At 37.5% G+C, this 72089-nt stretch overlaps 2 pseudogenes; one reads left to right on the plus strand and one right to left on the minus strand.

The window, feature by feature from the left end:
* Positions 1–45750: 45750 nt before the first annotated feature.
* Positions 45751–45847, minus strand: LOC138839161 (U6 spliceosomal RNA; annotated as a pseudogene).
* Positions 45848–55397: 9550 nt separating this feature from the next.
* On the plus strand, positions 55398–55496 carry LOC138839163 (U6 spliceosomal RNA; annotated as a pseudogene).
* The last annotated feature ends 16593 nt before the right edge of the window (positions 55497–72089 follow it).

The raw sequence follows: 72089 nt of genomic DNA on the forward strand, positions 1-72089 counted from the left end.
TTTCTTACTCTAAACAGGGCAAAAGGTAACAGCGATACACAGTCTGGACCAGTCTCCAAGGCCAATTTAGTTAAGGTGTCTTTTAGAGACCGATTCATTCTTTCTACCTGCCCTGAACTCTGGGGTCTATAAGCACAGTGCAATTTCCAATCCATCTCCAGTGCCGCGGCTATTCCCTGACTTACTTTTGAGTCGAAGGCTGGTCCATTGTCCTACTCAGTTGTGGTTGGGAAGCCATCCCTGGGTAGGATTTCTTCCAGGATCTTCTTAGATATGACGTTCGCAGTCTCATGCTTTGTTGGGTAGGCTTTTACCCATCCTGAAAAGGTGTCTACAAAAACTAACAAATATTTATATCCAAATTTTCCAGTTTTAATTTCTGTGAAGTCTACTTGCCAATAAACACCTGGCCTATCTCCATGGAGATGAGCTCCTTTTGTAACCAGTTGATTAGGGGCATTGTTGAGCTGACAGGCTTTAAAATTTTTAACAATGTCCTCAATGAGTTGATTTCCTTGCCTGATTTTTACTTCTGAGAGTAGGAGCAAGTTCTCCATTCTTTGGGTTCCCATGTGAGAGACCCGATGGATTCTCATAAGAAACCTCTTGCCCAATCTTTGTGGCAAGATAAGCTTTCCCTCACCAGTTTTCCACCAATCTTTTTCTCTTTTTCTGTTTGGGGGTTTATAGGCCATGGAAATTTTCTTTATCCACTCCAAGTCTTCTTGGGAGTACTGAGGCTCAGGAGGCAAACCTTGTGGCCCTGGGCTGGAGGTCCACCTCCTTCGCTGCCTGATCGGCCAAGTTATTTCCTTTGGTTATTGAATCAATTACCTTTTGATGGCCAGGAAAGTGCATGGCAATATTTGCTGGTTCCCATAAGGCCCGAATGAGGCTTAAAATGTCTTTTTCGTTTATAATAACCTTTGCCTCAGCTGTCAACAGCCCCCTCTCTTGGTAAATGGCTCCATGGACATGCACAGTGGCAAAAGCATACCGACTGTCCTTGTAAATGTTTAGTCTCTTCCCTTATCCCATCTGTAGGGCTTTTGTTTTCTTCTCTTTGTGCAGACGTTCCCTGGGAGAGTGCTTCTGCCCACACTATCTCAGTGTCCATGGTGATTGCTGCACCGGCGTACCTTTTTCCCTCTCAAATGAAACTGCTGCCATCTGTGAACCAGGTATGCTCAGCATGCGATAGTGGCAAGTCCAACCAGTCTAGCCTCTTTTCTTTGGCCTGGTCGCTCTTTTCACACTCAATTTCATGTTCTTTGCCCTTCCATTCCTGTCTTTGCTACTGTCTCTCTCTTATTGTAAACCCTTTCCACTGCAGCTACTAGATCCCTAATAGACTTTTCACTAAGTCTGTCTAGAGCCTGCAACTTTCGCTTTATGTCTGGTGCAGCTTGATTTATATAGGCAAACATAATCATCTGAGCCAACTCCTGGGTCTCAAGATCATACGGGTATATTGACTAAAAGCTTCCATGAGCCACTCAAGATATGCTGCCAGACTTTCACTTCCTCCCTGTCTAACATTATAAACTTTGGCCATATTAGTAGGTTGGCAAGCTGCCACCTTGAGACATGCCAACAGCGACGAGGAGTCGCTCCCTACTTTCAACTGTATTGTTGTCTCAATTGTTGGTTGGATCTCAGGAAAATAGGCAGTGATCAGGGCAGGATCCGTGATAGGTGCTCCTGTGGGGCCAGGGATATGTTTCTGGGCTGCCTCTTGGATATAGTCTCTCTCTTCGGTGGTAAAAAGGACCTGTAAAAACTGACTAAAATCATCCCAAGTGGGCTGATGAGTAAAGAGAATAATTTCAAGCAAACAAATTAAATCCTGGTGTTTCTCAGAAAAGGGGGCATTTTGGGTGTGCCAATTGTGTAGATCACTGGTAGAAAATGGCCAATATTGGAGTTGCTGTTGACCATCTGCATCCACACGACCTATGGTGCGTATGAGATAAATAGCTGCATTAGAAGGGGGGTTGATCCCACTTTGTCGTGGAGTGACTGGCCACTCAGAAACTTTAAGGGCAGGTGCTGAGTGTTTTATAGCTCCCTCCTCCTCTTGACCATTCTCAGGTTCTGCGAAAGGAACCTGGAAAGGAGAATATGGGGGAGGAAACATTTCTTCTTCCAAGTTATCTCCCTGAAAAACCGGGGGGTACCTTTTCTTTCCCTCTGTCTCAGTTACTTTTTGTAAGTCTAGGAGGCTAGATGGAGTGGTGCCTATGGTTTCCAGTCCCATCAGACGTACAGTCCAAAAAACAATAAACAGTACAAACAAAACACACGCAGGCCTGACAGTTACAAAAAAGGGCTTACAAAGTGGAGATCTCCCAAATTGGTCCACTGACTACAGTGTGGGATTCCACACCCAGGACACACAGGAGAAAGAGCAGAGCCAGAGTGGGCGAGTTGCGCCACTGTTAGAAGGCCCTCTTGGTCAGTTCCAGCCCAACACTGAACCGACCCCCACCCCACAATTCACACGGCGGTGTTCCAAGGACTGCCCCCCCCTGCCCCACACAGTGGGGTTCCAAGGACCCCTGCCCCACAAGAGGATCTTGGACATCTCCCAGTTCCTCCACGGTTGTGGTGCAAGTGCATCTACCTCAACAACCCTTTACAAATCGGAGTGGCCATCCTCACAAAGGAAAACGAAAGTAAAACAGACAAATGACAGGACAAGACAAATTAACAAAGACAGCTCTGTATTACCTTTGGAGACTGAGATCTCGAGGGTCTTTGGGGGGATCCAGGACAAGCCCTCACTAATATAGTATACCCAGGTCTCAGGATCCACACCAAGAAGACCATCGAGAGTCAGACTTTACAGCTGTTTTAAGGTTTTATTTAAACGGGCTGCAGCTTGGGTCTCATCCTACACTCCAACACAGTGGAGCCTAGGAGGAGAACCCCGAGCTAAAGTTTTGCAGGGTTTATAAAGGCACACAACCAACCAGGTGTTTGGATTACCACCACGTGTTGCTCTGCTAGAAACAAGCAACAAGTGGTCACTGCCTCAAAACTTTAACCCTTCACATGAAGATGCTACTAGTGTGTTCTAGACACTTAATGTTGGAGACACAAAACACTCATAATTATTAGATCATTTTATAGGCAAAAGGAGCAATGCAGACTGTATGAGGATCACTCCAGGTTTCAGTCCTCATATCCTGAGACAGTAAATTCACAGCAGCTCAATGCTAAGTGACAGAACTGGCATGTACTGTGGATATTTGCTCCCAAATCCTGTGACACTCATTTCTCCCTTTTGGCCTCAAACCTGTGACCAGAGGGGAAGATGAGGAGAGAAAATCCTTCTAAGGGAAAGCAGCTATAAATAACATTGGATAGTTTGCTTATAAATTAAAACCTTGGGAATGACCCTGTTAAGAAGTCAGATTGTCCAGATTAAAAAATGAAGAAGAGAAGAAATAAGGTGCCAGTGGCTGCTGTCTGTAATTCCAGGTCCTCAGGAGGCTGAGATGTAGAGAAACTGAGTTTGAATCCAGCCAGTGTAGGAAAGTCCATGACACAGTTATTTCTAAGAGATCACAGAAATACCCAGAAGTGGTGCTGTAACTCAAGCTTAATGCAGTACCCTTGAGCAAAAGGAGCCCAGGGACCATGAATAGGATCATACTTCCACTCCAGGACCTGCCCCCTCAAAAAGAGCCTGTACTTCCATGTCTTTGTATTCTTATAGGTGAAATTCCCGAGTAGCTATACTGAATGGCACCAACCAAGGAAATTTGTATTCAGTACAATGAGTTCGTAACAGAGAGACTTCTTTCAAGATAGTGCATGTTCCAGGGCTCCCCTCACTGTTCACAGTGTAACCTGAGGGTTTCTCTGCAACACAGGCCTGCTGGAGGAAGTCTCTCTCATTGTCTGGACAGGAACACAAAAGTCCTCACTCCTGTACAGCTGGGTAACAAACAACTCCACCTGGGCCAGTTAGTGAGGATGAGTGTGAGTTGGCTCTGAAGGTCAGGAAAAAATGGCCTCTTTGTACCCTTAGCTATCTCTCTCCTCAGTGCTCTGTTTTAACAGGAGACCTTCATTTGTGCCACCTCTCATGGCAGGCCAAGTTCTGTGCACTTATCCTGCCTTTGTGAGACTATATTCTGTTGTTCAGTTACAGTGCTCAATATAATTCAAGAGTCATTCAGGCAGACAACTAAGGCACTAAACATAATGAAATGATTCATTGCAAGCAATGTTGGGTCTATGATGCCTTTCCTATATTTCCGAAAGCTTGGGAAATCCAAGCACATGTTGGATATCACAAAGCTTCCTGTCATCTAGTACTGGTGAAGCTCATCAGGTTTTGAAACCTTTGACTTCTCCTAGCTGGTCCCTGGGTGGCCAGGTTTTGGGGTTGAATATAGGGCCTGAGTGCTGACCATGAGCTCAGTGCAGAAGCCCAGTGCTTTCCCATTTTGTGTAACAACATCTCTTCTGGTCTGTGCGTGTATGTGTGGGTGTGTATGTGTGTACACCACGGTGTGTGTGTGCGTGGGTGGGTGTGTGCGTGCACACATATACATGAGTCCTGAAGCTTGACCTCAGGACCTGAGGACTGTACCTAGTTTCTCTTGTACAATGATATCCCTCTCCCACTTTAGCCGCAGAGCCACTTCAGGCTTTGTCCTAGTCATATGGTCCTGAGAAATGAAGCCCACGATTTTATATATGCAAAGTATTCTACCACTAAGGCACATTCCCAGCCCTCTATTTCAGCTTTCTTAGTTTAGTTCCGTCTTTTTTATTGTTTTTGTTGTCAATTGAAGGAGTTGAAGTCTTGGTGTGGGTGCTGTCCCTGACCCCTTCAGCTCAAGTCTTGTGCTCTACCACTTGAGCCACACAGCTACTTCCAGTTTTCTTGTGGTTCATTGGTGCTAAGTTTCTCAAGGACTTTCCTGCCTAGGCTAGCTTTGAACCATGATCCTCAGATCTCATCCTGCTGAGTAGGTAGGATAACCAACATGAGCTCCAGCACCCAGTTTCCCCTTCAGGTTCTTAGTAGTGAATTGGAGATAATAGTCTCATAGTACCTTTTGTGTCTGAGATAGTTTGGAACCAAGATCTTTAGAACTCAGCTTCCCGAGAAGGCAGGATGACAGACTTCAGCTACTGACCCCTTGGCCATAGCCTCTGCTGCAAGGGGGTCCATGGCTCCACGTGGTGGAGTGCTAGCCATGAGCCCAAGAGATAAGGGTCAGTGCCTCAGCCCCGAGTTCAAGGTTCATGACCAAGAAAAAACAAACCAAACAATTATCTGCTGTAGACAACTCACGAGTCTTCAGTAATACATAATTTTGTCCCTGACATGGGGGCCTATCTGAGCCTCAATATTCTTGTCTATATAAACATCTAAGTTGTGGAGCTCTTACATAGACAAGATGAAAGAATGCCCCCGGTTAAGGACATAGCACATGGCACTCTTTGCACCACTCAGCACACAACATCCTGTGAAAGATTCAGCACCCAGCACCCAATTCAGGACTCAGTACACTGCATCCTGTGAAAGACTCAGCACATAGCACCCTGTGCAGGACTCAGAATGGAGCACCCAATGGAGGACTAAGCACATAGCTTCATTCCACAAGCTGTCATTAGAATTAGGGTGCTTTCATCAGTATCACCATTCTTTGAGGAAAATTTACAAACCATAAAAGTTCACATTTAATGGTTTAGTGGGGTGTTTTTCTGGGGAGAGGGTGTTAGCCATGGGGCTTGAACTCAAAGCTCTACCACTTGGAGCCACATTTGAGGTGTCTCTCAGACTTCCTGCCAGGACTGGGTTTTAAAGCCCCTGAGCAGCTAGGATTACGGGCATAAGCCAGGATGACATGGGTAACCCGTGGAGCAGGGTTGCAGCAGTTTACATGTGACTAAGTCAGGTTAGGTGGCAGCTGTCAGCACCAGACTCCTAGCTTGCTCTGTAATGAGGTATTTGAAGTTCTGTCCTTCTATAGAATATCGTACCCTTTTTTGGCATCATACCTGGGGCTTGAGTAAGAGCTTAGACACTGTCCCTAAACGTTTGTGCTCAAGGCTAGCACTCGATTGAAAGACAGCAGAACTTCTGAGTTTTCTGTTTTGTGGCACTGAGGAATCAAACCCAGGAATTCGTGCTTACTATGAAAGCACTCAACCACCGAGCCTCATGAGTGAATGAGGTATAAATAGATAGAGACTGCTGTATATAAATATTTTATACACAAAAAGAGATTTCTGCATAATATTAAATTATAGATAATATTGCTACCAATACTTAGGTATTAAATTATGTCTCCATTTAATGATGTGTCCCAGTTAACAATTAATAAAGCATTAATTAATAATTACTCAATATCCCATAACTGTTTGTCATATATATACATATATCAATACATATAATTTGATATTTCATAGAATGAGAACAATGTCTATATATTATTAAATTATGCATCATGTGTTACTCCCAATTATTAGTTGTTTAATTATGTCACCTTGTAATTTTTATTTTGTTAATGCTTAATAAAATATTAATTAAACTTAGTGCACATCCTACACTTATTGCATGTAATGTTATCCTAGAATGATTCACTACTAATTCAATCTGTTTATCATTTACTGTAGTGGTAACTCTTCTACCTATGATGTTTTCTACCTTTATTAAATCCTATTACATAGCATATAGATTTGCATCCAAATTATACATCCTACCTGACACTGAGCACTTTCAAAGAAAAGGAAAACATGTGTCGTGCTCAGCTTCTCACTCCAAGATTACATTTTTGGGAGTGCTGGTATCTAAAATCAGGGCAAAGAAGGCTCAGTTCATGAATGGGTGACTGCCAGCACAGCAGCCCCTAGCCAATTCAGCTGCCTGGCAGTGCCCAGGCCCTGAGATTGAGCCCTGTACGTTGACTCCAAATTGTGCTTAAAGTAGTTATTCATTTTATTTTTTTATTCATTTACCATTAATTTTATTGACTGCTATAACACATGGAATATTTACTACATTTATTACATAGGATATAGAATTGCCTATGCATGAAACTTTACACCTGACACCCAGGACTTTCACAGAAAAAGAAAACATGTGTCACCCTGTGTCCTACTGCATGATTCAATTTTTGTTAGTGCTGGCATCTGAACTCACAACCTACAAGGCCCAATTCATGAATGGGTGAGTGTCAGCATGCCAGCCTCGGGCATATTGAACTGACAAGCAGTTCCCAGCCCCTGAGATTTAGCCCCAGGAGTTGACAAAACAAGAACAGATGGACCTGCAGATGGTAGTACACAAATAAATATAGATCTTTATAGAGTACCAGAGATGTCTATATAGTATTTAGTTATATAGGCTACATTCCTACCAATTTTTGGGTATTTATTATGCCTCCATGTAATTAATATTACTGTTTTCATCCTTAATGAATTATTAATTATATCGACCACTGTCCAGAAACTGTTGTGTCCATGTAATTAATAGTATTCTTTTAATGTGTTAAAAATATTCATTAAAATCCTTTGGACTCCTAAAATCACTCTGTAATTTTATGCTAGTATCATTCAGGAACAAGTAATACAACCTTGACATTCATAACTTTCCATCGGTATTCCTATGAATAGGAATGAGAAACTTAGGATCTCCCTTCATTGGTACGGGTCAGGACCCAGCTTCAAACACAGGGCCTATGTTGTGGTGTTGGCCCATGGCTTCTCTGGAAGAACGACAGCATTCAGCAATGGCAGGTTACCAACACTTTTCAGCCCTGTCATTTAGACCCAGGATGGTCACCTTGAAAATAAAACAAATGTAAAACTGGCAGCCATCTGCAAGTTACTGGGTTTTTTTTTTTTCTGTGTCTTTTCATTTATTTATTTTACCTGTCAGCCTTTGAGGCCCAGGAACCTAGGTTCGGCTGTGGGTCCAGTGGCTGCAACCCAGGCTAGAGTGATCAAAGCTGAGAAGGGTTGCCATGCCCTGAGTTCAAGCCCTGTGCTTGGCAAAATAAAAATATGTAATACATACATGCATACGTACATATATATATTAAAAATATTTAGAAATTATTAGGCTACTTGGAGTTGTATTCAGGTCATTTTTTCTGCCTGGCCTGGGATTTGAACTCAGGGTCTGGGTAAATCTGCAGTACTGTGGGGGAAGGGAAAGCTCACAGTGCTGGAAGATAAGAAAGACAGGCCTGTTCCTAGCACTCGTAAAAATAATATTTGTATACATTTTAAATACATGATTTATACCTACATACACATATTTACTGCATATTGCAGTTAGTGTAGTTATTCATTTTATTTTGTTTTTTATTCATTCATTATATATTTTAGAGAGTATGATTACATGTATAACAATTTTTACAACCTATTACACAGAACATAGATTTGCCTATGTATTATACATCATTCCTGAGACCCAGGACATTCACTGATAAGGAAAACAAGTGGGACACTTGCCTTCTTCCACCAGGATTAAGTTTTTGGCAGTTCTGTGATTTGAACTCTGGGCCTAGAAGGCACTCTTCATGAATGGGTCAATGTTAGCCCACCAGTCTGATGCAAGTGAAGTTGTTGAGCAAATTTGAAGACCTGAGATGAAGCCCTAGGTGTGGACAATATATAAATTCAGATATATGTGTAGATTGAAGCGTGTGTGTGTGTGTGTGTGTGTGTGTATTTACATATGTATATGAATCTATACATAAAGTTATATAGAGAGACAAATAGACATTTATGTAGATTCTAGTGTATAACTCTATACAAAGAATGATGACCTATATCTTATTTTTATATATTCTATTACTATGAATTATTTGGTCTAAAATTATGCCTCCATTAATTAATCACGGTAGGAGACTTAATAAAGTATTAATTAAATTAATCAATGACCTATATTTATTGTGTACAATCTTAGACTACAATGACTAGCTAATTAGTAGTTCAATTGGTACATTACAAAGATTCTATCATTGTTCTTATAGATAGGAACAAGTAGGTGAAAGTCCCAGGATCAAACTGAGGGCCTAGGTGTCTTGGTTGGGCTCAGGCTTCACTGACAGCCCACCAACCTTCGGCCATGCAAGGACATGTACAATTTTCAAGCCGAGGCATTGAGAGCCAGGGTGGTCACAGTGCAAAGGAAACAAAGGTAAAACTATTGTCTAAAACTTCCTGGATTTTCCTCCTCCATCTTGGTTGCTTTATTTTTTTTTGCCAGAGCTGGGAGTTGAACTCAGGTCGTAGGATCCCTGGATCATCTGTAGGTGTAAAAGCTGCACCCCAGCCTAAGGGAAATCAAGGCTAAGGCAGAGTTGTGGTGACCTGAGTTCATGCCCCGTGCCTGCCCTCCCAAAAAAGTTAAGGTCCTGGCTAGGAGTTTGGGCCATTTTATCTGCCATACCTGGAATTTGAACTCAGGGACTGGGTAACACTATTGCGTTCTGGGTGAAATGAAAGCAAACCTCCTAGAAGAAAAAAAAATCCGGAGCATTTCCCAGTGTGTGAATTCCAGCTCTAGAAATGGCAAAAAAAATACTTATATACATGTATAATATCTATCATATATATGTATTTGCATAGATATTACATATTGTATCTAGGGCACAATATTTCCACAGAAAGGAAATCAGGTCAACATTGGCTTCTTACTCCACCTATTGACTTCAGCACTCCTGGGATTTGAACTCAGGGCCTGGAATGTCCAAATCATCAAGGGGTCAGTTTAAGGAGAGCAGCCTCAAATAAATTCAATGCCAGGCAGTTCTCAGGACCTGAGTTCTAGCCACATGAGTGTCCAATATATAAATAGATAGATGTGTAAATTGCTGCAAATACGTGTATATAAGTATATATAGTGAGAGAGAGAGATGTATATGTATATTCCACTGTACATTTAAATATAAATATATTTATAGAATGTGAGATGTCTATATATTATTAAATTACATGTAATATATTACTAATAATTATTAGGTATTAAATTATGCCTCCATTTAATGAAGTATCATGGATTAAGGCACAATAAAATGCTTCCTTGTGTAAATGGAGCTCTGGGACAATTTCTAGGCTCATAGTTCAAGCCTCAGGATCTGCACTAAAAAAAAGCCAGTAATTGCATGTGTCTGTGTATATATGCATGTATTTCTATCAGTGAACATCCATAGTCATTATGAACAATAGCACCCAGCTAACAAATTTGCTTTGAATAGAATGATGTCATAGCACAGAGAGTGCTTTCAAGACAGTGCATGTTCCTTGTCAAAAAAAATTTAAGACCGTGGCTTGGAATTTGCACCATTTTCCTGACAGGCCTGGGATGTCAACTCAGGGTCTGATTATCTCTCTGGCACTGTGGGGGAGGGGAAACCCACCATCGTTGAAGACAAGAATTTCAGACCAGTTTCCAGGGACTGAATTCAAGCCCCAGTACTGGAAAAAATAATATTCATACATGAGATCTATTTACATACATGTGTTTACTCCACATGACATTTATTACCCTTATTTATTTTATTTAGTATTACTACATATATAGCATTTATTTCATTTATTACATCTTATGACATGGATTTATTTGCATACAGATTATACATCATACAGAGACCCAGGACTTTCACAGAGAAGGAAAAAAATGGGTCAAAATTGGCTTCTGACTCCACATATAAACTTTTGGCCATGCTGGGATTTGAACTCACAGCCCACAATACACAAATCATGAATGGGCCAGTTGTAAAACAAAAGCCTTTGGCAAACTGAACTACCAGCCACTTCTGAGATCAAGCAATAGTAGTGGCGGATAGATAGATAGATAGATAGATAGATAGATAGATAGATAGATAGATAGATAGATAGATAGATAGATAGATAGATAGATAGATAGATAGATAGATAGATAGATAGATAGATAGATAGATAGATAGATAGTTTGCTATGTATATGAGAGAGAATGTGAGGATATTAAATTATATATATTATAGATTATTAGTTATTAAATTATGCCTCCTTTGAATGAAATGAAGTATCATGGTTGAATACTTATTAAAGCATTAATGTAAAAGTAGTCAGTATTTCTTAATTGGGAGAATCATACCATGGTGCTAGAATGGAAGACAATACTTTTTGTGTGGCATTCTATAAGAAAATCATGAACTAACTGCAAATTTAATTGTTACTTTTATAACATTCCATTAGGCATTCCCATGGATAAGAATGATTTCTCAAGATCTCCCTCCATTTGTAGGTGGCAGTCCAGGCACTTCAACTCCAGGCCTGGGTATTTTACTTCCAAATGCAAACCATTGGAATGACACTGTGAAGATTTCAGATTGTCAGGATGAAAGAAAAGAATGAGAAGAAAAGAAAGCAAAGTTTCAGTGAATCCTACCTGTAATCCTAGCTCTTCAGGAGGCTAAGAGGTAGAGAATGCCAGTTTGAATTCAGCCAGGACAGGAAATCCCACCACACTCTTATTTCTGAGGGATTACAGGAATAAAAATTCCCATTAATGGGGCTATGACTCAAGGGCAAAGCACTACACTTGAGCAAATGGAGCTCAGGAACATTGCCTAGGCTCATAGTAAAACCCCGGGACCTTCCAATAAAAAAAAAGCCAGTAACAACATGTCACCCCTTGTATGTATGCATGTATTTCTATTGGTGAAGGTCTAGAGTTCCTATGATAAAAGGTATCCAGCTAGGAAATTTAGTTTGAATAGAATAATTTCATAGAACAGAGAGAGTTTGCAAGACAGTGCATCTTCCAGGGCTCCTCTCACTGTTCCCATTGTAGCCTGAGGTTTTCTCCACATCAGGGACTGCTGGAAGAAGTCTTTCTCGTTGTTGGAACAGGCCTCACTCCTGTACAGCTGAGTGATTTAAAAAAAAACTCCTTCTAGGCCAATTAGTGAGGAGTGTGGGTGGGCTCTGAAGGCCAGGAGAAAAAGGCCTCTATGTACCTCAACCTATCTCTCTGCCGAGAGCTCTGTTGTGACAGGAAGACTTCATTTGTGCACCTCCCATGGCCAAGTTCCCTGCAATTATCCTGTCTTTGTTAGACTATGTTCCAGTGTTGAAATAACCTGCTACAATTAATTCAAGGGTCCTTCTGGCAGACAACTAGGGAGCTGAACCTAATGAAATGATTCATTATTGGCAATGATCCTCCCTGCGTTTTCAGAAGCTTGCTAAATCAAAGCACATGTGTAATATCACTATGCTTCCTGTCATCTAGGGCTGGTAAAACTCATCTGATTTTGAAATTTTGACCTCTCCTAGTTGGGCCCTGGATGGCTGTGTTTCAGGGTTGAACACAGGACCTGGGTACTGACTATGAACTCATTGCAGAAGCTCAGTTCTTTATCATTTGTTGTCACAGCTTTACTTCTGGTATCTGTGTGTGTATGTTTGTGTGCATGTATGTGTGTTCATATACTTGTCCTGGAGCTTCAACTCAGGACCTGAACACTGTACCTGAGTTTCTCCTGTACAAGGATAGCACTCTACCACTTGAGGCACACAGCCACTTCACACTTTTTTCTAGAGATGTAGTACTAAGGAATCTAACCCAGGGATTCACACATGCAAAGCACTGTACTCCTAAGACACATTCCCAGCACTCTACTTCAGGTTTCTTTCTTTTGTTGGAAATTGGAGGAATTTAAATCTAGGCCTGGGTGTTATCCTTGAACTCTTTAGCGAAAGCCAATCGCTCTACCAATTGAGCAACAGCACACCTTCACGTTTTTGGTGGGTCACTGGAGAGAAGCGTCTCAAGGAATTTCCTGCCCAGGCTGGCTTTGGACCCTGATCCTCAGCTCTCAGCATCCTGAATACCTAGGATGACAGGCACGAGTCAGCAGCGACTAGCTTCTACTTCAAGTTTCTAAGTGGTGAATAGGAGATAATAGTCTCATGGGACCTTTTGTGTCTGGGATAGTTTTGAACCCAGATCATCAGATCTCAGTTTACTGAGTAGGCAGGATGACAGACTTCAGCTACTACATGACTAGACTGTAACACTCTGTTGCAAGGGGGTCCTTTGCTCCACATGGTAGGGCGCTAACCATGATCCCCACTGGTAAGTGTCAGTGGCTAGGCCCTGAGTTCAAGGTTCATGATCAAGAAACATAAACCAAAACAATTGTCTGCAGGAGACAACTCACTAGAGTTAGGTACATACATAATTTTGGCCCTGACATGAGGACATATCTGAGCCACAAATTTCTCATCTGCACAATCATCTTACTTGTGTAGCTCTTAAAAGAACGAGATGAAAAAATGAAAAATTGCACCCCATGAAGGACTCAGCACACAACTCATGAAAGACTCATCACATAGCTGTAACTCACATAATGTCATTAGAAATAGGGGGCTTTCATCAGTATCACCATTCTTTCAGAAACACGCCACATACAGTCCAAATTTAAATTTTAGAGGGGTGAGATTTTTTTGGGGGGGAGTCAGCACAGGGATTGCACTGAAATCTTGGGGGTACTGTCCTAAGATCTTTTGATCAGACTAGAACTCTAACACTTTAAGCCACAGCTCAGTGTTTTACAGACTTCCTGCCAGGGCTGGGTTTTTAACCCACCAGTGTCAGATCTCAGCCCCCGAGCATCTTGGATGACAGGATGAGCAAGCCAGCAGCATCTAGTTCATGGAACTGGGTTGCAGCGGTTTACCTCTGGCTAATTCAGGTTAGATGGCAAATGTCAGTACAAGACTCCCAGCTTGCTCTGTGGTGAGGTATTTGCAGCCCTATCCTTATATAGTTGTAGTCAGAACATTCTCTTTTCCTTTTTTTTTTTTTTTGGTGCCAGTCCTCGGTCTTGAGTAAGGGTCTAGACACAGTCCCTAAGCCTTTATGCTCAAAGCTAGTCCTGGAATGTTTGAGCTACAGCAAAACTTCTGGATTTTTCTATGCACATGCTAGTGAGAAATAGAACCAAGGGCTATGTACTTACTAGGTGAGCACTCTACCACTGAGCCCCAGTAGTGACAAGTGTATAAACAGATAAATGTGTAGATTGGTAGATAGACAGACAGACAGATAGATAGATAGATAGATAGATGGATTCATACATACATAGATAGATAGATGTAGATATATTTAACGAGAGATGTCTGTAAATTATGAAATTGCATATTTGATATTTCTAACAAATATTGCCAATTAAATTATTCCTTCCTTTTTAAAGTATCATGATTAAATGCATAATAAAGTATTAATTGAAAATTAGTCAATGTAGTATAATTGTTGTGAATAATTTTATAATATAATCGTACACTACTAATGTAATTGTTACTTTTACAACATTCTATTTGTACAGATGCCTATTGGAAAGCGTTTCTTTTTTTAATTTTAATTTTAATTTGTTTTAATTTTTTTGGTGGGTCCGGTCGTGGGGCCTGAACTCTGAGCCTGGTCGCTGTCTCTCAGCTCTTCAGCTCAAGGCTAGCGCTCTACCACTTGAGCCACAGCGCCACTTGTGGCTTTTTTCTTTTTGCATATGTTGTGCTGAGTAATCGAACCCAGGGCCTCTAGCATGCAACACAAGCACTCTACCACTGAGCCACCTTCACAGCCCTGGAAAGCGTTTCTTAGAATCTCCCGCTAGCCGTTCATTATTGGGAGTCCCGGGATTCAACCTTCAGGCCTAAGTTGCTGATTTCGGCTTGGCTTCCCTAATATCCCGCCAAACATCAGCAAGTTAAGGTCATGTACATTGTCTGGGCATTGTTATTTAGCCCCAGGATGGTATAATACAAAGGGGAAAAAAAGTAAAACCACCTTATTGAACTTCTCAGTTTTATCCTTTTCCTTTTTATTTTTTTTTTGCCAGTCCTGAGATTTGAACTAAGGACCTAAGATCCCAGGATCGTCTTTGGCAGAGATGCCAAGACTTGAGTTCAAGCCCGGTACTTGGACTCTGTAAAACCATCTGGTCCTGGACTTTTCTTAGCTGGAAGGTCTCTTATTGCAGTTTCTGTTTCAATGCTTGATATGGGCCTGTTAAGATGGTTTAACTCATCTTGGTTTAGTTTTGGCATGTCAGTATTTGCTAGAAAAATGTCCATTTCTGTCAAGTTCTCAAACTTATTAGCGTAAAGTTTTGAGAAGTATTCCCTTATAATGTTCTGAATCTTGTTTGCTTCCATGGTGATGTTTCCATTCTCATCTCTGAGTTTATTTATTTGGGTGCATTCTCTTCTTTATCTGATAAGATTTGCTAAGGTTCTGTCAATTTTGTTAATTTTTTCGAAGAACCAACTCTTTGTTTTGTTTATTCTTTCTATAGATTTTGGATTCTAATTCATTTAATTCAGATCAGTCAGAATTAATTAATTAATTAATTTCCATCTACTGGATTGGGGTTTATCTTGCTGCTCTTTTTCAAGGAGGTTTAGATGTGTCATTAAATTGTTGGTTTCAGATCTCCCCAATTTGTTGATGTAGGAGCTCAGAGCTATAAACTTGGCTCTGAGTACTGCCTTTGCTGTGTCCCAGAGGAGCTGGATAATTTTGTGCTCATTTTTGTTGAATAGCATGAACATTTGAATTTCCTTTCTAATCTCTTCCACTCGTGATTCAGCAGTGTGTTGTTCACCCTCCATGTGTTACTGAGCTTTTTTGGTGGCTTTTGGTGTTGAGTTCTAATTTTGTTCCCTTGTGGTCCGAGAGAATGCAAGGTATAACTTCAATGTTTCTGAATTTAGACAAGTTTGCTTTGTGGCTGAAAATGTGGTCTATTTTAGAAAACGTTCCCTGTGCTGCTGAGAAAAACGTGTATTCTGATGCTGCTGGGTAAAATATTCGGTAGATGTCTGTTAAATCTAGTTGATCTATGCAGTTGTTTAGATCTGTGGTTTCTCTGTTGAGTTTTTGCTGAGTTGATCTCTCTAGTGGGAAGAGTGGTGTTTTAAAATCACCAACAATTAATGTCTTTGGATCTATGTGGGATTTGAGGGATAGTAGTGTTTCTTGGATAAATTTGAGTGCTCCATGGTTGGGGAATAGATATTTAGAATGTTAATATCCTGCTGAAGGAGAGATCCCTTAATTAGTATGCTCCTGAAGGCAGCAGATAGAAGGATCTTGTTTTTTAATCCACTAGACAGTCTATGTGGCTTAATTGGAGAGTTAATTCCGTTAATGTTGATAGATAGGATTGAGTGGTATTTGGGTGTTCCTGCCATGTTATCCACCTTCTTGGGGGTTTTGAAAACTGGGTCCTTCCTATAGTTCTTGGATTCTCAGTTTGGGTGCAGATTCTTGGTCTTTATTGTGGTCTTGTTGGTTTTCTATATGGTTTTCTATATATCTTTAAAAATCTTTTGTAGGGCTGGTTTGGCGGACATGTATTGTTTCAATGTTTCTTGCTATGGAATTTTTGTATTTGGCCTTCAGTTATGTAGGAGAGTTTAGCTGGTTACAGTATTCTTGCTTGATAGTTGTTTGATTTTAGGGCATGGCATATATCATATCAGACTCTTGTTGGATTGTCTCTGCTGAGAAATGTGAGGTGATTCTAATTGGTTTCCCTTTATTGGTGATTAATCTTTTCTCCTTCACAGCTTTAATGATCTTTTCCTTGGTCTGAATTGATCCTGTGTGGATTATAATGTTATGGTGGGATGTCCTATTCTAGTCTTGTCTATTTGAAGTTCTAAATGCTTCTTATATCTGAATAGGCCTATCTTTTTGCATGTTTGGGAAGTTCTCTTCTAGGATCCTGTTAAACAAATTTCCTAGACCATTCACTTCTGTTTCTAGGTTCTCCTCTGCAACCATTATACTTAGATTAGGCCTTCGGATGGTGTCTTCCAAGTTTTGGATAGATCTATCATATTTCTTGGACTTGTCTTGGATGGTTTTATGTTCTTTCTCTATAATACCTAGTATGTCTTCAATCCCCGAGTTTCGATCTTCTGCATGGTCTAACCTGCTGTCAAACTTTCTACTTCGTTTTTTATTTCTTTTCCTTCTAATTGGGCAGCTTTGATGGCTTTAAATTCTTTGTTGAAGCATTGTTTTAGATCTTGTATGAACTTCTTTACTTCCTTAATTTGGTGTTCAGTGTTTATTCTCAAATCACTTAGTTGATGGGCTATGGATTCCTTGGGCTCCCATTCCTTCTGTTGGTTTCCATTCAGCATTCCCTTTGTGGTCTCCCTGATTTCCTTCAACTCTTTGTTAATGGATCCCATGAATGCCTTTAGTGATCTTTGTGTATTCTCATGCTGCACTCTCAATTCCTGTATTACTCTTTCCTTAGGTTCCTCCCACTTCCATTCATGCCATTCCTGTAGTTCTCTTTGAGTGTTCTCAGCCTGTTGACGCCATTCCTGCCTTTCTGTTTGAGTATTCTCAAGCTGCTCATGCAAATCCTGTATCAGTTTTTGAGTAGCTTCCTCACGCTCATGATATTCTTGTATAAACCTTTGGATTGCCTTCTCTCTCTCCCTATCACGCTCATACAGAGTCCTTTGTAGGTTTTCAATCTTTTCCTGCATTGACCTTTTGTTTGCCCCCCCCATCACGCTCATACAGGGTCCTTTGTATGTTTTCAAACTTTTCATTTATCATGCTTGCCAGCAGTGTTTGTAGAGCTATTTGGGAACTCTCCTCTGGATTATTAATTATCTGTTCTGTCCCCTGCTTATCATGAGTGGGAGTTGAGATACCCGGACTTGCCATTTTTCTTCTGTTTTTCCGGCTTACTCTGCCCATTTGTGATAAAAATAGCACCAGTTTTGTGCTAGAACACTAACTTAAGGCAAGCATCAACCAAAATCTGAATTTGCACAGTCAATATTATGCAGATACAATCTAGTTCAACAGATACATCTATTCAACATCAAACAACTATATATTAATGGGCTATGAACCGCAAAGATGAATTTGGAAAACCAGAAATTATTAGGGTTAGGTAGAAATGTGGGTTATAAATAGGAATAGAGTGATGTGGGAAGGCAAAGGTAGAGTTAACTAAGTCCTTATATCAAGCAGGAAATAGGTTGGATAAGATGAAAGTAGAGAGAGAGAAAAAAAGAAGAAAGAGAAAGGAAAAAGAAAAGAGACCAGAAAAATGGAAAATAATAATTAATAATACTATGCATATCGAAAACAAACTATTCAGAAGAGAACATGAATATCATGGGAGAAGGGAAGGGATATAAAGGAGATGTGAAAAAATTAAAAATAAAAATGCTTAAAATATTATATAGGTATAAAAAGTTAGTACTGCTATTAAGCAATTTAAGTCTCAGAGGTTTTGAATTGAGTAATAAATTTGTGGATTAAGTGTGTACCCAATGGGGGATAGTGGCTAATAATCAACTACGGGTTTATCTGAGCATGTGCAGGACAACAATTAAGTCATATAAAGAAGAATGAACGAGAAGAAAAGGTGAAAAGGATAAGAAAGGAAAAAAAAAACAGAAGTCCAGTAGAGCTAAACAAAAAACAAAAAGAAAATTAAAAAAAAAAGAAAGAACAAGAAAGAAAGAAAAACACAAACACATATGTATCCCTGAAATAAAAATTATAAGAGGAAAATAAAGTTACTAGAAAACAATATATTTCAAAAAATGTAAAAATTATAGATTAAAAAAGTTTTAGCAAAGAAAAAAAATTTATAAAAGGTACCAAAAGAAGAAGAAGAAGAAGAAGAAGAAGAAGAAGAAGAAGAAGAAGAAGAAGAAGAAGAAGAAGAAGAAGAAGAAGAAGAAGAAGAAGAAGAAGGAGAAGAAGAAGAAGAAGGAGAAGAAGAAGAAGAAGAAGGAGAAGAAGAAGAAATAGTTCTTTAATTTTTTTGGGAGGGGTGGGGAAAATCTTGTATCTCCCTTGTGTCTGTAATCAGCCTCTTGTTGTAGTCTCTGGTCTGCTTTTGGTCCTGTGGCTTGGTTGGTTTCTTAAGTCAGTTTGTTCGAACAGGCAGAAAAATGCTCTGCTTTAACCAGGGTTTTGCGATCATCCTCCCAGGGTAGTTCAATGGGAGTAGGATCTGCTTTTAGTATTACAAAAGAGGGAAATGACTTTTTCCTCAAGTTTGGAGATACTGTGATGAGGCTAGGTTCTGCGTAGAGTTGAGGCACTTCAACAAACAGTAGCTTTGCCGGGGGATAGTAGTTTGTGAGAAGCTCACAGAGCCAAGCATAGAGCCATTCTCAGGGTTTCTCTTTACTTAATTTCAATTGATTGTCGAGGCTGCTAAAGGGAGTGGCAGCTTCTGGATTTGATAACCCAGTGAAGAAAACCACTCCTAGCTCTGGCACCTGAGCTGGGTGACTTTTCCCTGGGTGTAGCTGAGTCTGGCAGGTCAGGTTAAGTTCTTGTGACCTGCTAAATGACTCTAGTTTTATTCAAAGGACTGAGTTGAAGCTAGCAGCTCCACCGAGCTTTGTCGGTATCCAAGATGGAGATCTCCGGTACTGGGGGTGGGAGGGGTAGCCTTCCCTCCTCTGCTCTCTGAGAAAGAGTGAGGACATCAGGCTTTTACTTATGCCGAGTCTTGGTTCCTGGGTTGTCTCTGGTCTGCAAACTGCAGGATGAAGATGTCCCAAGGAACTCATTTTTATCCATATGAATACCAATGGAATGTGATATTTGTCATGATTGAATGGGCAATTCTTGAATGATTCTATGATAAAATTATATACAATTATATTCTAGGATACTGATTGATATTAATCAATACTTTATGAAACATTTAAAAAATTAAATTCATTAAAAGGAGAAATAATGAAATACCTAAGAATTGGTTGTCACATAGCATAGAGATACCATGTTTTTCTGCCAGGACTGGGATTGCAACTCATGGTCTGGGTAACTCTGTTGCACTGTGTAGGAAGGGGAAGCTTGCTTTCTTGAAGTCAAGAAATTTAAGTCTGTTCCTTATGCCTGAAATCGATCCCCACCACTAGCAAACATCCTATTTACAGTGTGCCAGAGATGTCTATCCATTATTCAGTAATATAGACTAAATTCCTAACAATTCTTGGGTATTTATTATGCTTCCATATAATTAATATTATTGTTTTCATCCTTAATAAACTATTAATTAAATCAATGTCCTGAAATTATTGTGTCCCTGTAAGAAATACAAACAAGACCACACTAAAGCTCCCATCACGCCTTTGTTTATTACATCATTATTTACCATAGCTAAGATATGGAACCAACCCAGATGCCCCTCAGTAGATGAATAGATCAAGAAAATGTGGTATATATACATAATGGAATTCTATTCCTCCATCAGAAAGAATGACATTGCCCCATTTGTTCGGAAATGGAAAGACTTGGAAAAAATATAGTAAGTGAAATAAGCCAGACTCAAAGAAACATAGCTCCCATGGTCTCCTTTATTTGCACTAACTAGAATATGTCTGAGTCAAGCAGAATAGGTCAGATAAGTTGATGTTAGGGAAATGAACCGTAAAATATGTATTCAAATGTTTTTTTTTCTTTCATGGGCTTGTTTCTAATACATTTATAAGATTATTTCTTTGTTGCTTTGTATGTCCCTCCCCCATGGTATAACCCCTGCTTTAACTGTATTGATGTTGGTATAATTTCTGGAGGGGAAGGGCAAAAACAAATCGTTTTAATAGGGATACAGGTGGACTCATTGCAACAATAAGATGTACAAGTCATTATGTCGAAATCGAACTTTGCAACTTTGGTGGGGGGAGGAGGATTGGGTGGAGGCGCCGGGGGAGGATATGAAGGGATGGATAGGAGAAACACAGTAGGAGGATACAATGCTTGACAAGAAATGTACTCATTGTCTTCCACAGGTAATTTTAACCCCTCTGTACAGTATTTTCAGAAGAAAAAATAATAAATTTTAAAAAAGAAAAAAAATCATGAAGATGATATTATCTTGTATTTAATGGACTCCATGGACTCCATTCCCAAGTTACTTGAGCTGATTAGAAACTTTGGCTAAGTAGCAGAATATAACTTTGCCTCAATAAAACCAACCAAGAAAGGAATAAAAAATAAACAAGAAAGGAAGACACAGTTGGAAATTTGGGCTAATTTTGTCATTATGTTTTGAGAATTCAAGTTTCCTATAGAAATGCAACTCATATATAATCCTCAGTTGTGTTTTAAATGTTGTCTTAATTACATAACATTTCTAGATGCAAAAGAGCTCATGATTCCCAACCAAAAATTTGAAAAAGTAAGCATCATTCTGTTAGATTCCAAAGAAATGATGAAGAATTACAAAAGTGTAAGCCTGGAGAAATAGGAAAGTTCATTTAATATAGGACTTTGTAGACTTGCCTAAATTAGAATTAGATTTAAAATAGATATTTTTTTTTGTAATTTAATATTCTATAGGATACTGCAAAATTCTTTTCAAATAAAATATTTAATTTACAAATTCACAAATGATTCTGGCATTCTAATTGACTAGAGTAGTCTTTCAAGTGAGGTATAATAAGAACTTAGTTAATAGATAATTCCAACAGTTCATGTGTAAAATGATAATGTGAATAATCTAGACAAATTGTCAACAAATTGATGATATTAATTTATAAATATAGAAAAAGAGCAATCTTTTGAGACTTTGGTGTAACATGGTATGAAGAGAGTAATTGTGTGACATCTTTTTTTCTTACCTTTACATAACACAGAAAGTAATTTCTTAATTATGTCCATCTGTATACAATGAGAAAAATGCTAGGTTTGAGGGGTTTTTAAATTTTGATTTTGTTGTTTGGTTTGTCCTAGGGCTTAGCCCCTGGGCTTGGGCACTGTCCCTGAGCCTGTTTTTGATCAAGGCTACTGCTCTACCACTTGAACCTCAGTGCCACTTTGGTCTGGCTTTTCCTTATGAGTTTATTGGATATAAGAATCCAAGGAACTTTCCTGCCTGGGTGGGCTTTCAACCATAATCTTCAAACCTTAATATTAAGATATACAGATCTCCTGAATATCTATGATAGATAATATATATATAGTAAAATAATTATAAAATAAAAATAAAAATAAATTCTATTTGCAAGTGTTCTGATCTCAAGAATACCACTGTTGGGAAAATGATGTAGCAAAGTTAAGTGTATTATTCTTTCCACAATAGGAAGGGCATCACATTAGCAAAAGTGTAGTATTTTTTCACAATATTGATAAACTAGTCATGATGTGAATTTAGGGATTCATAACGTGCACCTTACAAGTTGGAAACTGTTGGACTAGGATGACTTTACGGCATAAAAACTTGGGATTGATTGTCATAGAAATAATAGTTAATCTGATGAACAAAAGTTTACTCTTACGGAATTTTTATTGGAAGTGGCACTGTGGCTCAAGTGGTAGAGCGTTCACCTTGAGCTGCAGAGTGCAGGGACAGTGCCCAAGCCCAGATTTCAAGCCCCACGACTTACCAAAAAAAAATTAATTATTATAGTTACTTCATAGTTTTATCCTCTACAAGAACGTGTCTATTTTTTCTGTTGACTTTTAAATATGTAATGCCTCATTGAAAATTGCATCTATTGCAGAATTAAATAAAATACAAACAGGTACTCTTTTGAATGTCTCTGGTATGGCATGTTCAGAATTTGAAAATGAGTAGTTAGTAGTCATAGGAATGTTGAGGAACAGATATATTCTCTCCTTTTAACAATTAGTAAGTTTTCAAAGTTAGGAGTTTCCATAGAATTGAACGGTTTTCTGTTTTAGTATGAGACAACACTAAAAATGATGTTTTTTTCCAAATAATGCCAAGTATATTCTGAAAATATTGTATAGTTTGATAACATTCCAGTTGATGTCTGACAAAGAAAGAGGTAATTCAAATTAGCAACCAAAATGTTCATTTTTAAAGGTAATACACATAGAATAATATTTACTATACCAATACAGTGAAATTATATTTTATGTAGCTCATTTTTTAACTTAATTTTATTGTCAAGGTGATATATAGAAGGGGTTGCAGTAATTGTAAGGTATTGAATAAATAACATGTCAAAATTTTTACCCCCTCCCTCATTTTTCTCACTTTTCCTTCACCCCAATACCACTCACAAATTGTAATGTAAATTTCCAACATATTGTCCTGTGACTATTGCTACTGCATTGGTTTGCCTTTTGTCCTTTGTCTCGCCATTTTATTGTTCTGCTTCGCTTGCCAAATGAAGATAAATGTATATACAATACACAGGATACTGAATCCAAATACAACAATGGACAAACCATATGGGAAAACACAAAAGAAAAAAGAAATCACATAGTACATTAAAAACAACAACCACAAAGACAAACCTCTCTTTCCATATCTAGGAGTTTATTTTGCTCAGCATCATTTTATATGGTCATTTATACATAGCTACTGATTCATTCTGCTCATCTGCTAAGACTATCAGATATTTCCTAGTTATTACAAATGAGGGAAACCATGAAATCTGTTTCTTTGTGTCTTGCTTATTTTTTTAGTAGGATTTTTCCAAGTCTTTCCATTTCCTTATGAATAGGAAGCATAGAAGTACTCCGTACATATTTAAACCACATTTTGTCAATTCATTCATCTACTAAGTGGCATATTGTTTTAAAACATGATTGCATGTAAGTATCACTTAAGGTCATTCAAAAATGACAGATGCTGCCTCAACAGATATACTAATATCATGATTTCTATGTAAGATAGTATTTTATGGTGGTACAAATGTTGAGATATAGGATGAGTCTAATGTATATCTTGCGTGAATTAGCCAGGAAGATATCCAATATCATGTAGGATAAAAATGGTAGTGACAAAATGTTTCCCTTGAGAAAGATATAGGAGGCTGCCAGAAGTATGAAGTAGTTCAGATAAATTTGAAGAATTTAGAAGGGCAAGCTCAATTATGTCTCTTTAAATAATAATTATGTAAGTGGAAGGGCAAAAAAATGGTAAGAGAAGAAAATAACTGACAGCAGATCATTATCCCAAGTTAGAGTACAAAAAGACATAATCTAAAACTTCCAAGTTAAAGAGATACCAATATAATACGTCCCACTTAATTTAGGTACATGCAAAATATTTACTTGGCTTTTCCCTACTTAAATGCTCCAAAATAAATGAACACTTACAAGAAAAGTTATGTTATTGCCATTGTTTCAACACTAAATGTGATCAGCCCTCTTTTTCTCACTTTGCACTTGGTAAATTGATGACGTTGTGGCTGATTAGAGTCAAAATTAGGGCCTTCTACTTGTACAATTATCCCAGAACAGTTTAAAGCAGTTTTCCGCCCAAGATATCCAACTATATTGTCTGAACCTGTACTTTGAACACACCCTCACACCTGAGCACATTATTTGAAATTATACTTTAGCTTTTCTTGGAACATTCTACTTTGTGCCTTTGTCTTCTTTGCACATTCCTTTTGAGTTCATAGTTGCTCTATTTCCATTTCATCTGTACAAACTGCTAAGAACATTGTTCAACTACCACTTCTTGTTTATACACGCCCAGTCTATGTATGAAGGTACTTTGTCCATGTTAAGCAATAGGGTAATACTCAACCCTATGCCCACATTAAAGGATGTAGAATTTAAAGCATTTTGAGACAGTGATATTAGAATTGAAAGGCTCCTTAGGGACATTTTCATGGAGTTCATTAGTTTACCCAGAAGAAATATAAATATCCACAAAATTTGGAGCTAATTAGTAAGTATCCAAATTAACATTAGATCCTAGATGTTGTGTTAATACAAGTCACGATTGTCTTATTGTTAAATCAGAATCCTTCACTACTTGACAATGTGTATGAGAAAGTGAAAGAAAAGCATTAAAGCAAAAGTTCTTATCTTGTTAGGCATTTAATCCTCGTGGTGAGAGTAATGTCTGAATTTTTCCATTCAATAAAAGCTTGAAGTTTATAAGAACATTTTCCTACGTATAAGAACTTGTGTCAGGTTGGTTGACAGTGCTATTTTAGCATGGAGATATACGTAACAAGATTTAGATTTCAATAGTGTATATGGCAGTTATGATGTGTCAATTGCTATTGAGGCATTTTCTATTCTAAAGAGGAATCAATTCCAGGAGTCTTCAGTCACATCATTAAAGTTGTATATTCAACCTAATACTTGGTGTTACTTGTCCTACATTTATAATGAGTAGGCTGATAAGATATCCAAACGTATCTATATATATTTCAATAAAATCCCAAAATGATATGCATAGATGGGTCACTAATTGGAACTCTAGGACAAATTAGGCTTTTTTGTGCTGTAGTTCAATCTATAATCTCCTAGCTAAATAAAGTTTTCAAAAATATTCACAGAATACCACTAAGAAAAGTTCATGACAGTTATATCTGTATAATATTTCTAAGGTCAGGATTAAAGCATTTGTTCCCAACATTTAGAATCAACAGGATCTGTTGAATTAATCGATCCAGAATTTTGTCCACACATTCACATCTCAACATTTTATCAATATAACTTTCACCAAAACACTGTTCTTATTGAACTTGTCTATGTCCTTTTACTTTTCAAATCCAAATAGTAGGTTTCCTTCAATATCTTCCTGAAAATTCTTTCCTTCCTTTTCTTCTGTAAATCTGTGTTTATTCCTTTTTTGTTTCCTTATTTATCACTTTCCTCTAATCTTGTCCACTCTGGTACTCACATTCTTCACACTTTCGTCAGAACATTCCTTTTCCTCTTCCCTTTAATAATGTCCCTGATTTTATTATTTTTCATATTCATGGTTATGAATATTTTGATGATGTCCAAACAGACCTATCTTTGCATCTGTTTAACATAAATCTTAGAACTATCAGAGAGTTTTTTCCTCTAAATCCATCTTTATCACCAAGATAAATCCATCTAAATCCATCCTTATCACCAAGAATGTAACTAACACAGTTAGGAGACAGAGATGTGGAAAAACTTTAGATTTCCTCTTACCCTACCTCCATCCATTAGATAAGATGAATGATCAAGATTTTCTCAGTTTCTGTCACTAATGTAATTTCTATGTACTTCTTTTTATGACCCTGACACACCAGCCTATTGCAAATACCCATCACCAGTCACTCAGTCCTAAACCAACTGTTTACTAAGTATGCATTTCTCCCCAGTCTTTTCATATTGGTCCTCTCCATCACCCAATGAGTCTCCTTGTAAGCACACAGAGTGAAGAACTCAGACAAAAATTCTAGTATCATTAATTACTCACAACATTGAATGTTGGTCTTACATTTAATGGATGTAATCTGCCAGAAATATTGAAGAATATATTTGTTGACTTCTAGCTTTTCATATTGGTCCTCTCTATCACCCAATGAGTCTCCTTGTAAGCACACAGAGTGAATAACTCAGACAAAAACTCTAGTACCATTAATTACTCACAACATTGAATGTTGGTCTTACATTTAATGGATGTAATCTGCCAGAAATATTGAAGAATATATTTGTTGACGTCTAGAGCAAGGAAAAAGAAAGTAAACAGTCAATACATTTTCTACCTTAGCTTACAAATAAGGAAAGTGTCAAATTCAGTTTGTTGGTATAAAGTCAGAAATAGTTTTATGCAGAAATAAAAATAAATTTTAACTCCTGGCTCTGCAGCTTGTGTCCTTTTATGGTAACTGCAGAAATGTAAGTAGTATTATGTAAATTGTGTCATGTATTTACAGCTGTAATGAAGAACATACTCTTAATATATCATTTGAAAACATTGGTTATTGAATGGTATCTATATGAGAATGTTATTTGAACTAATCACACTAAGTTGAAACCTACATCTTAGTCCATCAAAATGTGGAAATAAACGATTTTATTTATAAGAAAATAATACCACCAAGAACAGTGAGTGTATATACATTAGAAAGACTGCTGGAATAACATTAGGGTTTTTACTGTCTGTACCTGTTTATGTGATTGTAATTCTTGATATTCAAACTCTCCTTTTGTTATTCTGTTTTGTTTTGTTTTGTTTGGTTTGGTTCGTCATGGGGCCTGGACTCTTGGCCTGGCACTGTCCCTCAGCTCTTCGCTCAATGCACTCTACCACTTGAGCAACAGTGCCACTTCCCGCTTTTTCTGCTTATGTGGTGCTGAGGAATCAAACCCAGAGCCTCATGTAGACAAGGGCAGCACTCTGCCACTGAGCCACCTTCCCAGCCCTCCTCCTCTTATTCTTATTGTATGTAATCCAACGCTGTTTATAACTATGCATTCAATGTGGGAAATCCAGGTTCAAAGATATCTACGTATTTTTTTTTCCTTTTCAATCACAACATCGTCATTATCAGGCTACACTGTGGTCATCATCCTCCCCATCAAAATTATTATTAGCAACATAAGTGCTAATTATTGAACATCAGATATGTGTCTATGATTTTATTATTTGTCTTTTGATTAATAATTTTAATGTTACCACTGTGCATTAATTCATATTGAAATTTTGAACAAATAAACAAAAAACCTAAACCATATCAGGTAGTTTGACTATGTGCTTATAACAAATTATGGAATAGATTTTTTGAAGCATTGCAATTTCCTAATCAGTATGAATTAACTTCCTTTCTTCCCCTAACTACAATCAAATATTTAAGAGTTTGGGCAGAACCTTTTCATGTAATATACTGTAAATGTTACTATAATATCATGTGTATATCTAAAATTCCCTTGAAAGTAATAAACTCTACTTTCTATTGAAATATTAGTTATTTTATTCTAGAAAACTTTTAGAAAAATAGACTGTATATCTTTGAAATGAAAAAGGTCAAAAATAGTCGCATATAATTTTTAGAGTGAGTCTGTCTTCTCTCTCTATATATATATGTATATCTGTCTTCTCTCTCTATATATAAATGTTATGTGTAGAATAGTATATTTTTAGAGAATATTTGTCCTCAGAAATATATACATATATCTAAATTTATGTGTAGAATGATATACATTTTAGTGAAACAAGTATCTTCAAATAGAATTAAAATTAAAAAAAACTTCATGAAATCAAGTGCCGGTAACTCACCCTTATAATAAGAGCTAGTCTGGGTGCTGAGATCTTAGAATTGTTTCCGAAACTAGCCCAGACAGAAAAGTACTTGTTAGATTCTTATCTCCAATTAACCACTAAAAACAACACCCACAACAAAAAATGTAGCAAGCACATTAATTTCACAACAGCATCTTTTAACTGCTGTGAACATTTCTTAGAAACATGAATACATACCCCTGGAAAATGTTAAGTAAAAAAGTATAGAACATTTACGTCCATGTTAAAGACATGATTATTTAGATTGTTTAAGATATTTAGGTAATGATTAGAAGTTAAGAATAATGATAGGTACGTCATATATTGGGACTGATTTTTTATTCTAATTTACAATAGTAATAAAATGATATTTATAATGATTATATAAAATTACTCTTGCTTGGTATTTGAATTATCATAAGTGATAAATATTTTTAAATGATTTCCAAAGCAAAGGAGTATCAATTCTTTTGTAATTTCAAAACAATTAAGAAAATGATTTCAAGGCTAGTTCACTCTAAGTCTGTATTTGTTTTTTTTTGTTCTAGTTTTCCTATGTTAGTAGAAATTAAAATTCCAAAAATGTAATGGATATTGGTATTTAGGAAGATCTTCACATACACTAATATTGGAGTCCCTTCAGTGGAATTACTTTATTTCATTTGTTACTTTCACAAATAAATCAAGATGATTGTGTATTTTTTATTTTCACTGCTTTTGTTTCTTATCTTGAGAATACGTTTTTCCTAGAAAACTAGAGATAAGCAATTGGATTGAGCATGTAACATGACTTTCATAAAATGCAGATGCATAGATTTGTGTCTTTTGTCATTTGCTAAAAGTTTCTTCCAGAAAAGTTTCTCAATTACTTAGAAGTTTTACCCCTTCCCCTCCACAATTATACCGACATCAAATACAGTGAAAGCAGGGGTTATACTGTGGGGGAGGGACATACAAAGCAACAAAGAAATAATCATAAATGTGTTAGAAACAATCGTACGAAAGAAAAGAAAACATTTGAATACCTACCTTAGGGTTCATTTCCCTAACATCATCTTATCTGGCCTTTTCTGCTTGACTCAGACATATACTAGATATTGCAAATAAGGGAAACCATGGGAAAACAATAGGGATACAGGTGGACTCATTTTAACAATGAGATGTAAAAGTCGTTATGTTGAAAAATGAACTTTACAACTTTGGGGGGGAACAGGGAGGATTGGGTGGGGGGACAGGGGGAGGATGGGAAGGGAGAGGAAGGAGAAACAAAGGGGGAGGCTACAATGCTTGATAAGAAATGTATTCATTATCTTGCCCAGGTAATTGTAACCCATCTGTACAGTATTTTCACAATAAAAAATAATAAAAAAAATTACTTAGAATTGATGCATAATTCCTAGGTATTCCAGTTATCACATATACTTTTGGATTGAGTTATCTCTGTATAAATCCAAACGGCCAAAATACCCTCAAAATAAACAGAAATCACATCTTTGTTTTAAATGCAGTAGTTTACAAAGAGTTTTTAGCCAACACCAAAACATCTTTTTAGCTATTCTGCATTTTGTGTGAAGAAGTTTTAACAATAGTTTTTTTTTTTCCTGACATGCAATTCACTTACAATATATTATCTCCTTTTATTGTATACATTTTAGTGCTTTGGAAGTGAATTGTGCCTTCATAGGTTTTCAAAGCCCGATTTTCACAAACTTGCATTCCTTCAAATAGAAATGCTCTAAATTTTAGAACAGACATTAAAAATAGATATAAAATTCAGTTACAGGAATTTGCCCAGCATACATCCTCTATAGTGTGTCTTTTCCAAATTTGTTTTTTGCGGATCATTTCCAGGGTCTCACACATACTATTCAAGTTCACTGTCAATTAACTACATTCTCTATCCAAAAAAGGTTTTTTACTTCTGTTTAATACATTCATAGAAGTGTAATGCCTGGATCCTATAAAAATTCTCTTTCACCTTTTGAAGACTTGAAATCTTATTTGCTAAAATGATTGTAGTTTTATACAAATTGATCACTATCAGAAGTATATCAATTTCTCCACAAATGCATTACTATATTTTGTGTCCTCTTTTTATATTATGGACTTATTAGTGAGTTTTTATTACTTCTTAGACACTAAAAAGGAGCTTATTTCATATGCTCCTCCTATTGACTATTAATTTGCATATGTTATTTAACGAAATATACTATTCAGGAAAAAATTTATATAGAATTAGAAGATATAAAAATACTTAAGTTTCAGGGGCTGGGAAGGTGGCTCAGTGGTAGAGCGATGCCTTGCATGCCTGAGGCCCTGGGTTCGATTCCTTTGCATCACATAAGCAAAAAAAAAGCTGGAAGTTGCTCTGTGGCTCAAGTGGTAGAGCGCTCTGTGGCTCAAGTGGTAGAGCGCTAGCCTTGAGCTGAAGAGCTGAAGGACAGGGCCCAGGCCCAGAGTTCAGGGCCCACAACCGGACCCCTCCCAAAAAACACTTAAGTTTCAGAATCATTGTAGCATTAACATTGTAGCATTAACAAATATATGCCCTCTATCTGTTGGATATGGTTTCGTTTCTGTTATAGTGTCCTTTGAATTATGAAAGGTTATCACTTGATATAATCCAGTTCTTGCTTCTCTTTAGCTACTAATGTTTTCCATGTCAAATTTTTAGAAACCTTTACTAATCCGATGTCATGAATATTTACATTTATGTTTTACAGGTTTTTACATCTCACATTTAGTTTGATAATCATTCTTTATAAGGTTTCAGGTAGGCCAGGTGCCGGTGGCTCACGCCTGTAATCCTAGCTATTGAGGAGGCTGAGATCTGAGGATGGTGGTTTAAAGCTATCCTGGGCAGGAAAGTCCATGAGAATCTTATCTCCAATAAACCACTAGAAAACTGGCAGTTTTGCTGTTGCTCAAGCGTTAGAGTGCTCACCTTGAGCTGAAGAGCACATGGACAACTCCCAAGCCCAGAGTTCAAACCCCATGACCGACATACATACACACAAACAAAGGATTGAGGTAATATTCTAAGATCATTCTTTAAATCTAGAGAGGCAATAGTGCCAATACAACCATTTAAGATTCTGTTTTTATTTCATAAAGTCTCATAGCATCCTTTTCATTATCTGTGGAACATAAAACTAAGAATTTATTTTTGAAAAATCTGTTACCTTCTTCTATGCGTCTGTTCTTATAATAGAACTAGGTTATCTTCACTAAACATGGTAATACGATTCAAATCTTGTATGAAGGTTCAAGCTACACCATTTTACAAGATTGTTATGAATTCCTTGAATTTACATACGGTATTATTGAGCAGGTGGACCAATATTCTCCAGAGATATCTGGATGTTTGATAGTCACTCATATTTCGCACATTGTGGAAACAAAAACCCCTGATATTATATATAGATAAATGTCTTTAGAGATTGCTCAAAGCAACTAAAATTAATTTAGGAATGAGTTAAGCTTTAGATAACATTATAGCATAATAAAGCTGAATGATAACGACTTGAGCTGTACTGCAGAAGAGAGAGAGATGGGGAAGAATGGTGGATCACATAGGAGCTGTATGTCATTGGTATTGTTTCAAAAAACAGAAAGACTTCAGAGAAGAGAAGGAGAAAAATAAAGTGTTCTGAATCAAGTTTCTTTTTAATCCACCTGATAGTTTGGACTGAAAGTCAGATAACATGGAAAAAATAAAATAGAAAACAAAGCATTGTATAGAGCTGTTACAATGTAAAAAAGTTGTAATAGGAATATAATTCATTTCCAAAGAAATAAGAGAAAGAATAAAACTAACAGTTGCTAATGTGGATAGAAGATTGATCACATTTTATCATATATAATTTTGAAAAGCATACTAGGAATGAAAATTTTAAAAAGTCATAACTTAAAACACAAATTGTATTATAACTAGACAGTATAGTTCAGTGATAAAACTTTGGCCTAACATATGTGAAACAATTGTGTGATCTCCCAAGCATTACAAAGTACACACAAAGCACACACACACAAAACCCACATAAACACACACACACATAGCACATACACACATTTGGAATACTGTTATTATCATATTAAACAGAGGAAATTATCATAAACAGTAAAAGTATTTTAATATATGAAATCATAATATTGCTCATACTATTTAAAAGTTTAGTAGAAATAAAAGTCACAAGATACTTGGATTCTTATAGATTAAGTAAATTGAAAATTAAGAAATAAAAGACATGAGAAATTTGCAAACAAGTTTTAAATAATAAACATTTTGAAACATGTATACTTTTATTTTGATTAAAGATTGATGTTACTGGTGTTTTAACTCAAGATTTAGTATATGATAACCAGGTGCTCTATATCTTGCTAGGCATGGCTATATCTCTAATCATTTCACTCTGGAAATTTTATGATAAGGTCTCATATTTTCCCAGTCTCTCCCGAATTGCAAACCCTATTTACACTTCCCACCATAGTTAGAAAATGGAAACTACAAATCACTATGCCCAGCTCAGTTTTTTTTTTTAATTCAAGTATAAATATTTCCAAAAAGTGACCATGTAATGCAGCCTTTTTTATTAAGTATGTGCTTCTTGAAAATACAGTATTCATTACCTGAACAAATATGTTTAGAACTTTAAGAAATTAAAGTTATTTAAATTCATCAACCATATAAAATTTAAGAAAATAATTTTTAAAAATTCACATGTTAACTATTTTGAAAGCAAAAAATATATCTCTGAATAATTTACATGTGTTAAAATTATGCAAAACTAAATTAACTAATCTTACAACTCTGAAAAAAGAATTACCCTAAAGAAACAAAAGAAAATAATTAAGTTCAAAATTTAGAAAATAAAATGAAGTGTACTCTTTAGTTGACTTAAATAACTGTAAGCCCTCTGTATATCAATTTTATAATAAAAAATGCATGAAGAAAGAAAAGTACCCATTGGTCAATATCGACAGGAAAAGCATCAGTAGTTTTATTTTTTGAGTGTGCAAAAAAATCAATGGAAGCGATAAATATGTTCCTTCCATAATAAATGTACTCATTACTTTATTTAGGTAGCTGTATCCCCTCTGTAAATTACCTTTACAATAAAATTAAATTGAAATTAAAAATAAACTAAATAATATACCAATTAAGAATTCATAGAGAGCTAGGAAGGTGGCTCAGTGGTAGAACTCTTGCTTTGCATGTTTGAGTCCCTGGGTTCAATTCCTCAGCGTCACATAAACAGAAAAAAAAACTGGAAGTGGCGCTGTGGATCAAGTGGTCGAGTGCTAGCCTTGAACTAGCCTTGAGGAACAGCACCCAGGCCCAGAATTCAGGTCCCATGATCCGACACCCTCCCCCCCCCAAAAAAAAACAGAATTACTAGAAACCATTGGTTTAAAACTTTTTAAAAAACTGCCCTAAGTACCCAAGTAATAAAATTTGATGATACTATTTAAATACTTCAACTTCAGCAGAGAAGCCAAAAGTTTAAAAACTGTTACAAAGTAAATTTTAATAAATCTGAATATATTACTATTAATAATAGTAATAAGATGAATTTATAGTGGTAGTCAAATAGGTAAGAAATGAGGCAATTTGCCATTTGTTTGATTTAATATGTGAGAAAGAATTTTCTAGGTTTCTTAAAATATATAATCAGTTTAATGAAGAAACTATTCTGTCACATGATATGATAATTACATGAAGCTGATATTAGAGCAAAGAGCAGATTGTACTAAGTTTTTGCATGTTAAAGTATATGCTTATTTTGGTTGTGGGAAATTGTGTTCAACTTGGGTATTGTTTTTGTAGAGTGGTGTCATATCAGTGGTTAATTTTAGGATAGGGGTTCCCTTTCAAAAGAACATGCATCTGATCTGACTTTTTAACCTTCTCATTATCAAGGGCATAAGAGTTGCACACCAAATTGTCTTGCTTCCTAACCTGGCTGGCCTGGATTCGGCAGCCCTTCCAATCTTAACCTGTAGATAGTGCAGGATGGTAGAAATGATCCAATGCACCCAACTATAGATTGAGAAAGAAGTCCACTAAACTTTTGGCCTGGGTTCTGTTCTCAAGCCTCCTCAGTAGTTAAGAGTTCAGACATATATATGACTTAGGCATGTGAACACCTGAGGACAAGAATAAAAAAGCAGTGAAGTATAGAGGACAGGCCGAATTTTAACTAGCTACTTGGGGGCTGAGTAAGATTAGCTAGCTACTCTGGAGGCTGAGATATGAAGACCACTATTCAAAGCCAGTCCAATCATGAAAATACATGCAATTATCTCCAAAAAACCAGAAGTGGAACAATGGCTCAAGTGGTAAGCCACTATCCTTGGACAAAGAAGCTTAGGGATGATGAATGAATAAATGAGCACTTGCACATATGCATGCGTGTATACACGTGCATGTACACACACACACACACACACACACACACACACACACACACACACACACACGAGTATTTCAATGCGAAGTTCTTTTTTTTACCTTGCTGTACCCTATTTCCCTGTATTAGTTTACAAATTAACAAAATCAGCTAAGCACCTATTTACATAGAACTCATCATGTTTCTCTAAAGTAAACTCTCTTTTTAGAAGCATGCTTTTATTTGACCCATATGTAAACTATTCAGGAGTTTGATTCTTCTCCCTCAATTCTGTAGAATTAGATGATTGTTTAGCTTCACCCTAGCAATACAATTTTGTGAAATCTTGCATCAAGCAACGTATTTCTTTCACTAGAACGCAAGCCTCTGTCAAACAATTAATAATAGGTTTTTCTTCTCTTTGCTTGCATTTGTAGTTTTATTATCTTCATAGATTTTATGATGATCTGTCTGTGCATGGCAAAGACTGCTGTGAAAATAAAAAAACCCGTCACAGCACTTATCATTTATGTACCATCCATAGATATGAAGATGTTTAAATATTACTGAAATTGCTTTGTAATAAATCATGTTCACCTTGACTATCATGAAAAAGAAGAATTGGTTTCTCAGCATTTTAGGTAAGAACTTTGCCACGCCGACCCCAGTAGAGTCTGCTTAGCATGGGAAACCATCTATCAGACCATGATAGGGGCTTCAGAGACCTATCTCTGAGTTTTGGGACTTCACCAAAGTCTACCTCAGAGAATGGGGCTTTACAGAAACCTATCTCCAAGTTTTGGGACTTCACCGAAGTCTACCTCGGAGAATAGGGCTTCTAAGAGGCCTACTCCTGGAAAAAGGCTGGCAAACCCCTGGGAAAAGATGTGTTTCTGTCTTTCTTCCCTCATAAGAGTGCCTGTTAATCTTTTACTGCTTCTACTGCTTTTTGTACTTGCTCATTGTCAACGTTCCCTTATTCAAAGCTCTCTCTTAAGAGTGTTGACGACTCCAATATCTGATGAGTGTCTTAAAAATATGACTAACTCACCAGAGTTAAGTGCTAACCTGAAACGCCTCTTATGGAGGCTAGGAGACAAGTTATAAGTAAATATAAAAGTATTGGGGGTTTCACAAAGTCACTTCAGCAGAAGGAATTATTTGTAAGGGATTTACAAGAAGCTATAGGCTCAGCTAAAACAGAAAGAATGTATGGCAATTGCTGAGATAATTATTTAGGAGAGAGAATTTCCTGCTATTTACTAAGAGAATTGCTAGGTCTCCTTAAAGTTTACTATTAAAGAAGAGACAGGAAAGATCTTATGGGAAAGTTAAGGCCTCTATAAAAATAGGTAATGGTTAATTGGTGACAAACATCGAAACCCAAACCCATTGTATTCCTTAGAGATAAGCCGAAGACAAATGCCTATCAGGTGCCCAGCTGGTGACCACCCAAGAAAGAAGCCATGCAGCAAGATTGTGTAACCTTTTGCCCTTTCTCATGAGACTTCTGTTATAAAAGTTTGCTATCCTCTGCATTAAATCGCACTCAGCACTCAGCATCCACTCCTCTTGTGTGTGAGTTGTCTGTTTGCCATCTCCCCATCCTATTCCAGGTTCCTCCCCTAGGTGTCCTCCGTCGCCCCGACAGAACCCGGTCCGCGGCAGGTGGCGCCCAACGTGGGGCTCAGAGCGGGGCACGAAGCAGTTTCTTCAGTCAAGGAACCTTGGGAGGTAAGCATCTCTCTCTCTCTCTTTCTTTTCTTTTCACCTGGAATAGTAGTCAGAAGCTCGTTGGGGTGCTGCAGGCCCCTCAGTTGTGACTGAGAAAGATAACGAGTAAATCATGGGGAGTTCATCTTCTAAAAATAAGGATAGTTTGTCTCTATTTTAAAACATATGCTAAAAGCACGAGGCACTAAAGCCTCCACAGCAGGAGTGGGAGAACAAACTAATCCTTGGTTCCCACAGGAAAAAGGGAACCATTGAAAAAGTGAATGTAAATCTAAGTTCCATAAAGAAGGAACTCCTCCTTCCAGAGGAAACAAAAAACGGGCAGAGGGGCAACCAGCCCCTCCCCAAGAGAATAAGAAACAATTAGATCATTTGATACAACTTTCATATTTCAGGAATGGTGAAAGCCTGCAGGTGTGGTCTTGGGGCTGGCGGAGAGTCTTGGCGGACGCGCTATAAGACTGCCAGCAGGGCCAGTGGGAGACGTCCCCTGGACCCCTGGGTGGGGCTGTCCTCGAGATCGGGTAGAGGGGGTTCTAGTCCCCTGGTAAGTGGTGAGATGTCATCCCATTCACTGAGACCTGATTTTGTCTTTGTGGCCACTTGTTTGTCTTGTTTATTGTGTGTGTTCGTTTTATGTCTTCTGAGGTAGGGAAGATTTGGGTGAGTGTGACAGGCTCACTCAGCAGACTCTGGATTCAGCTTGCTGAATGAGAACAGCACAGAGATCCAAAAGACTAATTAGTGAATTGCCTTGCTAACAAGCAAGCTCTGGGAAAATGAAGCCCAAAAAAGGTACCTAGTTTAAAAGGAATACTGTCTTAAATTTTTGTTTAAAAACTTTAAAAGGTGTATGTACAACTGATTTTGATTTTTGCGCGCTTTAAGATCTGTGTAAGTGTTTTGTGTGTGTCTGTGAACGTGTTCAAAGATAAGAATTGTCAGCATGCTGTAACAATTGGGTGAGTTTAAATTTAAAATTCAAAAGGTTATGAGGTTTGATGGGGCTGGGAATGTGGCTTAGTGGTAGAGTGCTTGCCTAGCATGCATTAAGCCCTGGGTTCGATTCCTCAGCACCACATAAGCAAAAGAAAAAAAAAAAAGCCGGAAGTGGTGCTGTGGTGCTGTGGCCCCACGACCGAACCCCCCCCCCCCCAAAAAAAAAAAAAAAAAGAAAAAAGAAAAAAAAAAGAAAACAAAAGGTTATGAGGTTTGGACATAACCAAAATTAAAAAAAAAAAAAAAAAAAAACTTCACATTGTTTTAAATGGCTTTTTAAAGATTCTTTAACTTGCAAATTAGAAAATCTGGTATTTTAAAGACTAATGTTTTAAAATGCATAAGACTGTTTATACTGTAATCAAGTTATCTGGCTTAACAAAAATGCATTGGCTGTTTGCGATCTAATTCCCTTGGCTAAAATTTGGGATAAATATTAAAATTTTAAATGTAAAGGTTAGTTTAACACTGTCAAAGATGTTACCTGTTCTGTCTATCTAAAACTGTATTTCATTTGAGAACCAAGAGAAGAGACGGGGAAAAACTTAGAAACCAACAGAAGACCTATCTTTAGGGGTAAGGGGTGAACAAGCAGAAGTGCAGTTCAGCTGGTCATGCAGTGGGACAGGCCCTGGGAGGAGTCCACGCATGGTGAGGCAAACTGGCACAAACGCAGTTCATCTAAGCCTAAAGAGTCAGATTGAGTGTGTGGCCATTCCATAGGAGGGGCCAAGTGGCCCATCATTGTTCTGTCTCTTTTCCCTGCAGATAGACACTGAAAACATGATGGTTAAAATGAGTGGTGTGATGATCTGATTAGTACTGGAAAAACTTCCCCTTGGATGTGTTAACATTAAAATTAGGAAGGCCTTAAAAAGAGGGCAAAAAGTTATTTCTATAATATGGCTTACTTTCAATTATGTTCTACAATTAGGATGTTTTTAAAAGTTATAAAGGTGTTAAGTCTAGCTTCGTGATATAGTAAAGGTGACTGTAATTCTTGCATTAAGGAAAAATTGTCATTTGAGTTAAAAAATCTTAATGTGTATCTGTTTTAAAACAAGCAACCAAGAGGCAATGAGTGACACTTGGCCTCAAGATTTCAAGGGATCTTTTCATATGCAAATAAAAACTAAAGTATAAAATATTAAAGGTGATTAATAAGAGGTTTAAAAAAATTAGGAATGGATTTTTGGATATAAAGTTTAAATGTAAAATTGTTCTTAACATTGGCCTCAATGTGCACAAAGAAAAAAATTAGGATTACCAAAATAATTGCTATTCTAGTTTGCTCTTATAGGTTGTTTTTTAAGTTTCCAGCAAAGACCAGAGCAAAGCACAGAGGATTCTTACAAGTTGTCAGATGTAACTTTGACTCTTAATAAGTTTCAGGTAAGAGCATGCTTAAAAGCTACTTCTATGTTGACCACCTTGTTGCTTTCAATTGGAGTAAAATGGCCTTTTGTAAGACTCACTGATCTGCAAACTGGTTCAAAGCCAGCCCAGGCACAGAAAAGTCCCTGTGAGACTGTCACCTCTATTCAGCCAGCAGAGTACTAGCCCTGGACTAAAGAGTCGGGGGACAGTACTCAAGCCCCAAGCTCGAGACTCACAGTGGCAGAGTACTAGCCCTGGACTGAAGAGTTAGGGGACAGCATTCAAGCCCCGAGTCTGGGACTCAAAGCGGCAGAGTGCTAGCCTTAAGCTGTAGAGCTGAGGGACAGTGCTCAGGCCCCAAGTTTGAGTCCAGCAACCAGCTAAGGAAAATGCCAATGAGGCATTTATCCCAATGTGAAGAAGACACTCCTGGGACAAAAGCAATGGAAGAGCATCCAGAGGCAGTAAAGCCACTGCTTGGATGGCAGAAATGTCAGATCCTAGAGTCATTTGTGCGTGGCCCTTCAAAACTGGTCAGAGCCGGGAGGTCATAGGAAGATAGTTTGAAAGCATGCCTAATGTTCATGACTACCTTGTAAGGGACAGGAACTTGCCAGACCTCTGTGATAGTAAAAAGCTAATGTTATAAAATGTAGGGGATAGTTTAAATCTCAACCCCTTTATGTGCCAAAAGCTCTAATTGGCAGTAACTATTGAGCTGACACTAGTTACATGAAATTCATCTGCCCAGGAAAAAGTTTGTAAACCTGAGAGAGTGTTTCTATTGATATCTGTCTAAAGGCCTGCAAAGGTAACTTAGGCATTATTTGGGATCATTAGAGATCACATTCCTAAGCCATCTAGAAAGATGCTTTTACAAACCAGAGTACTAAACAAGCTACACTGCTGTAGCCGGAGAAAAGGTCTGTGCAGTTGTCAAAAGTTAAATATTGTTCTTAATGACATCTAACCCTGATAGCCTCTTTGTAAAATAGGCTAAGGTTATAGGTTCCTGGCTAGGTAAGATCAACGCCCCTGAAGTCAGCTTGAAGAAGTTACAGAAGATTGACCTTCGCCCTTCTACCCCCATTTTAAGATCAAGGGTCCAGAGTCAGAAATTTTGGAGAAATGAGGCAAAATAGATAAAATAAAATAAAAAAAAAAGAAGAAGGCATAAAAAATAGTGTTAACTGTTGTAGGTGTTCAAGGTGTGGAAACTGCATCTGTCAGAGATGATTACAAGACTAAGATTTACAAAAATATCTGGTTAGTAAAAAAGGTTGTGGTTTTAGTAAATTGTCCTGAGCTATTGTTTAAAGATCTTAAAAACCAGCAGGATCAAAGCCTGCCAAGCCTATGCAATGTATCCTTAACCAGTCTGTATAGGAATTTACAGCCCAGCATGAGGTGTGACAGTCCCTTGGAGCCACTGAGAGACCTGGCTGTTGCGGTTGCTGCTGCTGCTGCTGTTGCTGCATACCCTAATGGGTAAAGTTCAACGACGGCCTGACAGCCACCTGGAAAAACTCCTGCCTGATTCCATCACCTGAGTCTGCTTCCTGGTTGACTGCTGCTAAATCTAAAATCTTGTGGGACATTCTTTTGGAAGATATCCAGAAATCCTCTCTCTTCCCACAGTGGATATTGGGGACATGGATATCACTGGCTTGCTTGTCTTAGGCACTTCAGTGCATAGTGACTGAAAATCCACTCTAGGGTCACAGCCTAGTTTGACTCTGATATGGTAATAACCTGAGTGTGTTATCAATGGAGGTAATACTCTTAGCCTTAAAATCTAGCAAGCTTCTGCATCACAGTGGTGCCTTAAGGCTGTTCTAAGATAAAGGTTCCGCAAGCTAAAGGAAAATTGGGCAGTTTTAAACTCCAGCCACAAAGATGCTCAAGGGATTGTAAAGAAAGAGGGTGGTAAAGAAAGCCTTGGGAAAGGAATTGTAAAGAAAGAAGGAAGTAAAGAAAGCCTTGGAAAGAGAATTGGGGAAATTTGAAAAGTAAGGATTGTCTTTAAGACAAACCTCAGAAAGTTTAAGTATGTCGCAAATGGTATGAGTATGTCTTAAAATTGGAGCTTACAAGTACAGCTGGCATAAAATTGAGTTAACTGATACACGGAGTCAGGACTGGTGAAAAAAAAAAAAAAAGGGGCAAATGCCACGCCGACCCCAGTAGAGTCTGCTTAGCATGGGAAACCATCTATCAGACCATGATAGGGGCTTCAGAGACCTATCTCTGAGTTTTGGGACTTCACCAAAGTCTACCTCAGAGAATGGGGCTTTACAGAAACCTATCTCCAAGTTTTGGGACTTCACCGAAGTCTACCTCGGAGAATAGGGCTTCTAAGAGGCCTACTCCTGGAAAAAGGCTGGCAAACCCCTGGGAAAAGATGTGTTTCTGTCTTTCTTCCCTCATAAGAGTGCCTGTTAATCTTTTACTGCTTCTACTGCTTTTTGTACTTGCTCATTGTCAACGTTCCCTTATTCAAAGCTCTCTCTTAAGAGTGTTGACGACTCCAATATCTGATGAGTGTCTTAAAAATATGACTAACTCACCAGAGTTAAGTGCTAACCTGAAACGCCTCTTATGGAGGCTAGGAGACAAGTTATAAGTAAATATAAAAGTATTGGGGGTTTCACAAAGTCACTTCAGCAGAAGGAATTATTTGTAAGGGATTTACAAGAAGCTATAGGCTCAGCTAAAACAGAAAGAATGTATGGCAATTGCTGAGATAATTATTTAGGAGAGAGAATTTCCTGCTATTTACTAAGAGAATTGCTAGGTCTCCTTAAAGTTTACTATTAAAGAAGAGACAGGAAAGATCTTATGGGAAAGTTAAGGCCTCTATAAAAATAGGTAATGGTTAATTGGTGACAAACATCGAAACCCAAACCCATTGTATTCCTTAGAGATAAGCCGAAGACAAATGCCTATCAGGTGCCCAGCTGGTGACCACCCAAGAAAGAAGCCATGCAGCAAGATTGTGTAACCTTTTGCCCTTTCTCATGAGACTTCTGTTATAAAAGTTTGCTATCCTCTGCATTAAATCGCACTCAGCACTCAGCATCCACTCCTCTTGTGTGTGAGTTGTCTGTTTGCCATCTCCCCATCCTATTCCAGGTTCCTCCCCTAGGTGTCCTCCGTCGCCCCGACAGAACCCGGTCCGCGGCAGAACTTGATTGAAAGAAACAAAAGTACAAGTGAGGAACAACTCAACACATACATTCAAATGAACACAACCCAAGAAAACAAATTAATTCAGTAGTCAAGAACCTGCAGGAAATGCAAAGTCTTAAAAAAACATCAGCTATCACAAACTTATGAAAATCCTGACTACATGGGAGTCTACTCTTGAGAGGATAGAGGTTAAAGCCCAGACTGGACAAAAAAATCAGTACACAATGCCATGCACCTGTTATTCTAAATTCCAGGAAGAATAACATAACATGGACTGAGCCCAAGGTCATACACAAGGATCTGAAAAATAATCAGGATAATTTAGCGCTGGGGACATGACAAAGTGGTAAGAACACCCATTTATGGGGCACAAGACACTCAATTCAAACTCTAATATTTGGGTATTAATGTAAAAAGCTATTATTTTAAATAATTGGAATAATTGTAAGATTTGAATATTTGAGTGGAAAAATGCATGAGAGAGATAGAATGAACCCACGTTCCAATGCTTTCACCTTAAGTGAAAATATTTTATGGTACTTCAGACAAAACAGAGTTACCTTGCAAATGAGCATGGTTGTGCATTTGGGTGATGGAAATACTTTAATTACACAGGTGTAAATTAAATAGATTTTATTTGGGTAGATTGTACTTCCTAAACTAAGAACCTGGATGATATCCCTGAGATTTTTCTCTCAAGGCTACCACTCTACTATTTGAACCACAGTTCCAATTCTGATTTTCTGTTGATTGTTTGGTGATAAGAGGCTCCTGGACATTCTTGCCCAGGATGGCTTCAAACTATGATTGTCAGATCTCAGCCTCCCGAGTAACCAGGATGCCAGGCATGAGCCATCGATAGTTTTAATAATTTAGTAAATTGTACAGTTACTGAAATTATATATTATCATATAACCTGCATAATATATGTGTGTATGTATATATCAATGCATACGGATAGAAATATTTAGCATATTTTTGTATGTACAGTACATTTATGAAATCATCCATTATAAAATAAAATGGAAAAAAGTTAATAAGGAGCAAAACAAAGGAAATTATCACATGTTTCTTGTTGTTGAATGGAATAAGAATTCAAGAATCAGGTTGGGAAAATCATCTCTACGTTAACAAAATGGATAAGAGCTATTAATTCCAATCCATCTATTTGCCCATGTTGTGCAACCTCACACATGAGTGTCAAAATCAAACCACACTTTTTGCCTATGCTTTTAACTCACCTGATATAATTTACAGGTTAGATGAAGTAATCAAATAAAGATTAAAATAATATTATGTGAGGCTATGAATTAGAGCTGAACATGATTTTAAATATGATAATAGCTAATTAAGTTGCATATTTCTTACGTTTACTCTGTCATGTCCCTCATTCCCACATTAGGAAAGTACATAGAAGGTTCTCACTAAATTATATGTACAATTATGAAAAAATGTTTTGAAAGAATATGGGCACAGTGATGTTTTAGCTTATTGAGACCTGTAGGGGTAAGTGTAGGGGTAAGTGTGTTTTTGAGGACTTGCAATACATTGTGATGAAGATGAAGGGAAGGATGTTCTTATTATGGAAAACTGGATAGAGTATTGCTCCCACAAAGGAAGTGATGAATTATTCCAAAACGTAACAGTAAAATCACTTTCACAATCATGTTCACTGCTGCACTATTCACTGTAGCCAAGTTACAGAAACAGCCCAGATGCCCTTTGGCAGAGTGATGATTAGAGAAAGAGTGGCACATATACACAATTGGATTGAACCCATCCATTTTGAAGACTGTTACATTATTTGCAACGAAATGGATAGATCTAAAAATATATTAATGGAACTGAGTCAGAGCCATATTTGGAAGCTAGAAATTTATACAAGTTTACACAAAAATATTAACCAAAGCATGTTATTTGCAGAGGAGTATTTCAAAGGCGTAATTTCTTATAAAATTGAACTTTACTCCAACAAAATGAATACCAGGAAACTATCACTTGGAATATGTAAGTGGAAGTCAAAAGGAAGGAATAAAGAGAGTTATGGAGGAGGAGCCTGAAGGTATAATATTCAATACAGATAGTATGAAACTAGAAAAAATTAAAATGGGGTGAGGTTTGGAAGGGTGTGGAAAAGTTATATAAAGATCCATTTTACTTTAAAAAACTGATATGTTGAATGAAAATTCCCTTGTACAAGTATTTAAGATAATAAGAATATAATTAAAAACAATGGAGACATCTGATCTTAAATTCTATTTCCATCTCTTTTAAAAAATAAATTTATTTGCTCTATAATTTGATGAGAGGGATGGATTTTGTGGGTAGCTAAATCATTGCACATCTGTCTCTCTCTTCCTCTCTCCCTTTCATGGTTCTTATAAGTAATATGATTGCTCCATAATTATCATAATTTATTTTGCTTTTATATTTTTGGTTGCATCATTTCACTTTCTGCTCTGCCATATCCCAATTCATTTACATAGAAGACATTATTTCCTGTTTTCTCATTCTTAGAATAAGCTGCACAAGAAGAAAACACTGGTCCTCATTTTCAGTCTGTACCTTTAAATACGGAGGAAAATCTTTCCTCTGCTCTCTACCAATCCCCTACTCTCCAGTTAGAATAATTTAGAATAGTAAAAATGAAAAAAGAGAAAATAAATAATAGTGAAAAAAACAGATGCAGCAAATTCACCAGATTTTTCTGACCATTTCATCCAATGTGAACTATTGGGGAAATACATGGACAGCTCATTCTCACTGGCACTCAAAGTCTCTGGTTAGGCAATTCTGATGAAGTTGAGGAACAAGATGAAAAAGTGAGAAATGGTATCAATTGCAAAAAAAAAAATGAAATAGTATCCAAGCAAATTTCTTCTTTGTTCTGCTGAAAACAATCGCTTTACTACAGTGCAGAGACTACTTTCCAAAAAGGTCACTCATGTGATTACTAGGGATGACGATGAGCATACCCCTCTTCATCGAGAAGCCTACAGTGGACACTTAGATATTGTCCATGAGTTGGTGGCTCAAGGCAGATATTCATGCAATAACTGCGAATGGCTGGACATCCCTGCACAGTACTCATACATGGAATAATAACAGAGTGGCTTCTTTATTTCATCATGATGCAGATACCAACGGCCAAGTTAAAGGCTTCTTGACCCCCATGCATCTTGCTGCTGGGAATAGATATAGCAATGATACGCTGGATCTCCTTCTATTGAACCATTATATCAAGCCAGGTCTGAAGCACAACTTGGAAGAAACTGAATTTGATATTGCCAAAAGGATAAGTATGTATCACTACCTCTTGGAAGTTGTGGAAAGCTGTACAAATTGTTCTCCTAAGTCCTAATGGATCAGTTAATTTTCTTTAATTTCAAAATTGCCACTCCATCCTATGTGACCATAGAAAATATTTTCACAATACAAAGCAACAGCAATACCTTACTTTAAAAATTCATGTATTCCATGGTATTCTTCCAAGTGAATTGCTTGACTTTGATGTCAAAATATATTTGAGTTGTTTGTATACATCTATAATGATTTCTATAGAGTTTGTGATTTTTTAAATCAGAAAAAATTTTAATTTATCTGTTGAAATGAGTAGTACAGAAACTAAAGATATTTCTGGTGCTTGTCTGAAAAAGTATATTTTAAAATATTTAATATTCTGTTTGTATAATGTCCATAATCTATTTCATTCGCTCCTAGATATAATACTTTGAATTCGACATTGTTTTATAATACATACGTTCATTAATAAATGTGTCCTTTCAGATTGCATTCCATATAGAAACATTTTAAAATTCTTTTAATTCCTAGGTCCTTATAGAATTTTATTTCTTTGGGATAAAATGACAATGTTATTTATTTAAAAAGTATTATAAAGGTTATGCTATGTAAAGGCCTTTCTAAAACGGTGAAGATTGAATACACTGATGTCAAACTAACTTTTATTTCTATGAATTACATATATTATTACACTTGTATATTTGTAATCAACTTTTGAATAACTGTTTTTCATTTCTTGCATCTGAAGAATGAAAAATATGGAATACTTCACAAATTTTCATATCATCCTTGTGCAAGAGGCATGTAAATCTCTGTATTGTAATTCAGGTAGACCTGCTGCTGAAGCATGTAGTAACCTATAAACTTAAGTAATCAATGATGCAATCTTAAGACAGGTATATATCCTTGGTTGCCTATTTGTAACAAGGAAACCTTATTGTTCCCAAAATTGTTATACATCTTATTTCTGTAAAATTCTGTGTATGGTGGAAAAAACTTATGTTGTTTGTTCGATTGCTCACATTTGCAAGTTTTTGTAAATGACTATTTTTAGTCTTTTTCATTTGAAATTTGATCATACTTTGAAGCCGTTATAGATAGGTGCAAAGGTGATGGATTTTCAAGTACTTATTTATTAACTGATTTAGCTTTGTGGAGCTAATGGATTAAAAGTAAGCCTTGCTTAAGAGCTACTTCTAAATTTCTGCAGCTTAAAATTTCCCAAATGAGGTCTTGCTGGCACAAATGTCTCCTTGACCTTTCACCCTTGCTTCATGTAGGAACAGCCCAACCAGAATGTCTTACCCTGACAGCATAGATTGTCTTACTGGAGCAAAACTAATCTTAGTTACAAGGGATTATATAGAGACAAACAGTTCAGACAGAACTGTTCGGACTAGAAGGTATTTTTTCAAAATATAACTGCTTATTACACCCTACCATTTCAAAAGTAGCTAAAGCCAAGAAGGTGAAAAAATTGTTCATATGCATGATTACCTAATGTCCTGGCCTGACTACCATCCAACCAGGCAGGAAGTTACACCACTGATTTTCTATCACCAAATATATTCCATAGCTCCAGGAGAAGTCCATATGTTTCTCCTGGTTATTAGGCCTTAAATTGGTAGTGTTTTAACCACAGTGTTTCCTCTTGCCTCTAAGCTGTACATCCCTGAATGGTAAAGCTTTAGTTCTAATTCTCCCAAACAATGAGGTAGAGGCAATGGAATAATACTTTAAAACAGTTGCCTTTGATTCCCTAACCACAACGGAACAATGCAAAACATTTTCTTATAGATAATTATATATTTTATATTTATATGTGTTGATTTTATATTTCACACAGTGGATCTTACTGGAATTAATTGATAATTTGACAAATTAATTTATATTATTCCAATAAATAGATTGGAATATAAATAATCAGGATTAGAATATATATTAGAATATAAAAAGTATCAATGCAATGTTTTCGGTATAAACTTGTGATACTTTCTACGTGTTCTTGGTCTTCTGAATTCACATGGTAAAAAAAACAATGTTGTTTTCCTCTAATCTATAAGGGATTTTACTCTGCTGCTCTGTTTATTGTTTTAACTCGCTGGTCCCAAATTGTTTTTCTCCATATTTCTGAAGCATTCCTACTGATTATACTCAAATTTTGCTGATATGATGTCTAAAAGGTATTATTCTTCTACAGGATCCATGGGTCCTAGGATCCCAGGTCCCAGTTATCTGCATCATCAGATAACTAGGGCAAAAGTTCCCACCTATGCCCATGCAACATGCCAAGAGAAAGTAATTGAAGACCCATCTCAATTTCTCATTTCTTACATTTCAGGGCCCCAATTCCTTGAAATGAAGGAATTAGCAGTGAGCAATTGGGAAATGCAAGGCAACTTAAAATGCAAGATGAAATCACAAAATGTGAAAGTACAGTAATTCAAACTTTCAATTTTCAGATGACCATGCCATATGAGTGGAAAAGACCACAAATGTCACAAGATTATTTGTAATACCGTTCTCCTAATGATTAATGAATGATTTCAGTCCAGTATCAGCAGGCTAAAAAATAGTTCCTGAACGATAGATCCATAATTGGTCTACCAATGCTAGGAATACTTGACATAGAGGTCAAATATAATTCAAAAAACATTAATTGAGAAGATCCTTAGTGCTTCAAAACACTGGTACTTCAGTAAACTTGGTTCTGTAGTATAAAAATGTTGTCATTCTCAAAGAAATATAACCTACATTTAATCTGCTGAAAGTATATTCCTTTTCAAATAAACTTTTAAAAATCACATTTGCCAAAATAACACTTTACAAGTGATGATATTTAGTGAGGTTACTAGTATTTCAAGTGTAGGGAGCAAGTTTCAATAGAGTTGATTTATTCACCCAGCACTAATGCCAAACAGGTTCAACCATTCATTAAAGTGTAGGAATAGTACCCCCCACCATTTGTGTTTTTCAGTAGGTACCTTCAAAAATTTGTTAAATAGTTCAGCCTCCAATATTTCAAACCAAAACATTAGCTAATAAAGTAAATTTCATCACATAAGTACATTTTAAAAAGTAATGAATAGTTGCCCATCATATGGTGTTTTATGTTTTCCCTATATGTCTAACATAGTAAGAAATATGACTTTAAGTCTTGAATATGGGTACTCATCAGAGATTTGACAAACATACAATCTGTCTTCTATTTCTATCATATTCCTCTACCGTAGTAAATTTGATATTTCTTCTTTTGCCAATACTTATAGTTAGTTGAAAATATCCCATGTAAAATAAAATAATCACACACCACTGTACAAAGCCATTTATAAAAACTGGTAGTTAAGAATACATTCTAAGCCATTTTTAAACTTTCTTGTTGACTACAGATTAATCTTCCAAATGGAGGGCAATGAAATCATGTCTAGGTGCTTCATGTCTCCAGTCTTGCAAATTGTTACTTCAGATGAATGAATTATGGAAATATAAGCTGACATCAGTTCAAGTATATGCAGAATTGAAACTCCATGGAATGTATATAAACCTTTCAAAGTACTAACAGACAGTTTAACAGAATGAGTATCAGGAAATTGAATTAATAGTAATAATAGTAAAGGAATAATAATAAAGCCATAGAATGAACGAAGAATGGAACAAGGGGCAAGTACAGCTAGAATACTTAATATACACATGTGAGAAAGGAAGTGGTAAATCGGAAATAAATCTTGTAGAAGGGGTTGGTTGAGAATGATAGAAGGAGTGACTCTGATCCCGGAACATTGGACAATTAGATGGACATTTTTGTAACACACTTTCACAACTTTTTGAAATTCAGTGAAAAAACACAACAAAAAACAAAAACACACAAAAAGCACAACCAAACAGCAATCTCTATAGAGTACGATTATGACCTCTCAAAATTTTAAATAGTTAATGAAGGACAATCTTGGGAAAAGCATACAAAGCTGTTCGAAGTGAGCAATTTGGGGTAGAGGAGAAATTTTAACAGATTTAAATAGACTGTTTAAGGTTATAAATCACCTACATCTGCTCCAAATATTTTCTTCTGCGAGTTCTCTTGGTCTGAAAGGATATTCCAATCCTGAGCCACACTTGATAGCTTGTGAAGATAGAATGGAAGAAACAAGATCAAGAACCCATTAATCCATTGGAGAGGAAACAGTCGTCTACGTTTTCTCTCATTTCTATTGACTACTTTTATTCATAAGTTTAAGTCAAGTGATTTGAATTAAATATTTCCTTCTTTGTTCTGGCAAAGTAATTGGTCAAAATAATTCACTAAATATTATTAGCCATTTTTTTCTATCATGCTGTTTTCTTGTCCAAGCGAGTCCATTACACTTCCCGCTTGCATTTGGTTGCCACAGAAACCCAGCATCAATGTTAATGAGGACAATCTCTAATGTAAAACTTTGTCTCCAAAATACCAGTCCAAGAAGCTGTGATCACAAATATTTAGCTATACATTTTTCTTTTTTCTTTTACCTTGAAAGTCTTCTTTGTCTAAAGTGCCCTCAAAAATAAGTACTCTGCCAATTTTTGGATCAATCACTTATAACCTCAAAGATATTTTGCTAACAAGATGCTTAGAGGAAACCGAAGAATACTGCACTTTTATCTTCTCTCTTAAGACTCTCCTTAGATACCATGTCAGGAACAGTGAAGTTATTCTTTGCAAAATTATTTCAATAGATTATTTTTTTCTCTTCATCTTGCATTTGCTCAACAAGATGTATGGAGAATAATAGAGTTGAATCACCCATACCATGGATGACAGTGTCTTTCACAAAAGGACAATGCTCCTATGTCCTATTTCTCTGTCCTCCACTTAGCTCTTGCCTGATTTCCAACTAATCACAGATTCTTAGCTTCAAGTCTAATGAAGGTGAAGGACTATAAGGACTCCCCCATTGCTACATTGTAGGGCTAGATCTCTGGCAGGAGGTAAGTGTGAACGACGCACTCAAGGAACACACGTTGGGAGAACAGGCTTAAGCAGTTCTGGTTTATTTCTGCACAAGGGTTGGGATTTTATAGCTCCAACTTTCCCAACCTCCTGAGTCCTTCCCAGCCAATTACTTAGCGGGGAGTTGATGATGGGCACTGCTTGGTGACAGGCACTGATTGGTCCCCCGGGGGCATGTAGGGAGCAGGGACAGCTCATGGCAGGAAAGCTAGGCAGACGTGCCTGTGGGTCACGTCTCTATGAGCAGGAAGTGTGCTTCAACTGCTACTCTAGCTGACTCAACCAGATCTGACCGGCTCTACCCACAAATTTTCCCTTTTCTTTTAAAAGGACCGTCATTATGGTGACCCGTCATTGGAGGCATTTTTGCCGGGAGTGCAAGCATTTAATAATTCCTAGGAGAGTAAGCCCTACATGTGCACGGCCTCCCCAGATGACCAGAGAGGATGGCGAAAACCATTGTTGTAACTTTTTAAGCACATCTTCTAAAAAGGAGACAGCGGGAATAAGCTGAATGGTGGTCTGGTTTAGGTGGGTACCATCATGCAGCAGGTTTTGGTTGAAGTTTAAGTACTTAAGGGACTTAGGGCCTTTGAGGTAGTTACTAAGTTCAGTGAAATTGGGTGCGGGAGTGGTAAGCTGACCGACAGAATTAGTCAAAGGATTACATAGTCCTCCTTGTTGTAATCAAAGAAACGTAATCTGTTCTTGGAGCAAGTCTATTTGTTGTTGGAGCACAAGGAGGCCTCCCTTAAGATGATTGGCAACTTGTAAATGTTATAATTCTATGGATGACAGTTGAGGGATGAGCTGGTTTATCTGTTGCACGGTGGACACGCTTTGGGACAGCAATACAGCCGCGGTGGTAGCTGAAGCCACTGTAGCGATGATTGCGGACCCGATTGCAAGGATCAATCCTACTGCTCTTTTAGTGCACGGATGAATCAAATGAACCTGGGAAAACTGAGAGTCATTAGTAGCCAGAACAATAAATGGGGGAACACGTACCAAACCTGCAAAAGGATATGAGTCATTGGGTTGCCAGTGATTGCTGAGAGTGCAAGTAGCGGAGGAGTTGTCTCCTAGACAAAAAAAGAACGGGGCTCTAACCACTACCATTCCTGACACCTGGTCATATCCAGATCAGTTACAGCGACGAATATTGGCCAATAGGAAAGGGGACAAAATGAGGCAGGAATGTGATGATCAAACGATTGGCATGGGGGGTCCTAGGTCTCCCAATCGTCCTCCTGAAGAGTCATAAAACTCCTTTAGATTTTGAGGTTTGGGATCCTTTTCAGATTGGTTGTATATAGCTGGGTCTCTACCCTTAAAAGAGTTTTAAAAAAACTATGAAGATGAAGCAGTGGGTGAGGCTTCAATAGCCAAGAAGCTGTGTTTAATTGGAAATCAGGAAAGAGCTGAGAGGAGGACATAGAAGTAGGACACAGAAGCGTTGTCCTTTTGTAACAGACCTGTCTTCCAAGGTATGGGTGATTTTCCTCTATTCTTCTCCATACATCTTGGTGAGCAAATGCAAGAACAAGAGAAAAATAATATATTGAAATAATTTTGCAAAGAGAAACTTCACTGTTCCTGATATGATATCTAAGGAGAGTCTTAAGTGAGAAGATAAAAATTGAGTATTTTTTGGTTTCCTCTAAGCATCTTGTTAGCAAAATATGTCCTTGAGGTTAGAATTGATTGAAACAAAAAGTGATGGAGCACCTATTTTTCTGGGCAATTTAGACACAAGAAGACTTTCAAGGTAAAGGAAAAAGAAAAAAGTTAGCCAAGTATTTGTAATCACAGTTTCTTGGACTGGTTTTCTGGAGACAATTTTTACATTAGATTTGTCCTCATTAACATAGATGTTGTTTCATGGCAACCAAATACAAGAGGAAAGTTTAATGGACTCGCTTAGTCAATTAAACAGCATAATAAAAAAAATGGCAAATAACTTTTAGTGAATTATTTGACCAATTACTTTGCCAGAATAAAGAAGGAAAATGTAATTCAAAATGAATTGACCTAAAAGTATGAATAAAATGTAGTGAAGAGAGATGAGAGGAAAAAATAAAGGATTTTTTTCTCTACAGTGGAGTAATGGGTTCGTCATTTTGTTTCTTCCATTCCATTTTTCCAAGCTATCAATTGTGGCTCAGGACTGGAGTATCAAGTTCAGACAAAGAGAACTCATAGAAGAAAGATAATATTTGCAGCAGATATATGTGATTTATAACCTTAGATAATCTATTTAAATCTGTTCAGAATACTCCCCTACGCCAAACTGCCCTCTTTGAACATCTTTGTTTGCTTTTACTAAGAATTCCCTCCATTAACTGCTTAAAATTTTTGAGAGGTCATATTCATACTCCCTACAGATTGCTGTTTGGTTGTGTTTTTTATGTGTTTTTGTGTTTTTTTAACTGAATTTCCAAAGGTTGTGCAAGTGTCTTACAATTAAATATGTCCACCTAATTATCCATTGCTCCTGGATCACAGTGACACCATCTATCATTCTCAACCACTCCATTCTCCAAGATTTATTTCCGATTTACCTCTTCCTTTCTCAAATGTGTACATTGAGTATTCTAGCTGTACTTGCCCCTTGTTCCATTTTTCATTCATTCTATGTCTTTACTATTATGGCTCTCTGTTTTCAACTTCCTGATAGTCATTCTGTTAAACTGTCTGTTAATATTTGAAAGGTTTATATACATTCCATGGAGTTTCAGTCCTGCACATACTTGAACTGATGTCAGCTTATATTTCCATAATTCATTCATCTGCAATAACAATTTGCAAGACTGGAGACTTGAAACACCTAGACATGATTATATTCTCATCCATTTGAAGATTAATCTTTAGTCAACAAGAAAGTTTAAAAATGGCTTTGAATGTATTCTTAACTACCAGTTTTTATAAATGGTTTTGTACAATGATGTGTGATTATTTTATATTACATGGAATAAAACTTTCTACTACCTATAAGTTTTGGAAAAAGAAGGAAAGTAACATATACTAATATAGAAGAATATGATAGAAATAGAAGATAGATTTTGTCACACCTCAGATGAGTACCCATATTCAAGACTTAAAGACATATTTCTTACTGTGTTAGACAGAGGGAAAACAAAACAGCATATGATAAGGCAAGTATTTGTGACTTTTTAAAATGCCCCTTATTAAGTGATGAAATTTACTTTATTAGCTAATGTTTAGGGTTGAAATATGGGAGGTTGATCTATTAAACAAATTTCTGGAAGGTACCTACTGAGCAACACAAATGGTGCGTGGTACTACTTTTAGACTTTAATGAATGGTTGAACCTGTCTGACATTAGTGCTGGGTAAATGAATCAAGTCTATTGTAACTTGCTCCCTACACTTGAAAAACTTGTAGTGTCACTAAGTGTCATCTAATTATCAAATGTTATTTTGGTAAGTGTGATTTCAAAAAGTTCATTTGAAAAGGAATACACTTTCAGGAGATTAAATGTAGGTTGGTTTGAGAATGACAACATTTTTATACCACAGAACCAAGTTGTACTAAAGTACCAGTGTTTTGAAGCACAAGCGATCTTCTCAATTAATGTTTTGCTGAATTAAATTTAACCTCTAAGTCATTTTCCTGACCATGGTAGATCAATCACGGATCTATCTTTCCAGGAACTATTTTTTGGCCCACTTATGCTGGACTGAAATATTACATTAGTCATAAGGGGAGGGGTATTAAAAATAATCTTGTGACACTTTCTGATCTTGTTCACTCATATGGGCTGGTCATCTGTCAATTCAGGTTGAAATACAGTAATTTCTCTCGATTTTGTGACTTCATCTTTCATTTTAAGTTGCCTTACATTACACAATTGCTTGCTGCTAATTCTTGTTTCTCAAGGAATTGGAGCCCTGAAATATAAGAAATGAGAAATTGAGATGGATTTTCAGTTACTGTCTGCTGGCATGTTGCGTAGTCCTAGGTGAGAAGTATTGCCCCTGTTATCTGATGATGCAGGTAACTCAACCATAAGATATTAGGACCCATGGGTCTATAGAAGAATAATGTCTTTTAGATATAATATTAGCAAAATTGGAGTATAATATGTAGGAGGAATGAATCAGAAATATGGAGAAAAACAGATTGGGACCAGTGAGTTAAAACAATAAACAGAGCATCAGAGTAAAATCTCTTATAGATTAGAGGAAAACAACATTTATTTTTAACAATGTGAATTCAGAAGACCATGAACACTTAGAAGTTATCACAAGTATATACCGAAGACATTGCATTGATACTTTTTATATTCTAATATATATTCTAAACCTAATTATTTACATTCCAATTCTATTTATTGGAATAAATAAATATCAATTTATTTGTCAAATTATCAATTGATTCTAGTAAGTTTCACTGTGTGAAATATAAAATCAGCACATATAAATATAAAATATATAACTATATATAATATAATAAAATGGCACATGTTTTGCATTGTTCTGTTTTGGTTAGGGTATCCAAAGCTACTCTGTTTTAAAGTATTTTTCCATTATCTCTACCTCAGTGTTTGATAGAGTTAGATTTAAACCTTTACCTTTTGTAGATTCACAGATTGGAGGCAAGAGGAAACATTACCAATTTAAGGCCTAATAACAAGGAGAAACATATGGACTTCTCCTGGAGCTATGAAAATATTTGGTGATAGAAAGGCAGTAGTCTAAGTTCCTGCCTGGTTGGAAGGTAGACAGGCCCGGACATTAGGTAATCATGCATATGAACAATTTTTTTCACCTTCTTGGCTTTAGCTACTTTTGAAATGGTAGGTATAATAAACCATTATATTTTGATAAAAAACCTTCTAGTCTGAAAAGTTCTGTCTGAAATATTCATTTTTCTATGATCCCTTGGAACTAAGATTTATTTTGTTCAAGTAAGACAATTTACGCGATCAGGGTAAGATATTCTGGTTGGTCTGATCCTACATGGAAGAAGGGTAAAGCACCTGGTAGACATTTGTGCCAATGAGACCGCATTTGGGAAAATTTCAGCTGCAGAAGTTTAGAAGTAGCTCTTAAGCAAGGCTTACTTTGAATCCGTTAGCTATACAGAGCAAACTCAGTTGAATAAATAAGTATTTGAAAAAGCCATCCCCTTTGGACCTAGCTAAAAATGCTTCAAAGTATGATTAAACTAAAATGAAAAAGATTTAAAATAGTCATTGACAAAAAAAATTACAAACGTGAGCATTCAACTGAACAATATAATTATTTTCCATTATACACAGAATTTTAGGGAAATAAGATCAGTAGCATTGTTAGAAACAATAAGGTTTCCTTGTTACAAACAGGCACCCAAGGATATAATCCTGTATAAATATTGCATCATTAACTACCTAAATTTAGAGGACATTACATGCTTCAGCAGCACATGAACCCAAATTACACCAATACAGAGATTAACATGGCAATTGCAAAGGATGATATGAAAATCTGTGAATTATTCCAGATTTTTCATTCTTCAGATGCAAGAAATGAAAAACAATTATTAAAAAGTTGATTACAAAATTAATAGTGTAACAATACATGTAATCCATATAAATAAAAGTCAGTTTGATATCAGTGTATTAAATCTTCACCTTAGAAAGGCCTTTACATAGCATAATCGTTATAAAACTTTTAAAATTAGACAACATTGTCATTTTATTCCAAAGAAATATACTATAAGGACCTAGTAAAAAAGGAATCTTAAACTGTTTTGGTATGGAATGCAATCTGAAAGGACACATTTATTAATGAACCTATATATTATAAACCAATGTAGAATTCAAAGTCTTATATCTAGGAAAGAATAAAATAGATAATGGGCATTATACAAACAGAATACAGAATATTTAAAGGTATAATTTTTCACAGAAGCACCAGAAATATCTTTAGTTTCTTTAGTACTCATTTCAACAGATAAATTAAAATTTCTGAATAAAAAAAAGCAAAAACTCGAGGGGGTCCAAGATGGTGACGGGGAACTAGGGGAATGCCACAGCTCTCCCCAACCAAAAAGAGAGTTTGAGTTCCAACGTTTAATCTCCCCAAGAGACTGACAACAACAAAAAAATCAACATCCAGAGAAAAACAGGAGTTGAAAAGAAGAATTTCACAACAGAGAAGCTTGAAGACGCCTCCCCCAACGTCTATTGGCCACAAAGCAGCGTGCCAAGCCATGGCCAGCCCGGCCTGGTGGGAGCTACCAGTGGCCCAGATAGATACACAGGGAGTTGTCTGCAGATCACCGGCACCAAAGACCCCTGAGGTATCAGTGTCAGACCGGCTGATCCTGACGAATGAAGAAACCTCCGAGCAGGGAACTTGCACAAAGATCCCACCCCTTCCCCTCACTCTCCATTGGAGCAGGGAGGCTCCATCCCACCAAAGCCACTCAGCCCCATGGCAAGAACCTCAGAGATACATGAGATGCCCACAGAACACCAGAGCAGAAGAACTGAAAGGAAGTGGTGCTGATCCAGAGAGCACAGAGACAAACCCCAGCAATCAGAACCTGAACAGAGTCCCCGCCCCACCCCTCGGGTGGAGGCCAGACGCCCATCCCTTGGAGCGGACCCAAACAGTGTCAATGGAGGCAGTGACAGAAAAGAAACACACAGAGCCACCACCTCTCAGCCTAGCCCACAACCACCTCAATTGAACTCTGATTGCAATGGCAAACAACAACAACCTACATCACATGAAAACAAATAGCTCCAGGGTGAGTACCCCGCAGGAGACAGTGTATTCCTCAAGGGAGACCAAAGCTGGTGGGAATCCCCAGACCCCCTACCCCAAAACCTGCACCACAGGACCCACTAAACCTAGAAACTGTTCAAGAGCTCCACCAGCCCATGAATCACACTCAGCTGGCCAGGCTAGAACAAGAGAGACCCTGGAAGGAAGCTTAAAAGCCCAAGCCTGGTACAGCGCCACTGGGTCAAGAACCCAACGGTGGAAGAAATTTGAACTGTGTACTCCAAGCTGCGTAATCTAGGTGGGATACACAGCAGCACAGGTCCAACAGGTGTGCCCAGGCTGGGGTCTGGGACCAGGCCTGGGGATCTGGTGCCTGAGCAACATAACCAACTCCTCCCAACTGAAATCAGAAGCTGAGCATACGCCTCAGTAGAGGGGAGAAAAACAGGGAACTACACTCCTGGTAATCATGCCTGTGACAGCAAAAGATGTGGGGGGTTCAGGACAAGAGAAGCCCAAACTCCACAAGAACCTGACCCATGTATTCTAGGCTAAGAATTGAACAACACAGGCCTCCAGCACCCGATAATAGTCAGGAGCTCAGGCTGGTAAGGTGCTCAACAGTACAGTGCTTGTCTTAGGTGCAAGAGGCCCTGGATCTGATTCCTCAGCAAAACATAAGCTGAAAGGGCCAGATGTGGTGCTATGGGTCAAATGGTAGGGTGCCAGCCTTGAGTTGAAGAGCTGAGGGACAGCACCCAAGACCAGAGTTCAAGCCCACAAATAGCCAAAAAAGTAAAACAAAACAAAACATCAGGAGACCATAGCAGACTCCAGCATCTGGGAGAATACATCCAGCACATCCAAACTAGCCAAGAGCACCTGTAGGAACAAACAGGAGCAGTCTAGGCTGCTCAACCCTTCTAACGGCGGGAACTGCCAGTGATCTACAGCAGAGACCTGAGAATCCTGTGTGGGTCAGACCAGCAGCTGGAGGTCGGCCCCCAACAGAACCGAGATCAGGTACAGACTCCCTCTACCAGCACAGAAACAGTAACCAAGCAAAGACAGACACCTATTGACCAAAACAAAATTTCAGATTAGTCTGCAATAATCCCTGAATAACCATGAGAAAATCACATAGAAATATTATAAGGTTTATCAACAGCTAGGATAGCAAGCTATCTCTAAAAGCCAGCAGCAACCCAGGGGAGAGCCCCACTGGGAGCAAAGCAGGAATGGAAGACAAACACTACATCCAAGACATGCTGGAGGCAATGACTCAAGAAATAAAGTGAGAAATAGACCAGAATTTGAAAGAACACCAGGTCAAAATACCAAAAGAGGTGCAGGACATCAAAGAGGAGATGCATGCAAAAATAGAGGTAGCACACACCTCACTAAGCCATGAGATAAGTGACAAAATAGAGGCAGTACACACCTCATTAAGAGGTGAGATTAGTATTTTGAAAACCAACATTGAATCCATTAAAATCAACAATGAGTCCATTTCCTCCATGCAAAACACAATGGAAGCCACAGTTAACAGAGTGAACAAAATGGAATTCAGAAGACAGAATACATCAACTGGAACAAAAAATGACAGATATGGAAAATTCACTTAAATTATACCAAAGGGAAATTCAAGGGCAAGCAGATAGTGCCAAGAAAATTAACCTTCATATACGAAGGTAAGGAATATCAAAGCAAGGGAATGCAACACCTATTCCCCAAGATAATCGGTGAAAATTTTCCCCATCTCAAAAAAGAACATCTTACCCACATAACAGAAGCATATAGAACACCTAACAAGCAGGATCCCAGGAGAAACACTTCTAGACACACTATAGAATAATTGATAGATCTGAATGATAAGGAAACAATCTTGCATGCAGCAAAAAATGAAGAAGGAGCTATACTACTATAGGAAAAATATTAGAATCACTACAGATCTCTCCACACAAACACTGAATGCAAGAAAGGCCTGGGAATGTACCACATGAGCCCTGAGAGCCAATAACTTCCAACCCAGACTGATATACTCAGAAAAGCTAGCATTCACATTCGATGGAGAACTGAAAATTTTTAATAGCAAAGAAAAACTAAATTAATACATAAACATTAAGCCAGCGTTACAAAGACTACTAAGAGGTGGAACACAACCTGAGAAAAGCAACCAGAAACAGGGACCTGCACCGAGACAGGCATTAATAGAAGTCTATCTGAGCAAGGACAGAGGAAAGGAAAGATGAAAAACAGTGACCATAATGCATCTCTCTATACTATCTCTTAAGATTAACGGGCTTACTTCACCAATCAAAAGAAAAAGAACTGCAGTTTGGATCCTAAAACATGACCCATCCATCTGTTGCCTTCAGGAGACCCACCTCTAAGCCAAACATGCAAACAAACTCAGAGTGAAGGGTTAGAAAAGGATCTACCAATCAAATGCCCTTAGTAAGAGAGCAGACGTAGCAATCCTTATATCTGACAAAATAAACTTGTCATTAAAATCATTGCAATGTCAAACCATCCCTGCATCCCTGGGATGAAGCTTACCTGGTCATAGTGTATGATTTTTTAAATGTGTTTCTGGATTCTTTTAGCTAGAATCTTAAGGATCTTTGCACCTGTGTTCATCAAGGAAATTGGCCTGCAATTCTCCTTTTTGGTTGGGTCTTTGCCTGGTTTGGGGATGAGTGTGATATTGGCTTCATAGAATGAGTTTGGGATAGCTCCCTCCTTCTCTGTTTCTCTGAAGAGCTTGAGGAGTGTGGGTATTAGTTCTTCTTTAAAGGTCTTATAGAATTTTGCTATGAATCTATCTGGTCCTGGGCTTTTTTGGTTGGAAGACTTTTGATAGCTTCCTGTATCTCGTTGTAGGATATTGGCTTATTTAATTGGTTTCTTCTTTGCTCAGTTTGGGCAACTTGGATTTCTCTAAAAATGCATCAATATCTGCCAGGTTTTCTTCCTTTAGAGATTATAACTTTTGAAAATAGTCCATTAGGATTGTTTGGATATCTTGGGTACGTGTTATGATTTTTCCAGTGGCATCCCTAATCCTGTTACAATGGCTTTCCTCTCTTCCTTTTTAAATTAATCTTGCAAATGGTCCATCAATTTTGTTTATTTTTTCAAATAACCAGCTTTTTGTTTGGTTAATTTTGGCTGTATTTTTTTATTTTCTAATTGGTTAATCTCTGCTCTTAATTTGGTTATCTGGCTCAGTCTAGTAACTTTAGGTTCCATTTTTTCTTGTTTTTCTAGCTGTTTTAATTGCAACATGAGATTATTTACTTGGTTTGTCTCCATTTTCTTGATGTGGGCAATGAGGGCAATAAATTTGCCCCTCAGGACTGCTTTTGCTGTGTCCCACAAGTTTCTTTGTGAGATTTTTTTCATTTTCATTGAGTTGTAGGAAATGTTTTATTTCTTCTCTGATCTCTTCCATTACCCAGGCATTTGCTATGGAGTGTGCTGTTCAATTTGCATGTATTAGAGAAATTTCTGCGGTATGCTTTGTTATTGAGAACTGGCTTGATTCCACTATGGTCAGATAGGATACAGGGGATTATGTCGTCCCTTTGTATTTGCTTAAGTTCCTTGCATGAACTATGATATGGTCTATTTTGGAGAAAGTTCCATGAGCTGCTGAGAAGAATGTGTACTGTGTTGTTTTACAGTGAAATACTCGGTAGATGTCAGTTAATTCTGCTTGAAGTATGGCCTCACTTAATTTGGTAGCTTCTTTGCCAATCCTCTGGTTGGTAGGCCTGTCCTTTGGTGAGAGCGGTGTGTTGAAGTCTCCTAGTATTATCGTATTGGGATCTATTTTATTCTGTAAGTCAATAAATATAATCCAACCCATCAATAGAGCCAAAGTCAAGAATCACATGATTTTCACCACAGATGCAGAAAAGGCCTTTAATAAAATTCAACATTCATTCATGCTAAAGGCTCTGGAGAAAACAGAAATAGCAGGAACATTTCTTAAAACAATAAAACCATTTATGACAGACCAATAGACAATATTATACTTAATGGGGAAAAGCTACAACCAATTCTTCTAAAATCAGGAAGAATGCAAGGATGCCAACTGTCTCCACTGCTCTTCAATATAGTCCTGTAACCCTTAGCCAGGTCAATAAGGCAAGAAAAATACATGAAAGGGATCCGCATAGGGAAAGAAGAGGTTAAACTATTCCTTTTTTCAGACAACATGATACTATACTTTCATGATCCCAAAAATTCCATCCCCAAACTCTTAGAAATCATAAATCACTTCGGCAAAGTAGCAGGATACAAAATAAACCCACAAAAATCAGCTGCCTTCCTGTACACTGACAATGTACAAGAAGAGAGGGAAATAAAGGGAGTAACCCTATTCACAATAACCTCCCCAAAAATACAATATTTTGGAATTAACCTAACCAAAGATGTAAAAGAACTATTTAATGAAGACTATAAAAAGATAAAGAAAGAAATTTCAGAAGACACTAGGAAATGGAAAGACCTCCCATGCTCTTGGATAGGCCAACTTAATATAGTGAAGATGGCAATATTGCCAAACTTAATATACAAATTCAATGCAATTCCTATTAAAATCCTAATGACTTATATCACTAAAATACAGAAAACAGTCCAAAAATTCATATGGAACAACAAAAGACCTAGAATAGCCAAACCAATTCTAGGGAACAAAGACAAAATGGGAGGGATATCCATGCTGCACTTCAAACTATACTACAGAGCTATAATAATAAAGACAGCATGGTACTAGCACAAAAACAGATTGGAAGACCAATGGAACAGAATAGAAGATCCAGAAATAAATCCACAGGCCTACAGCCAGCTGATATTAGACAAAGGAGCCCAAGACATACAATGGAAGAAACACAGCCTCTTCAACCACTAATGCTGGGAAAACTGCGCTGCCACATGCAGAAAACTAAAAATGGACCCCAGCCTATCACCATGCACCAATATCAACTCAAAATAGATTAAAGATATTAACATTAAAACTGAATCTCTGAAACAACTGCAGGACAGAGTAGGAGAGACACTTGAACTAATAGGCACAGGAAGGAACTTCCTGAACAGAGTCCCAGGATCACAACAAATTGGAGAGAGGCTCAACAAATGGGACTACTTTAAAATAAAAAGCTCCTGCACAGCTAAATCTATTGCAACCAAGCTAGTAAGACAAATAACTAATTGGGAAAAATATTTACCAGCAATATATCAGACAAGGAGTTAACATCCAGTATATACAGGGAACTCAAGAAACTAATCCCTCCTAAACCTAACAAATCAATTACTAAATGGGCAAGGGAAGTAAAGAGGGACTTCTCAGAGGAAGAAATAAAAATGGCAAAGAAACACATGAGGAAATGTTCATCATCCCTGGTGGTGAAGGAAATGCAAATAAAGTCAACCATGAGATACCACCTTACCCCATTCAGAATGTCACACATCCACAAATCAGCCAACGACAATTGCTGGAGGGGATGTGGAGAAAGAGGAACCCCATGACACTGCTGGTGGGAATGTACACTTATACAACCACTTTGGAAAGCACTCTGGAAGGTCCTTAGAAAGATAAAGATTGATCTCCCTTATAACCCAGTCATACCACTTTTAGGCATCTACCCTGAACAACAGGAACCAATATACAATGACACGTGCACCTCAATGTTTATTGCAGCACTGTTCACAATAGCTAGGATATGGAAACAACCCAGATGCCCCAACACAGATGAATGTATCCAAAAATTGTGGTATCTACAAACAATGGAATATTATGCAGCCATTAGAAATGACAAAATAATGGCATTTGCAGGGAAATGGATGGAGCTAGAAGGTGATCATGTTGAGCAAGGTAATCCAAGAACAAAGAGACAAAAGGTACATGGTCTCCCTGATAAGTGGATTCTAAATCCAAAATGTTAGGTGATACGACAAAATTAACAGGACTTAAGAAACAAAGAACTCCCACTCATCTGGTCGAAACACTACTAAATATCCCCATACTGCTGATCACATGTATGTTGTATTGTGTACACCATTATATGTTATAGACTGTGATAGACATTTTGCTCCAGGAAAGTTAGAATGAACTTGTGACTTTAAATGAGCATCATTATTTCACAATACAGTGAAATTTGGGAAGTTATGTAATCACTTAATCACAATAAAAAGAAAGAACCTCAGGGACGTAAGGAGGGAAGGAATGGTAGGGGGAAAACAATAGAGGGGGTAACAATGCTCAATAGGAAGTGTACTCATTACCTTGCTCATGTAATTGTAACCTCTGTATAGTATCTTTACAATAAAAAATTAAAAAAAAGATCCAATCAACAGTAAAAAAAATAAACTAAAATCAATACAAAAAGACAAGGATGGACACTACATATTAATACAGGGAACAATACAAGAGGAGGATATTACCATCATCTACCTATCATTCCCCAAACATCGGTGCACCCAAATATGTTAAGCAAATACTCTCAAAATTACAGAATAAAATAGATCCAATATGATAATACTAGAAGACTTTTAACACCCCACTCTCACCAAAGGACAGGTCTACCAACCAGAGTATTGGCAAAGAAGCTATTGAATTAATGAGCTCATACTTCAAGCAGAACTGACATTTACCAAGTATTTCACCCTAAAAACAACACAGTACACATTCTTCTCAGCAGCTCATGGTACTTTCTCCAATATAGACCATATAATAGTTCATGCAAGAAACTTAAGAAAATTCAAGGAGATTGACATAATCCCCTGTATCCTATGTGACCATAGTGGAATCAAGCTAGTTCTCAATAACAAAACATACTGCAGAAATTACTCAAATACATGGAAATTTAACAGCTCAATTCAAAGCAATGCCTGGGTAATGGAAGTGATTAAAGAAGAAATTAAAAAATTCCTACAACACAATGTAAATGAAAATACCTCGCAAAAACCTTTTGGGACACAGCAAACGCAGTCCTGATGAACAAATTTATTGCCTTCAGTGCCCACATCAAGAAAATAGAGACAGATCAAGAAAATAATCTCATGTTGCAATTAAAACAGCTAGAAAAACATGAAAAGATGGAACCTAAAGTTATTAAAGAGCCAGATAACCAAATTAAGAGCGGAGATTATTGAAATAGAGATTTGGAGAATCATAGCCAAAATTAACCAAACAAAAAGATGGTTGAAAAAATAAATAAAATTGATAGATATTTGGCAAGATTAATTTAAAAAAGAAGAGAGGAAACCCATTTTAACAGTATTAGGGATGCCATGGGAAAAATCACAACACATACCCAAGATGCCCAAACAATTTTAACGAACTACTTTGAAAAGTTATACCCTCTAAAGAAAGAAAACCTGGCAGAAATGGATGCATTTTCAGAGAAATACAAGTTTCCCAAATTGAGCAAGGAAGAAGTAAATCAATTAAATAAGCCAATGTCCTACAACGAGATACAAGAAGCAATCAGAGGTCTTCCAACAACAACAACAAAAAAACCCAGGACCAGATGGATTCACAACAGAATTCTATACGTCCTTTAAAGAAGAACTAAAACCTATACTCTTCAAGCTCTTCAGAGAAACAGAGAAGGAGGGAGCTATCCCAAACACATTCTACGAAGCCAATATCACACTCATCCCCAAACCAGGCAAAGACCCAACCAAAAAGGAGAATTACAGGCCAATTTCCTTGATGAACACAGGTGCAAAGGTCATTAACAAGATTCTAGCTAACAGAATCCAGAAACACATAAAAAAATCCATACACTAAAACCAAGTAGGCTTCATCCCAGAGATTCAGGGATGGTTTAACATATGTAAGTCAATAAATATAATCCAACACATCAACAGAGCCAATGTCAAGAATCACATGATTATCTCCACAAATGCAGAAAAGGTTTTTGATAAAATTCAACATTCATTCATGCTAAAAGCTCTGGAGGCAATAGGAATAGAAGGAACATTTCTTAAAACATTAAAAGCCATTTAAGACAGACCAATAGCTAATACTATACTTAATGGGGAAAAGCTACAACCAATTCTCTTAAAATCAGGAACAAGGCAAGGATGCCCACTGTCTCTACTCCTGTTCAATATAGCCCTGGAACTCTTAGCCAGGTCAATAAGGCAAGAAAAAGACATTAAAATATCTGTATATGGAAAGAAGAAATTAAACTATCCCTTTTTGCAGATGACATCATACTATACCTTCACAATTCCAAAAATTCCATCCCCAAAACTCTTAGAAATCATGAATCACTTCGGCAAAGTAGCAGGATACAAAATAAATGCACAAAAATCAGTTGCATTCCTGTACACTGACAATGTACAAGCAGAGAGGGAAATAAAGGAAAGCAAGCCTATTCACAATAACATCCCCCAAAATATAATATTCAGAAACTAACCTAACCAAAGATGTAAAAGTACTATTTAATGAAAACTATAAAAAGTTAAAGAAAAAAATTACCGAAGACACTAGGGAATGGAAAGACCTCCCATGATCTTGGATAGGCAGACAATATACTGAAAATGGCAATTCTGCCCAAATTAATATACAAATTCAATGCAATTCCTATTAAAATCCCAATGATGTATTTCTCTGAAATACAGAAAACAGTCCAAAAATTCATATGGAACCACAAAAACCTAGAATATCCAAAACAATTCTAGCAAATAAAGACAACATGGGAGTTATATCCATGTCTCACTTCAAACTCTACTATAGAGCCATAATAACAAAGACAGCATGGTACTGGCACAAACACAGACTCGAAGAACAATAAAATAGAATAGAAGATCCAGAAATAAATCCACATGCCTACAGTCAGCTGATATTTGAAAAAGGAACCAAAGACAGACGATGGAAGAATCACAGCCTCTTCAACCACTAGTGCTGGGAAAACTGGGTGGCTGTCGCGACCACCTCGACCAGCAAGGAAGACGCGACCTAGGATTCTTCTCAATGCGGTTTATTCAGGAACCTTGTAACAAGCTTCTCTCCCACTTCTCTCCTGGCCGCTTCTTCCTGCTTCTTCCTGATTCTCTTTCCCCTCCGCCCCCGCGCTCTGGTTATAAGCCTCCTGGATGGCCAATCCCGAAGCGCCACCTGGCATATACCGATAAGGCTGCAAACATGGAAGCAAACTAGGAGCCAAGTCATACACATATAAGGAGCTGTTTTTTACAGAGAGCACTTGTCACTGGGAAGACGGAAGGCAGGAGCCCGCGCCATCTTAGGTCGCAGCCGCACCACGTGGCCCCGCCATTTTAGCTACAATGTTGCTTTTGCGGCCATCTTTGTTCATGGCTCCCGCAGCTCTCCACAGCTCCCCCTTTTTTGTTTTATTAAGCAACAGGTAAGAGTAGAGGTTGGGCCTCTGTCTAAAACATTAATGAGAGGACCTTTCACTGTTCTTCGCCTGAGCGGCGCCTTACCCAGTGATGACCAGGCCCGTCCGATGCCTTTTTTGCAGAGGTGGGATCTTGGGCATCAACCCACTTGCAACCCAACATGCTCTTCTTGGGCTCACGCGAGGTACTGATTCCCAATTGCAGTGCATTTGCCTCACACCCTGTGCTATTCCTTTAACGTGGCAAGGACTGTCCGGCCTCAATGGCAGTGAAGGCCTGGACCACCGTAGCCATACTTCTGCGCTGTGAGCTCCTAATCCGGTATATGCACCACAGACACAATAAGATCACCAATGCCAGGATACCAATAAGGGAGCCCATTTCCGCCCTTCAAATGATCCACAGCTGTCAAAATCCAGGAGGAAACATCTTGTAACAGGGCATCATCCATCTGGGTAGAGTTTATCTCGACAATGGCCAATCGTAGCTGCAACATCAATTGGTCGAATTCCCCCGTCCAGTTGCCTAAAAGATAACTTGACAGTTGTTTAGACAAATTTGCTGCTTGGGTATAGTTATAATACTGAATAGCAGTAATACAAAGCCCTTCATATTTTTGAACACATCCCAGCTGAGCCAACTGCCACAGGACATCAACCTGCTCCTGCACAAGGTCAACCCTTTGATTTAGCAGCATCAGTCCTCCTTTTACTTGTGCATTGGCCACTTGTTGTAAATCCAGAGCTCTGGCTGTAGTAGCCGACAAGTTATTTAAAGTCTGAGCCATCTGCACAGTATGTGACATGGCGACAGCGGCAGCCGTGGCACCCCACAGCAGCCACAGCTATAGCAGTTACAATGGCCACAGTGATGCCAAAATCTCTCTTATGCCTAAACAAGGTTACAGCTTGAGAAGCATCTACTGGCACAGGCACCCAACATAGGATGTGTGCAACTATAGCTAACGGATACTGAGAACTCCAGCAGGTAGCATAATAGCAGGTTTCATTAGTGCAAGCACATACATAAGTAGTACCTGCTTTTTACAAATATCACAATTTTCTTCATCACTTAGAAAAACAAATTTCACTTCTCTTCAAAAGAATATGTCAGTCCTAAGTATAACTGCAAATAACTAAGTAAAACTTTAAAAACTTTACTCCTTACTCTATTAAACATTTCCTAGTATCACTTAGTACTTAAAATGTGTTAATTGAAAGCTTATGTTAAAACTTTCCAGTATTTAATACAGATCATTGGAATGCACAATTTAAGACTGTTCACTCCTGAAGAAGATTAAGAAGTTACATATAAAAAGATCTTAGCATTAAATAAATGTACCCTGTACTGTCTTCTAATGTTTGTGAGTCCATGAAACTTGAATCTTTCTACTATCCTACTATATCAATCAAGAAATTCAAAACACTTAGGATCCAATTAAAACTAATCAAAATTTGTGTTTGAGTTATAGGAAACTTACATTCAAAATCAACCTGAATCCAAGCATTTTGTCCTCAAGTTCCTGAGCAGGAACTTCGAAAATAAAGTCATTAGAAAGCTGACAGCAGAAGAGTCAATTTAAGAAAGGGAATTATAAGCTATTACTGGCCTACTGAATTTAAAGAACTTCTAGCTTTTATTTCTAATTAGGTATGAACGAAAATAGGCCTGCAGTTTGGTTATGTTTTGTCCAAATACAATGCTAATTTAATAGATCCTTTAAATATCTAAATGCTAGTTACAAGGTATGATAATGATGAACAGTAAAATATAACTCTTTCAAATATGATTCTCAGAGGTCCCTATGAAAAACCCAGCCCATGCCTATCAAGTTTTTGGTGGGCATCAATAGGCTCTTTACAGCCTTGCAAGTTTTTTCCCAGTCCTTGCCCTGGGCAGTAGCCAATTTGTAACATCATTTCCTTTGAGGTAAGGCTCCCGGACACTATGAACCAAGGAGCTACAATGTTGCATTCTTCAAGGAACCTCTGTAAAGTACCCTTCTTTAACTTTAGTCCTTTTGAGCGTAGTAGCTCTTCCAGGGCCAGAAAAATTGGATGTGACATCAAGGCGCCCATCTTAGTTAATAAAAATTTTATGTTTTGTTACTTTCACTTTAGGCCTGTATTTTATTTCTTCCCAGCTTTCTGCTCTCTCTTTTATCTACAGAGAAGAGCCCCTTATTATGCCCGCTTTAATCGTGGATTCCCACTTCACCTGGGAACTTACCCCCGCTCTTGTCTCGGATTCCCGCTTTTCCTGGGAACTTACCGGTGCACCACCCTGACCGCAGAGAGTTCTGAATTCCCCGTACGGGCCACCAGCTATCACGACCACCTCGACCAGCAAGGAAGACGCGACCCGGGATTCTTCTCAATGCAGTTTATTCAGGAACCTTGTAACAAGCTTCTCTCCCACTTCTCTCCTGCCCGCTTCTTCCTGCTTCTTCCTGCTTCTCTTTCCCCTCCGCGCCCGCGCTCTGGTTATAAGCCTCCTGAATGGCCAATCCCGAAGCGCCACGTGGCATATACCGATAGGGCTGCAAACACGGAAGCAAACTAGGAGCCAAGTCATAGCCATATAAGGAGTTGTTTATTACAGAGAGCACTAGTCACCGGGAAGACAGAAGGCAGGAACCCGCGCCATCTTAGTTTGCAGCTGCACCACGCGGCCCCACCATTTTAGCTAAAATGTTGCTTTTGTGGCCGTCTTTGGTTGTGGCTCCCACAGCTCTCCACATTGGCCATATGCAGAAGAATAAAAGTGGACCCCCGCATATCACCATACACCAACATCAGCTCAAAGTGGATTAAAGACCTTAGCATTAAACCTGAATCTCTGAAACCTCTGCAGGCAGAGTAGGAGAGACACTTGAACTTAAAGGCCTAGGAAAGAATTTCATCAACAGAGTCCCAGGGTCACAATAAACTGGAGTGAGACACGACAAATGGTACTACCTTAAAATAAAAAGCTTCTGCAAAGCTAGAAACACAACCAATTAATTGGGAAAAATATTTACCAGAAATATATCCAACAAGGGGTTAATATTCAGTATATACAGGTAACTCAAGAAACTAATCCCTCCCAAAGCTAACAAACCAATTACTAAATGGACAAGGGAACTAAAGAGAGACTTCTCAGAAGAAGAGTTAAAAATGGCAAAGAAACACATGAGGAAATGTTCACCATCCCTGGTTTTGAAGGAAATGTAAATAAAGAAAACCATGAGATACCACCTTACCCCAGTCAGAATGTCCCACATCCTCAAGTCAGCCAATGACAAATGCTGGAAGGTATGCGGAGAAAGAGGAACCCTACTACACTGCTGTTGGGAATGTACACTCATACAACCACTTTTGAAAACAGTCTGGAGGGTCCTAAGAAAGCTAAATATTGACCTCCCTTATGACCCAGTCATACCACTTCTAGGCATCCATCCTGAACAACAGGAACCAGTATACAAGGACACATGCACCTCCTTGTTTATTGCCGTACTGTTCGTAATAACCAGAATATGGAAACAACCCAGATGTCCCACCACAGAAGAATGGATCCCAAAATTGTGTTATCTATACACAATGGAATATTATGCAGCCATTAGAAATGACAAAATAATGGCATTTGCAGGGAAATGGATGGAGCTAGAAGGTGATCATGTTGAGCAAGGTAAGCCAAGAGCAAAGAGACAAACATTACATGGTCTCCCTGATAAGTGGATGTTAAAACCAAAATGTTAGGTAATATGACAAAATTAACAGGACTTAAGAAACAATCTAGTCGAATCTGTACTAAATAACCCCATGCTGCTGATCACATGTATGTTGTATATATGTACAATGGAGGGGAACCAGGAAGATGACATAGAACTAGAGGGAATAAAGGAAAAACCTATCAGCTGCACTGGACATTGTCCAAAATGAACAAAGCAAGTTAATGGCAGGGATGGGAGGGAGGAAACAAGTGGGAAAACAGGAACAGCTGATGTTATACAAAACAAAAGAAATGTACATACCAACCAATGTGGAAGGAATAACTGTATCGCAAAGCTCATAGAACTCATAAATGTTATAGACTGTGATAGACAATTTGCTCCAGAAATGTTAGAATGTGTTTGTGACTTTAACTGAGCGTCACTATTCCACAATACTGTGAAATTAGGGAAATTATATAACCACTTAATTACAATAAAAATAGCAAAACTCTCCAGAAATCATTATAGATATATACAAATAACTCTTGAATACATTTTGACATAAAAGTCAGGCAATTCACTTGGAAGATTTCCATGGAATCCATTAATTGTTACAATAAGCTATTGTTGTTATTTGGATTCTGAAAATATTTTCTATGGAAACAAAGAATGCAATGGCATTTTTGAAATTTAATAAAGTTAACCGAACTATTATGACTTAGGAGAGCAATTTGTGCAGCCTTACCAAACTTCAAAGAGATAGTGATACATACTTATCCTTTTGGCAATATCAAATACAGTTTTTCCAAGTTGTTTTTCAGACCTGATTTGACATAATGGTTCAACAGAAGCAGATGCAACATGTCTTTGCTATCTCTATTCCCAGCAGCAAGATGCAAGGGGGCCATTGGTATCTGCATCATGATGAAGTAAGAAAAAAGCCACTATAGTATTATTCCATATATAAGCACTGCACAGGGTTGTCCAACCATCTACAGTTATTGCATGAATATCTGCTGCTTGAGGCAACAACTCATGGACAGTGTCTAAGTGTCCACTGTAGGCTTCTTGATGAATATGGGTATACTCATCGTCATCCCTAGTATTCACATGAGTGGACTTTTTGGAAAGTAGTCTCCGCACTGTAATAACCTGTTTATTTTCAGCAGCCCAAAGAAGAAATTTGCATGGATCCTTCTCCATTTTTTTTGCAATTGATACCATTCCTCACTTTTTCATCAAGTTCCTCATATTCCTAAAAATTGCCTAACTAGAGACTTTGAGTGACAGTGGGAATGAGGCATCCATGTATTTCCCTAATAGTTCACATTAGTTGAACTGTTCAGAAAAATCCTGTGAATTTTCTGCATCTGTTTTTTCACCATGATTTATTTTCCCTTTTTCCATTTTTACTATTTCAAATTATTCTAACTGGAGAGTAGGGAATTGATGGATAGCAGAGGAAAGATTTTCCTCCGTATTCAAAGATAAAGACTGAAAATAAGGACCAGTAGTGTCTTCATGTGCAGCTTATTCTATGAATGAGAAAAGATGAAATAATGCCTTCTATATAAATCATTTGGGAAATGGCAGAGCAGAAAGTAAAATGATGCAACCAAAAATATAAAAGCAAAATAAATTACAATAATTATAGAGCAATCCTATTATCTATAAGAAACATTAAAGAGAGAGGAAGAGAGACACATGTGCAATGACCTAGATAGCCACAAATGCATGCCTCTGATCAATTTATAGAGCAAACAGAATTTTATGTTTTAAAAAAGATGGAAATAGAATTTATGTATTTACTTTAATTTGGTAAATACATTTTTAGCAGCCTACATGAAGAGATGTAGGTTTAATCTTATTACAGACAAGAATCTAAATCCTTGATAATTCTAGGAACAGATCTGTATGAAATCAGTTGAATCACACTTTTCACGTACAATGAAGGAATAGATCCAGGCTAGGAAAGCAGCAAAAGAAGTCAGGCTGATTGTATCTGTGACAAAACTTTGTGGAAAATGGTATTGAGCATTATTTACTGTTGATCCACTTGCACTGGAAGCATGATTCTGAACAATTGCTTGCTGATTCTCAACTATTGCTTTGATCATTATATTCTCCAAAAAGACAAAGTGAGATTTAATTGATAGCAAAGAACTACTAATACATTTTTATTTCTCATTAAGCACCTTCAATCATTGAAACCACATGAAGAAAATAGACAGGCCTATTTTTTTAGATGAAAACAAGTGTCTTTAAAAAAACATGGAATGTAACTTGTCATTCATG

This window comes from Dipodomys merriami, unplaced genomic scaffold (assembly GCF_024711535.1).
Source record: "Dipodomys merriami isolate MVZ:Mamm:240054 unplaced genomic scaffold, mDipMer1.0.p SCAF_295, whole genome shotgun sequence".
In the NCBI taxonomy this organism is placed as follows: Eukaryota; Metazoa; Chordata; class Mammalia; order Rodentia; family Heteromyidae; genus Dipodomys; species Dipodomys merriami.